Below are 72,089 nucleotides of genomic sequence, written 5' to 3' on the forward strand. Positions count from 1 at the left end.
TCATAATAGGTTTACCTTGATAAAGCATGCACATCTCATACCAGATCTAAAATTTAGCACACACTTTTCCCATTGGAAAAAATGGACAAGTAATCGAAAAGCTAAGAGCAAACTGCAAAAGTTGCGCAAGATCAAACTAGCAAGCTAAGTTGCAAAAAGTGAACCGCAAACTCCAGGACACACTTAAACAGTCTATTCTACTGTCCCTTTTCTGGTTTATTTCTCCTAACCATGCATTGAGATTTTTACCTTCAATACTAATACCAATTTTTACACGGTAGCAAGAAACGGGGACTTTATTCCTCATTGTACCACATAACATGATATACATAAATCTTGACTGGATAATCAAGGAAAAGCATAATTACAAAAAACAAGAAAGGAAGGGAAAAAAGGAAAGAAAAAAAAAAAAGGTACAAAAATAACAAAAAAGTTCAATTTGATCAGAATAGTTTTCAAAATCACTTCAAAGTTCAGATTACCATTTGTTGCACTGTAAAAGAGCAAAAGAATACTTGCTCAGACTACAAAAATTAAGTCTTCCTGAGAAGAAAAAACATTGTAGGTACATCGATTTGTATCTCATAGTTCATTGTGTTTGCTATGTATTATTTGTCAAATATATATACACTAGCAAATTACTCGTGCCTAAAGGCTCTCCCAACACAATTTGTCACAATTAAAACCACTTACATCTTACTCTATTGACTCCCTCTGTCCCCAGTTTAGTTTATTCATGAATCATTTAAATTAGTAACAAAATTTCAGACAAGAAAAAAGGTTGTGCACAACCTAATAATCAATTTCAATTTATTAAAATATAATTATGGCCTATCATATAATTCATAGTCTTCGATAAAATAAAATAAAAACCAATTAAAACTGTAAATCAATTCAATATTTAATTACTAGTAGAGATATGAAGCATGAATAGTCACTATATCAAGATACAAAGTGATAACAAATTGTATCGATATTAGAAGTAATAATTGATAGAAATCAGATAATTGTGAAATCTTTCAAATCATTGGCACTTCCTAAGCAGACTAACCTAAACCCAACAAAAACAAACCATTCCCAACACAACTTGACCTCAAACAAAACATCCTCTAACAATAATGTTGATCACATATCATAAAAAATCAAATTTGTATCCAAAATTAATCTAATCAATAAGTTCCCCAATAATAAAGAAAGATAAATATGGTACGATCAAGCTTCCAAGTTCTAACAACACTTCCTGCTAGAATCATTAATATGTTTGTTATCCAAATCCCACCTGCAATTTGCAATAGAAAAATAAGCAATTTAGTTTCATGATGAAAAAAGAAAAACTTAACTTTAAAGTAAGGGATAGCACACATGCTGCAAATTCTCAACAATCAAGTTGCATGCTCCGAGAACCAACATGTAATAAATACACACGAAAATTTTATGCTGAGAATGACATAAAACCTGACATTATAGTCTCCTATAGCAATAGCAACAACATCCTACTTGGGCAATTTGACTGCATCAGTTCCAAAGTAGACCAAAAATTATAGACTCGATTACTAACTTTATGCCCAACACCTCTACCGGTGCAAATCCAATGCCTCAACTCAACCATAAAATATCCACCAGTAAAATACCAGAAGAATCATAGAATATCCAAGAATTTAAATTCATTGAGACATGAACTGAGGACAAAAGCAAGTGCGGTTAATAAATAATCTAGTGAATTCATGGATCATTCAAGTTGAACTGATGTATCCAGTAAGAATTTAGCTCGTAGGTGCAAATCCAGAACCTTTATGCCCAACACCTCTACCGGTGCAAATCCAATGCCTCAACTCAACCATAGAATATCCACCAATAAACTACCAGAAAAATCACCGAATATCCAAGAATTTAAATTCATTGAGACAAGAACTGAGGACAAAAGCAAGTGCGTTTAATAAATAATCTAGTGAATTCATGGATTATTTAAGTTGAAATGATGTCTCCAATAAGAATTTAGCTCGTAGGTGTGGTTAATAATACGAATTCATGGATCTGCTAAAACAGAAGGAAAAATAATATTGATATTCATAAGATAAAGCTTCCCTTTGGAATTTTACCACACGGAAAAAATCATATACATAAGTTTCCTTAATTTTGGCTTAGTATCAAATGCATGTCCTTTTATCATGGATGTTAATCTCTAAGTTACATATCAATTTTTTCTTTTAATCATTTTTTGTAAAAGAACTAAAGCAAAAGTTCATTTTCATCCACATAAATTCATGACTCTTGCAAAATCAATGTGTTGAATCACATTGCATTAAAGTTCATGACCCAACAATTATAGAATTTGGTGGAGATCATAACTCATTCATTACATTGAAGCCCCAATTAAATTAGCAAAGTAAAAGAATCCAATTCAATTGACAAACATTCAGCACATGAAATTGACTAAGATACAAAAATACATTCAAAAGAACCCATTAAGAAATAGACTTGGTTTGGATTTATTCATGTATATATAAATATTGTCTAGAATTACTTTTATTCTTGTATTAGTCCTTATTTTTGTTTTCTGTTCATGTGTCATTCATGTTATTTTTATGTATATCACAATTTAATTTACTTATGCTCCATGTTTGTATCCATTCTTGTTTGTTCATCATCTGAAAACAGGAATATTATCGCGAATTGTTTCGAGTCGTGGAGTTCAAACCTAGTCTCAACCCTTTAGTGGAATAAATATAAGTGATTTCGAGCACCAAATATGCCTTATTTGTAAGTGTCAATTAATTACTTTTTATCTTTTTCAAATCAAATAGAGCTTGCAATAAAAATTTCTCCAATGGAGAAGATCAGTCGCCTTGAAAAGGCAATTAATCAGTTGAGTGGGGTATGATGTAGTCGATTTTGAGAATCTCTCTATACCCCGGAATTAGGCTCTGTATGATTTTAAGTGGCCATAGATAAGTATACTAGACCAAATGCATAACAAAATAATATAAAAAGAGGTTTTTGTTTACGTTTGACATGACATTCTTAGTGTTCAGGGTAACTACACATCGAAACATATATTTTTAATTACGAAACTTGTCAAAACTAAACTGCGTAATATACCTGTCACCTCTTCAGCATTTGAGAATCCCATATATTGCTCAATCAAAAGTTGTGATCCTTTGTAAGGCTCTGGTCAATTTAGTAAAACATTTATATACATCATCAAACTATTGCAAAGCTAGAACCATGAATTGCAAAAATTACGTTGGAACTTCGTTAATTATAAATACAAAATAAGAAAGAGAAAGTTAGAGCAACATTCATACCTCAAGTATAGTAGATAATCAAATCATAAACGCCTTATCCCAAGCTTAATGGCAATCACAACGGGAGTCCATCGTTGGCATGATAATTTTTTTCGCATATATCGGTTTCTTGGTTTGGTTGTTTTCTTTACCTGAGCTTCCACAAAGGTGGTAGACTGAGAACCCAAGGGTGCTCGCATTGTATGGAACGATCGAGTCAGTAACGGCAAAGTCGGTGAACCATGTTGAACGCCAGTATGAACAATAATTGACTTTTGCTAGAACAAGAAACAAGGAAAACATCACAAATCAAGAGAAGAAGATATGCAGCGCGTGCGTACGCACACACACAAAAAAGGAAAAGATAAAGAAGGAAAGGAAAGGGAGATATTGGCAAAACGCAGAATGAGATTGGGAGGGGAGGAGTTTTGGGGTTCAGGGGAGATCGGAAAAGGGTGCTGGAAAATGGAAGCATCCAGTAAAAGTGAATAAATGGCATTAACAGTATGGTTTGAATGCCCAACCTTAATTTGGCACATGTTGGATGCCATAGGGACGATGTGGGATCTTGACTAAATATGGGCTAGAGCATATATGAATTTATGGGCTTAGAGCAATCTCCATTAAAGATACATTTAACACACGTATTTCATTAATTGTATTCATCCATTGTCAAGCTCATTCCATATCATATTTCTCTAGGGGCATCTATGCTTAGGGTCATTCATCACACAGCAGATTCATTCCATCTTGACTGCTAGGGAATATCAATAGACTTTGCGTTAAACACATCCTTGTAAAACCTACAGATTGATGCAAGTAAAAGCGATGCAAAATATAAGAAGCTCAAGGACATTAGCATGATTTCAAATAAAAATTTATGGAATCTTATATAATTATGTTTCTAGTATTATTAGAGTCTTATTTTATGATTATTTTTATATTTTCTATGATTTTTAGGTTAGGGGTATTTTGATAATTTTTATATACTAACATGAGCTGTAGGGGTCTCCCATGGTTTGACAATTCTGCAGTTTTATGTAAAGCCATGTCATGTTTATAATTTAATAGAATTGATATTTTATAGAATTTTCAGAACTTCGATGCTTCTTTATACATTGTGTGATGCAATCAAACCCTAGGTGTGATGCCTAAAGGGTTCTAGGAGTGATTCCTAGACCTATCTCCTTCCTTTCTTTCTTTCTTAAATTTCAACCCTTTTACAGCCCCAGAACAGCCTCTTACAGTGCTGTCCTGCATCAGTTTGGTATCAAAGCTTAAGGTTTCACCATTATGTTCTCACCAAGTGGGGGATCCTATGTGCCACCATATGTTATACCCCATAACAAAGAAGTTCCAGATTTTAAAGGAAGGGATGATCCTATGGTGATCCCTAATTGGCTTTGTTTCAATTGAGGAATATTTTGATTGCTATGATTGGACAGATGATCGAAAAGCGAGATTTGCTACGATGAAACTTGTAGGTTTGGCACAACTATGGTGGTATCATGTTGAAGAACATATAAGAAGATTGGAATTGTCACCAATAAACACATGGCAAGAGATGAAAACTAAGGCCTCGTTTGGCAAGTGGCTGTTTTAGCCTAAAAGCCGAAAAGTTACTAAAAAAACCAAAAAGCCAACAACTTATACCAAAAAGTCAAAAATTTTCTTTTCTCTCTACTTTTTGCACATCTTTTCGTAAAAAACCAAAAAGTCATCCCAAACATACTAATTTTTTTTACCTCATATTTTAGCCAAAAAGCCAAAAAGTTACTAAAATAGCATATTCCCAAACGAGAAGTTTCAAGAGAAGTATATGCCTTCAAATAATCTTGTTGAGTCACATGAGCAACTTGTTAATTCAAAACATGGCAACACATTGTTTGAAGAGTACATGCAAAGACTTGAGGCACGTGACACTCAAAATCAAGTTGTGGTTGAATCATGTCAAAAACTTTTATCTAGTCTTAAGTTGACTTAAGAAGTCTCCTAGGTCTATATAAAGCATGTAATGCTTCTAATTTAATAGAATCAATATTTTAGAGAATTTGAAGAGCTTTGAAGCTTTCTTATAGATTGTGTGATGCAATCGAACCCTAGGGGTGATACCTAACGGATTCTAGGAGTGATTTCTAGACCCATCTTCTTTTCTTCTCTTTTCTTTCTTTTCTTTTTTGAATTATTTTCTTCTTTTCTGTTTCAGTTTACTGTTCACAAGATACTATTCACAGCTCCTAAATAGCCTCTATTTTGATCTTTTTCACCCAGTTTATCAATCCTAAACCTAGTTCATTTCATTTATTAATTGAACTCATAAATTTCCTATTGATTTTCAGCTTTAAGAAGCCATAAAAACCCACAGAAATTCAGTTTTAAAGTCCTTAGAGCGCTGTCCGTAATTGTCCTGCATCAGTTTGGTACTAAAACCTAAGATTTTACCATGATTTTTTCACATTGTGGGAGATCCTCTACAAGTGGATTGACTTGGGAAGAGGGTAAAGCGCTTCTTAGAGAAAAAAATTCATCTAAAGGATCTTCAAGATGATTTTCTTGATCGGTTGTATGTTCCTGAGCAAGGTGATATGCATTTGATTGATTATGCAAGAAAATTCAAGAAATTATTTATCAAGTGTGGAGTAGTAGAAAGTCAACTGATGACTATTGCTCGTTTCAAAAGTGGATTGAGATATGGAATCAAATAAGAGATGTCTCATGTATATATGGAAGATCTCAAAGATGCTATTGCAATGGCAACACAATTTGAATTTTTTTGTATAACTTAAAAAGAAACCTACAATTTTGAAGCTTGTGCAGACTGCAAAGGCTGTCCAGCAAGACCAACCAACAAAAACTCCAAAACAAAGGGTTAAAGTGCAACAGAAAGATGCTGAAAATTCATAGCAAGATGCACCACGCAGTTGAAGTTTCAAAGCAAGGAATATGTTTAAAATCTGCCTAACAAGAATAATGGACAGATTATGAATGATACGAAGCCACTAATTGAAGCCCATGTATTTATAATTATTTTATGTTTTCTAAGATTTTAAGGCCACGAATATTTTGGTAAACTCATAATTTTCTAGACATGGGTTATTGTTTTGGTAATAGAAATGAGACTGGAGAGAGTATTTTAGATTTTGTGTGCGCTTCTGACCTGGTGGTGGCCATTACTATGTATAAGAAGAGAGGGGAGCATTTGATAACATGTAAAAGTGGGTCAATTTGGAGCCAAATAGATTAATTTCTAGTAAAAAAAGTGAACCGTCTAAAATGTAGCGACTGTAAGGTGATTCCTGGAGAAAGCCTGACGTCTCAACATAGGATTTTGGTACTAGATTTATACTTTAAAGGGCAATACCAAGCTAGGAAATATAGTGGGTGTCATAGGATGAGATGGTGAGACTAAATGGGGATAAATTAGAAATATTTACAAAGAGAATAAACAAAGAAGATACTTGGGACTTGGAAGATGATGCTAACACTATATGGAACTCGATGACCAATTGTATGAGGAGAATTTTAAAGGAAGTCCTTGGAGAGTCGAAAGGAAAGTGACCCAACTCTAAGGAAATTTGGTGGTGGAGGGAGGATGTTCAAGTGGTAATAAAGACGAAAAATAGTGCTTTAAAAAGTGGCAGAAAGATAGAACTGAGGAAAACCTTAAGAGTTACAAATTGGCTAATATGGAGGTCAAAAAAATAGTGAGAGAGACTAAGGTAAAAACTTATGATGATCTATACACTGAACTAGTTAGTAAGGAGGAAGAGAAAAGAATATACAAACTAGCTAAAATAAGAGAGAAAAACAACAAATTTTAATCAAGTTAAGTACATCAAGAGTGAGGATTCTAAGGTGTTGGTGAAGGATGAAGAGATTAAGGAGAGGTGAAAGAACTATTTTGAGAAGTTGAATGAGGAACATGGAGGAATGTCAAAAGGGGAGGAAGTGGCCAGTAATAAAGAAAACCATGACTACAGGTTCTATCGCAGGATTAGGAACTTTGAAGTGGAGTTTGCACTTAAGATGAAATTGAATAAGGCTTTAGCACCCGATGATATCTCTATTGAAACTTGGAAATGTTTGGGTAAGAAAAGGGTTGCTTGGTTGACTAAGTTATTTAGTAAGATTTTGTTGACTAGGAAAATGCTAGAGGAGTAGAGGAAAAGTATTTTAGTGTTGATTTATAAGAATAAAGGAGATGTCTAGAATTGCAACAATTATAGAAGAATCAAGCTAACGTGTCATATAATGAAAGTGTAGGTGAGAGTGATGGAATGTCGATTACGAGATATAACAGAGGTGTCAGATAATCAATTTGGATCTATACCTGGTAGGTCAATAATAGAAGCAATCTATCTTTTGAAGAGAGTAATGAAAAAGTATAAAGAAAAGAAAAGAGACATTACTATGGTTTTTATCGATCTTGAGAGAGCATATGATAAAGTGCCTCGAGATATAATCTGGTGGGTGTTAGAGAAGAAATGGGTGACAAAAGGTTGCATTAATGTGATTAGGGACATGTATAAAGTTCTGGTGACCACTATTAGATCGCCTGCTGGAGAGATAAGTGAATTTTCAATTACTGTAGGGTTACACCAAGGATCAACCTTAAGTCCTTATCTTTTTGCTTTAGTCATAGATGAGTTGACGAGAAATATTTTGAATGATGTGCCATGGTGTCTGTTTTTTGCAGATGATATTGTGTTAGTTGATGAGACTAGAGGAGTTAACACTAAATTGGAGACTTTGAGAGAATCACTTGAATCTAAAAGATTTAAGATAAGCAAAACTAAGACAGAGTACACGGAGTATAATTTCAGTAACAGTAACAATGGAAGCAGAGGAGAAGTGAAGATTGAGAACCAAGAACTACTTAAAAGTGAACATTTTCGTTATTTATGATCAATTATCACAATGGTTGGGGAGATTAGAGTAGATGTGGTCCATAGAATTAAGGTGAGGTGGCTTAAGTGGAGAAGTGCATCTCGGGTACTGTACGATAAATGAGTACCCACTAGACTAAAAGGAAAGTTCTATAGAATGACTATTAGACTAGCAATGTTGTATGGGACAAAATGTTGGGCAACTAAAAAACAACACCCAAATAAGATGAGTATTGTTGAGATGAGGACGCTAAGGTGGATGTGTGACAAGACTAGAAAAGATAGAGTTATGAATGAGTATATTCATGAATGGGCAGGAGTAGCACCAACAGAAGATAAGCTGAGAGAGAATAGATTGATTTGATTTCGTCATGCACAACGGACACCAACAGAGACAGTAGTGAAGAGATGCGATACAATGATAATAGAGGGAAGTGTTAGGAGAAGGGACAAACCTAGATTGACGTGGGCTAGTATATTAAATAGAGATATGAATCTCCTTAATTTGACTAATCAAATGGCTTTTGATAGAGTCGAGTGGAGAAGAGGGATTCATGTAGCCGACCCCATTTGATGAGACTTGAGACTTGGTTTGATTTGGGTTATCTGGGTCACCCATGGGTCGTCTCGCGGGTAAAGTTGTTTAATTAGTTTTGGTTTATATACCTTATTTAGTCTTAGATGGGTTTTTTAAAATTAAAGATTTATTAGTTTCCTTTTTTAGTTCTAGTTGGTTTAGGAAGTTTCCTAGTTCTATATAAAGTCATGTAATACCTATAATTTAGTAAAGTTGATATTTTAGAGATTCAGAGCTTTGAAGCTTTCTTATGGATTGTGTTTATGTGATGCAATCAAACCTTAGATGTGATGCCTAAAGGATTCTAGGAGTGATTCCTAGACCCTAGACATATCTTCTTCTCCTCCTTTCATTCTCTCTTAAATTTCAGCATTTTCACAGCCTCAGAACAGCCCCTAACAGCCTGTCCTGCATCAAATACTCGGTTACAACTATTATTTACTCTCCAAAACAGCCCCTGATCTCTTGTATTCCTGTCACCCTTACCAAAGTAGCCATCCTACATCAGGGATTTTCAAGGGTGAGGAATTGGAATGGGAGAGACTATTTGGGGTGAGGGAAGTGCCAAAAATTGAGAGAGAGAGAGAGAGTAGTGCAAATGCTTCACATGGTGCATGAACAATGACTTAAGAGGCTGCCATCAAGCAAAGGTATAAGACAAGAACTGCATGTCTTCACATAACTAAGAAGTAGTAGGTCTATTTACAGGTCAGCTTCTGTAAGGTTCACCCTTGAAACCACCAAAAGATTTTGGCATAAATTTTCAGTTGGTTCCAACATGGTCTCAACTTTTCCCTCCCACCACAGCAACACATATATATAGATCATGACCAAAATATTTATATATATATATATAATATATAGAAAGATCTGCATAACTACAAGATATATATACACTCATACAACATATATTGGTTCCAACGTGGTCTCAACTTTGCCCTCCCACCGCAGCAACATAAATATATATAAATCATGACCAAAATATTTATATATATAAAGATCTGCATGACTACAAGATATATATACACTCATACAACATATATAGACAAAAATAAAAAAGGAAATGGAAGGGAGATATTGGTGAAAACGAAGAGAGTTCAGTGAGGGGAGAAATAAGGGGTGAGGGGCAACAAAAATCCAAAGGGGTGAGGGGAGTGACAAGTTCTGAGAGAACAAAACAAGATTTTATTTCCACTCAAAGAACTGAAAGAGAAAGAGTTCCCCTCCAAAACATGGGAAAGGGCAATTTATCAAGACATCTAGCTCACAATAAAGTTAGGGTCTGATGGAAATGACAAAAGGGGAGAGAGAGAGAGAGATCATTATAGCATTCAATTCAATCTATATCCCAATGAGAGAGATGATGATAACCCTTAAGGGTAGTCATCTCTCAACAACCAATGGGATTGTGAGATGCTATGAAGCATGCTTCTTTGAATTTACTCTTTCTTGAGTTTCTTATACCCTGCATCATGTGTACTTCAAAAAAATGCCATACCCATACCCAGTATATATTGGGTACTAATACTTTGCAAGGTACTTCACATGCATATCGGGCATTCAACACATGAACCCACATTAGTACCTAGTATATACCTAAGTCATGCCTCAACTAGAATAGTACTTTCTTATATACATAGATGAAGTTGGCTGGATGGGACTTTTTCTATATTAGCATGTTTCTAGAATTAAGCTTAGGTTTGTAGGTTCTTTAATGTAATACCATAAAACTCCAATTTGTACCATACTTTTGACATTAAGGAGGTTTGCATTTGGTTTTCTGACTGTGATATATAATGCAATATAAAATACTTTTACATATAGTGCATTATAAATAAGACTTCTTTTTTTTTTTCAAACGTACCCCAATTGTCCCCGTACCCTACGTCCTTTAAGTTTTTCCATGTTATGTACCCATATAATACTTGTACCAGCACCCATATACAAGTTTTATGGGCGCTCTTTATCCGTTGGACATAACATGTAATTTCACGGACCAATAAGGTTTTACCATAAATAAAAACATAGGTTTTCGATGTTGTATTTGTCTAAGACTCGAGATCTGTGCCACATCAAAAGATCATACATTATAAGCAATCTAAACAAGTTAATTGTTACAGACAAATTCAGAATTGCTCCAAAAACTTTCCTCACCAGGGTAAAAAATTAACAAATAAAGAGGTAATCTTCTCACCTTTGCATTGTCATTCACTTTCCCGTCTCGCAACTTCCTCGTTACCAGTGCCCTGGTATTAGTTGCATACTTTGTAGGTTGTATATATCCTTCCAAAATATACACATAAATAAATAAATACCACGCATAAAACAAGTGTAACAACATTTTTTTTTTTTCTTTTTTTGTGATTTACTTCCTCTTCCTTTTCCTTGATATATGGTACACTTAAAAACTGTTAAAAGGCAAGAGTCAGCCACTCACCTAAATGCCTCTCGGGTCTTGACCTTTCTCAATTAGCCAGTATCATGCCCACAAAACAAAACATTCATCAATACTAATAATGGTAAGTATTTGGAGAAGTGGAGTTCAATTAATTAATAACATTTTTCCATCAACCAAAGAATGAAAGACAATATGAAACAAATATCCAGAAAGGTGGTATGAAAAGAATGTCAAAATCCCAGACCAGAGCTTGCTCAAATTAACGCCTTTGTACTTTGGCAGTAACCTTGCTCCCTGGAGCAGCCAAGAAAAATCTACAGCCACCTGCTCTTCTGCCATCTGTCACGGAACACCAAATAAATTGAAAAGAATTGAGTGCTCTAAGAAGGGAAAACAACAAGGATACAACAAGATGGGAACAGTTACATATGTTGTGAAGAATCCTACAATGAAAGAACGAAAAAGAAAGAAATATAAAAACACAAATCAGGATGATGCATATTAAAAAATAATGTGAAAAATACAAAAATTCAGCAATCCTACTTACAATCCTACCGCGATCCCATACGATCCTACTTGCGATCCTGCTATAGCACTGATCCTACACCGATTTGGATTGTTTTGACAATTTAGGATCGTAGGGTCGTATGATCCTACGATCTGGATCGTGATTTTAATAACCATGGACCAAACACAACAAAAGGAAAAAGAAATAAATAAATAAGTCATGCACGCCTTTCGACGAACCAACACATTTGACTTGACCCCTCTTTTCATGTGGCATGAATATCTTATGTTTTGGGGTCATGAATCATCGAGGTCTGTAATGACCATATATCGTTTTTCCCATAATGTCATTTGCCCACAAATTGCCAAAATAGACCAATTCATACAAAGGAGTAGCCACCTAATTTTATGGGGAACTAGACAACCATTTAACTCCACTTAATTTAGGTCACTAATCTGTCACAATCAAATAACTTGGTTCGGGAGTTTAGGTACGAAAAAGGAAGGTCATTAATTTGAATGCACCTCTTGCACAACCAATTGATTTGCCTCTACTAATTCCTTTTCATCAGATTTATTTTCTTATTTGATTTCACATACTCAATTTAATTCACCTGATCCTTTAAACTAACTTACCATATAGCAAAAGGTAATATCACTTATTTTGGAAATTTTCCATACTTCTCATGATTTTTTTCCCAAAAATAATTTTAGGAAACTTTCCGTTTTTCTAAAACAAATAGTTTTCAAAGAAGTAAGAAAAAAATCCAACTTAGGCAATATTACTCAAAACACTCGAAACAAACATGGATATAGCAAGTAAGGCATCCAAACATGTTATTTGAATTAAAAGACAATGCAAACACAAGCAATCTAAAAAAAAGGAGGGAAGATGACTGTTGGCATACAAATTTCAACCAAATTTATGTTCAAATTTCAAATACGGTCAATCAATCAATGACACGTATAGAGCCTACGAAAGGAATGTTGTATCTCAACGACGTTATTCAAGATACTCAAACGACACGTGGAGCCTACAAGACTTGAAGTACAATATGCTCAACCAAATGATGACACTCGTGGAGCCTACAACAAGGATGAAATCCAAAAAATCAATACGGTTAATCAGATATGATTACGCCTAAATTCAAACGGTGTTATCATACAATTTGAAATTCAAAATGAAGATAAGATGCTCTTATCACATAGATGACCCTCTATAAATATGAGGACCATCACATCAAAGGAAGGAGGAGAAATCAAAAGATCAGAAATCAAGAGAAAAGAAGATCAAAGGATCAAAAATCAGATACTAGAGAGAGAAAGAAATCAGAAGTCGAAAAAGTCTTCACACGGAAGAAGAAGAGAAACCAAGAGAACTTGAGAGCCTACATTGCAAACATCTGATACAATGGCAAGTGATAGGTAAAGGGTTCCAAACCCAACAGTTGTATCTTGTACCTAAGGGTTCTAAATCCTTATAATTTCAATAAAACAATTCTTTTCCTTAAATTGTCTTCTGCTAATTTTTTAACCTTCGTTAATCGGACGTTTAGTTTTAATTAAAATGTGTAATTAATGATTTGTAATATAGATCAGAAAAAGGAGCCTAATATCAAATAATCAACACAGTTTAAACTAAAAACCAAATAGTGGACATTTGTAACACAAATTCCGAAATGTGTTGAACACTTCATGTTTCGAAATTTGTGTCTACAATGACTCACTGCCGTTCCTCAGCTCAGTACACAATATACATGACCTAAAGCATGGATTTTAATGCAAAAATATATAATATGAACCTAAGGGCTCGGTAGACATCTAAACATGGGATATATGCATAGAATCATGATTTTAAACAAATAAAGCATCTAAAAACAAAGAAACGCAGCAAGATAGATGAATAAACAGCGAGTATCCAGGCCCATATGCATGAATATACAAGTTATGCAACCTAAACGAATGATACAATGCAAATAAACAATAAAAGAAAACAACGATAAAATCTAATGATAAAATTTATGGTTGTTAGTGGATTTCCATGCAACGCAATCAACAGTGATTAACTAGGCATTTGATTGTTCTTTGTAATTCCCAAGTATCATTAACTCTTTATGATGCTAGAAACACAAGGAGTACTTACACCCTCATCTTGTTGCTGCCGAAGCCGAATATATGTTTCGATAGTGTCACCCGCCATCTCAAAAATGTCAAGCAGCTCTACGGTAGACATAAATGCCATCTTCTTCTCCTTGCAGTCCCGAATCAATTTTTTTTCATTGCAGAATGTAAATTTGGACTCCTCATAAGTTAGTGCTGCCAACTTACGATATACATTGGCGGATCGACATGCCTCCATTCGATGTAGAACCATCTCCAATCTGATACAAGATTGGAGCCACCTTTTCCCTAGCAGTCACTAGAAGAGCAGCAAGCTCTACAACTTTTCCCTCCTTTGCATATTGACAAATTTCTAACTCAGCCTCTTTGGTGTTCAATACAAGCAGCCTGATACCTTTTGTCTCATCTTTCTGCAGGAAATTTTAAATCTAAAAATCAGCAAGCTTCATAACATATATATATATTCTAATCAACGCCATCACAATGTTTGTGAACTAGTACAAAGATAAAATCAACTATTCAAATTATTAGAGAGACGCAGAGACAGAGACATACAGAGAGAGAACCTTACTGAACCTGCTGCACAGGAGTACAAGCATCTCAAAGAGAGGTCTGCTAGGATTCCAGCCTTCATAAAATATATTGTGGCTGCAAAAAGAAATGTGAGCAAATCTATATTATATTAAATGTGCTCCTCCTAAGAAAGGTAACTGAAAAAATACGAATGGAGATGAGTAAACAATTAAAAACATCGATCATAGTTCCATACGCTAACGACTGAAGAGCTGCATTCAGCGGCAGCTTGCCTTCTAAGCTTGCATTATTTGGACCAAGACCATAACACCTGTGATCCAATGGAGCTCCATGGTGAATAAATAACTCAATCAAGGCACCATCACAAGTTTCAGCCAAGGAATGCATCACCGGCAACCCGAGAGAGAGAGTGCAGTAGAAATCCATGGTCTGACCCGTCTCTCCTCCAAGCAATGCGGTGGCACATTTAATGGCTCCGAATTGGAAAATCCAGTCCAAGTGCTGCGGCAAGACCACGGGATGTCTATCCCAATAGCGATTAATTCTGGACACAAATTTTTCATTGTCATCATCCAGGATTATGTCCTGAAATTTGTAGTCATCTTCTAGACAGAAGGCAAGCTCTGAATCAGAATTATCGCTGCAACTCTGACAATGTGGAAACAATTGAAAGACAGACCACAAAATATTTCAATACATTTGTTTAAAAACGAAATTCAAATGAAGAGCGCATACCTCATCATCTGAATCCATCAACACTTGCTAAAATTCAAGTTATCTTCACAAACACCTGTGCTTCACTAAAGGACTTATCAAAACCTTCCTACCAGACCAATAACGATTTTAAAGAAGAGAAAGATGAAACCACAAAATGTGATGTTCAGAAGAGAAATAATCTGAGCAAAATGGAAACACCAACCTTCGACATAGTCGATCAATTTTCCAAATAAACTTTACAGAGACGGCAAGCAAGGGCGGAACTTTAAAATTGGGCCTATAAGCCATTTTTACTCCTTAGGTATTTGATTTTGGGATGAATTATTTTTGTAATTTTAAAAAAATTTATTAAAAAATATGTAAAAAATAGAAAGATAATATGTGATTCTAAAAATATAATAGCCAATTAATATAATCTTTTTTGTTTTTTTGACTATTTTAGTTTGGCTAAAAAAATTATATTTGAAATCATAGTTTATTTTTTTACTTGATTTGATAATTATGAGAAGAAAAAAAAATAATTATAGATTATTTGTTTGGGTACATATTAAAGTAATATCTTTATTACAGTATATTTTTTCAATCACATTACCTTTTTATTTTTTATACATTTTTTAATAATTTTTTTAAAATTACTAAAATAATTTATCCTAAAATCAAATACCGTCTAGAGGTGTAAAAATGACTCGCAAGCCAAAACCTGACTGCGGCCTGAGGTAAGTCCGCTCCGATTAAGCCCAATTAGACCTAGACGCGAGCCCAACCCGAGACCCTCGCCTAGCTCGGACCATTGGTTTTGTTGATGGTCTATATCCCACCATTTTTTCATGGCCTAGTGCCACATGGCCTCACTCTTCTCAACCCCTTTTATTATTCTTAGCTTTGTGTGTGTACATTCAAATAAAGTTCTGCCCTTGCAGTCTCTTTAAAGTTTGTTTGGAAAATTGATCGACTGTGTCGAAGGTTGGTGTTTTCGTTTTACTTAAATTATTTCTCTTCTAAACATCACATTTTGAGGTTTCATTTTTCTCTTCCTTAAAATCTTTAGTATAGTAGTAACTTTGTTATCAGGGTTCTTTCTTCTTGCTAGATTTTGAAGTTTACATATTTTCTTTTCCCTTTTTTTTAAACTGCACAAATTTGTTAAACCGTCTCACTGAGCCCCATTTTATTGCTCAAAGTTATATGCATCTGTGTCGAACAAGGGCATGTGCATTCAAAATGTTAGCTGTTCAAGTTATGAGCAGTACCACCATTTATCATTCTACACCCTGTTTGTTATGTTTTGTATCCTTTCATATCTTTCTGCCTATTTGAGCAAACTGTGAGAACCCGAATATACAAATAAAATAAATAATTAAATAATAATTATTTTACAAATCTCAAATATTTTACTTATGAATCTTAAGGTGCAAACAAATATTATTGAGCAATCTTTTAATTAATTTTAAACCAAAAATAAATTTATGGTGAAAGTATTTAATTTAGAGGTGAGATTTATTATTAAAAAAAAAATAGGGGACAAATTAGTTAGAATATTTTGATTTAGTAATAGTTGTATTTCATTTAAATTAATGGAGAGAGAAAATAAAATAAAACAACAGATAATAATTTAGAGCCTTTTGTTAAGATATATATATATATAGGAACCCCAGGTTGCCTAATAGTATATATGGCGGCAGCAGCAGCCAGGGGAGAGAGAGAGTTTGAGAGAAAAGAAGAAAAAAAAAAAAGGGTTGCAAGCAAGGAAGGATTTTTGGGTGTGTGGTAGGCCTCTATCTTTATTCTTCTTTTTGTTTTTGTTTTTTATCCTTACTCTATTATTATTATTGGAGAGGTTGTAGGTTTATGTATTTTGTATATATATATATATAATGTTAAGAAATCTGAGGAGAAAAAAATGGTGTCTAAAGAATAGGAGAAATTCTTAGTTTAAAAATTCTGTACAGAACTACAAACTTTAAAAATCGAGGAATCATATCAAACGGATGAATTTTGAACTGAAATTTTTACAGTAGATTAATTACATATTGAATTGCATATCAGAATTTTCTCATAAGTTTTGGGAGTCAAAATCTATATTAACTAGTGCGTTCAAATCTGCCCAGAAAACTGGTGTAAACCAGTAATTTTGGAAGTGTCGTTTTCTTTGGGTATAAATCCGAAAATTATCAAATAAGTGTCATTAGAACCGGTTACGAGTCTAGTTTCTTACATTTTTTTCCTTGCATTGATTGCTCATGTATACTAAAAGAACCATTAATTTCTTTAAAGTGCTACAGAAAACAATCTATTTGCGTATAATTAATTGCAAATAATTATTTTGATAAGCAAATCAAGTAAAACTAATTGGGTTTGAAACTTAGGATATATTTGTTGATATCTTGAGGGTTTTGGAATTTTTCGAACAGCGTGGAGTGGGTTTTGGAATTTTCAAAGTTAGTGAATAAATTGGAAAAACTTGTTTAAAATTCTGTTTTATTTTAAGGCTACTTTTAACTAAGTTTCGATCTGAGCCCATGTCTTGAGTAATTTGAGACCTTGAAGAACATGAACTTAGGTATTATTTAAGAGTAACGATGAGTGGGGTTGAGTTGTGTTAGTGCGCTTTAGTTTGGGGTTACTTAGTTTATTATTCCTTTTAGTATGTTTGAATTAGTAGTGGCGTGTAGTTTTAATAATTTGTTCAGGGCGCTAGTTGGACTTTCATACTTTATTCGAGGATTATATTATACTGTGTTCAGTTGAGTAGTTACATGCTATATATTTTTATAAATGTTCCTCTACCCTGAACTATTGGAAAATTTAATTGTTGTTTTAGGACTAAACTATTTTGATAAATTATTATATTATCAATGGAATTAAATTATTTCTGAAACATGTGTGAACTTGGCATACTGTAAACTATTTGTTATGGTCTCATGTTTATAATGGTGAACTACCATGTTTTGTGAAACTGAATTGTATTGATTATCAGGACCATATGCATATTTTAGTCTAGGGAAATTATTCCATTGTGTGTGGTGACTCTAGCCACTAGGGAACAGATCTGGGTTGGGCCGTGATAACTCTAGTGCTCAACGATTGTAAGGAAAACACCTAGGCTAGGCTAGGCTAGGCTAGGCTAGGTGACCTTCAATCGGATCGTTTTAGAGAAAAGGCCCGGGTTGCCACCCCAAGTGAAAAATCTAGAAATCCCCTAGATGTTGATTTGTGATTATGTATCAATTTTAAGCAGAATATAACAATCCCAATCAAACAATCAAGACAAAGAGACACAGCGATTTAACGTGGAAAAAACCACAATTGGACACCTCCAACTGTGATCAAAAAACCACGGGCAACAGCCACAAGAACAATCCACTAAGAAGAATTAAAGGAATTACACAGGTATACTCTCAATTACCTAGCGAATCCACAACGCCTAATTGAACCAACCTCTATGTGCCTCTTCCAACCCCATCTTCACCACGGAATTGTCTTTCTGATGAGCCACTCCGGATTCCACCAAAGCTTCAGGCTCGAATTCTTCAGAATCCACAACTGAAGAATAACTCTCTCTTTTGTGTATAACAAACAAACCTTTGATGTACTCTCTTTAGATCATGAGTTGAATACTCAATAAAAATATCAAAGAAAACTCCCAAAGTATCCCCAGATATAAACCCTCGAAACCAAAAAGAAGATCTGGAGAAGTTATCCTAAAATCTGACCCAACACGCGAATTTATAGAATCTGTCCCGCGATCTCCGCTCGAGCTCAACACAGCCCGCTCGAGCGGACTGACCAAAAACTGCGTGTGAATAAACTGAGATGCGCTCGAGCATAGGAGAATCCGCTCGAGCGTAAAATCACACCTTCCAGTATTTTTACAGGCGACTGCAGAGATGCTGAGAGCTTCCAATCCCCGCTCGAGCGCCCGTTTCCCCACTCGAGCGGGAAGGCCAAAACTGGAAAAACTGGAAAAATATAACATGCTCGGACAGGCAACTTTGAATGCATTTTTGCATTTTGCTCCCGTCATAATCAGCGAAGTGGCAATCTTGAAAGCTTTATCATCACAAACTTCTCTGAAATGCTTGATTTGGGTTGGATTCGCATCTAACAACTCATAACCTCACTGAAATAAAAATGCGAATAAAATTACAACTCAAAGGAGTTTTGTCAAACGGGATTGCCAAGAAATAAAACCTAACACCAAGGATGACTATTGGTTCGATATTGGATCCAACGTGCTTATTGCCTTGAGAATTGTGTGGCATGTTACTTGTTATTGGTACCCAGAAAATTATTAGTGCTCATGTTGTAATCTGTTTTAAGTGAAAAATGTCATTTATCATGTTCTTGAGAGAAATGAGTATTTTAACTGTTGAACTGTGGAACCTTCTTATTGAAACAGATTATCTTTATCAAAACTGTATGTCAATCTAGTTTCTATGATATATATCTTATTTTGGAATTGAATCTTGTTTTCAAAACTGTATTTACTATCCATGTTGTTACTCACTGAGCTATCAGCTGATTTAGTTGTTTATCACTTCCAGGTATTAGAAGGACTTAGAATGGACTCATGGTGTAGCGGGGACTCAATTGCATAGACCTCTAGGACATTCATTTATTTTGTTTTAGCTTGTTATAGTGGGTTTTGTGCATACATTGTGGTTAGGTTTTATTTAGAATTATTTTATTTTATTTTGTGGGCGGTTTGTGTTTCATTTAGTATATATTTTTGAAAGTTGGTTATGGTTGGTTTTACCATTTATCCTTGTGACACGTCACTGAATTGGGTTTTGATTTATTTATTTTTGGGCTATCGTCATATTTATTCTTTGTGATTTTTGGGTTCACGTTTAGGCTTACGTGTGCCTTGGGCTAAGTCCCTGTGGGCCACAGCCGGTCATGCCTGGTTATGGGGTGTGACAATACCTAAGTTTGTGATTATATGAATGCTTGGTATGTTTTGTTGGCATGATGATGTCTATGTAATTGGGAAAGGTCAAGACGTGAGAGGCACTGATTCGTGTCTTTTAACAGTTTGAAATCTCATAAGTAACACGGTTTTACTTGTTTTATATGTTTGTTTAGTACTTTATTTATTTATTTGGTAAGGATTTATGCAACCTATGAGGTATGCAATTCAAGAGAAAGAATTGGTGAAGAGAAAGTTGAGGGATGGAGAAATGAATGATAACACAAACTTAAGAAGATTACTGTTTGTTGAGTGCTCTTTATTTAATAGATTAATATATAGGAACCGTACATCAGAGTAGTAGGTAACGGGTGGGTTTCTTCTCTTGGAAATTTGTTCTCAACTCTATCTTGGTATCTGTTTATGCTAAGTTTGGTTAGGAAATCTATTTTTTATGTGTTATTGTATCCCAAAATCCTATTGGAACTCTTTTGTGCTAGCATTTTTTTCCCCCTATAAGTCAGTCATATTATAACCAAAAAAAGAAAGATATACAATGAAGTTGAGCTAGCATTTTATATTAATATATTGATTAAAGAGCACTAGACATGTAGTAATCTTCTTACCTTTGTGTTTTTATTCTCTTCTACATCCTTCAGCTTCTTTTTCACCAATTCCTTTTCTCAAATTGCATACCTTGTAGGTTGCATAAATCCTTACATAATAATAATAATAATAATAATAATAAACAAACACATAAAACAAGTGAAACAACATTTTTTTGGGGATTTACTTCGTCTTCCTTTTCCTTGATATAATCAGCCTCACCTAAACACCTCTCAAATCTTAACCTTTCTCAATTACATAAACAATCTCAACAAAACATAACAAACAATCAAATGATCGCTGACTAGGTAGGCAACCCCTCTCTCTCTCTCTCTCTCTCTCTCACACACACACACACACACACAAAGATGAAAACGAACAAGTAAGAGTTGGGAATGAAGATTCCTAGCTTAGTAGATTTTTTTTATTAGCTTGCTTTTGGTTTTGGCAAGTACCGAATCAATGTTTGATTTTCACTAAATGAATGAACTCTTGCTTTTGGTTTTATTTTTATGCATAATATATTTTTAGAAATTATAAATATATATATTTTTTACAAATATATCCCCTCTGTACCTATATCCTATTTTTAAGGTTTCGTCACATTGCAGTATCCGTGCTTCCTAGGTCTAGTGTCACATTGGTATCTTACATTCATGTAAGATATACGTATATTCTATGAAACACCAACCCTTCAAAACAAGTGTCGTATCCATGTCGGACACACAAACACTTTGGGGACACACGGACACAACGGGGACACGTATGGGACACACCACATGGCATGTCCCCCTTATTTAATTAATTTATTTTCAAGGGACATGCCGGGAACACTTCGAGGACACATTAAGGACATGTCAAATTGTCTTTTCTTCCATTTTATTTAGTACTTTTGATGAATGTTGAATGTTGAATATTTATTATTTTTTTCTTAGATTTAAATACTTAATAGATCATCCATTAAAAAAGATATAGACTGCAAGTGTTAATTTAAAAATACTTTTTAAAAATATATATAGAATAGAGTTAGTTTTTGTTAATATGGATTGTGTGAATGTAATATTAATCTAGATAGTAAATAAAAATATATGAAAACATATTTTATTGCTGTGTCCCAGCCGTATCCGTGTCCCCATTTTTTTTAAATCGTTGTGTCCCGTGTCCGTATCCACATCCGCATTCGTGCCCGTGCTTCTTAGCGTATATTTGATATGTATATGCATATATATCTTCCTTATTTATATAATTTGTGGGAGAGGTTATGAAATGGTGAAGGTGTTTCTTTATCTAGAATTCATTTTTGTATCTGTCTCTGTCTCTCTGTCTCTTAATCACCAAGCAAGCACCCAATGATAAATGAGATATAATAAGCTCATTATAAAGCATATACATAGTCAAGGGATACAAATTCAACATAATGAATCCTTAAAAAATATGACATGGACACAGCTAGAAAATGCTGCTCGTGATCTTGTTATAGAAATGGAATTATGTTGTTATCTCTTATATATATGTATACAATAAATATTTATATAATATGAGATGATAAGTAAATATTTCATACTTTTAACAAAAATGCTTAAATAGTCCATACGAGTTTATTATCGCCATTTCTTAGCTTATCTTACAAACAAAGTATTGCATGCATACATAATTACAATAAGCCTTTCATCCTCCTAAAGTCTCTTCTTTAATAAAAGAATTATGGGCCTTTTGCACTTTTCTACAAATTTAAGTGAAATTTAAATATGATTAGTCTTAGCAAATATATATTTCCAACTTGTATAAGATAGTGATTTGTTAAATTCCAAAATTTTGATAATCATGTTTTGTAACTGTAACAGTGTCGATCACGTATTAATTTCTTAGTCATAGACACCTAAGAAGTGTTGGACACATTTCTTGATCTCAGGCGTTCTCTTTAGCTCTGTGTAATATATATGTATATATGAAGGAAGTTCAGCCCTTGTGGTTTGTTCAAAGATAGGATTTGGCAAATCGATTGAATGTGTCGAATGTTGATGTTGTCATCTTGCTTTAAATTATTGCTCTTCTAAACATGACGTTTTGAGGTTCCTTTCTCTCTTCCTTAACTCTTTTGTATATTAACTGTGTTATAATGGTTAGTTACAAATTAATATTTCGCACTGCTGTGGAGTGAAGTAGGTAAATATTCATGTTCTTCTTTTCTTCTTACATAATGATGAAATCTTTTGTTGGTATGAAGGATAGGCATTTGTGACGAGTTTGAATTTTAGCAAGTGTTGATGGGTTCGAATGATGAGGTATGCTAAGTGCTCTATCATTTAAAGTCTGCGTATATCATCTATTTTTTTTTTTTCTATTTTCCTCCTATTTCTCTTTACAGTTACAAAGTTTTGTTTTATATCAATGAAATTGAAATGTGATCCGGTCTTTCAATTATGTCCACATTAGCAGAGATGCAGCGATAATTTTGATTTAGGGCTTGATATCTCTCCAAAAGAGGACTATGAACTTAGGGGTATAATCATCAAGGATGATAAGGATAAATTTGTGTCCAGAATTAATCGCCATAAATATAAAGCTGATGTGGTCCCGGTGGTGCACTGGGAATGGATTTTTGAATATGGAGCCCTTAAATGTGCTACTGCATTGCTTCAAAGAGAGACAAGTCAGATGGTTGATTTCTACAGCACTGACACATCCGGATGGCCCATGATGCATACACTGGCTCATTCGTATAACTATGACCTTATTGAGTTATTTATTCGCCATGGAGCTTCATTTGATCACAGATGTTATGGTGTTGGACAATCTTTTTCATACCTAGAAGGGAAGCTGCCACTAAATACAGCTGTTGAATCAATATCGTATGGAACTAAGACATTATTTATTATCTAATTATCTCCATTCAAAGCTTTTTGTTACCTTTTCCAAGGGGAGGAGGACATTTACAATACATTTTTTTTTTTTTTTTTTTGTGGCTAGAGCTCTGTTTTCCAGGTCATCAATATTTTTTGATAAGTGGAATCCCAGAAAACCTTTCTTTGAGTTGCTTGTAGGGCTAAGCAAGGTCATAAAGGTTCTCTCTCTCTCACTCTCTAATCAATTGACTGCATTTTCACTCAAATTGGTTGCCAAAGAATTAATGCTTTACCCTTTTAATTGTTCAAAAAATTGTGTGATGGCATTGATGAGAAATTTTGCGAAGCTTGCTGATCTTGAACATTAACATTCCTGCAGAAAAAGCAAATGGATTCTATCAGGGTGCTTGTATTGAACACGAAAGAAGCTGAGCTAGAAATTTGTCACTATGCAAAGGAAGGAAATGTTGTAGAACTGGCTGTTCTTCTGATGACTGCTAGGGAAGAGGTGGCTCTACTCATGTCTCAGATCAGAGATGGTTCTACTTCAAATGGATGCATATCTATCCACCAATATATCTTAAGTAAGTTGGAAGCACTAATTTGTGAGGAGTACAAACCCACATCCTACAATGAACAAAAGAAGTTGCTTCTGGCGGGCAAGGAGAAGAAGGCTGCATTTACATCCGTATTAGTGCTGCTTGAATTTTTTGAGATGGAGGGTGACACTATCGAAGCATATATTCGGCAAGAACGAGTTAATGTATGTACTCCTTGTGGTGGCTGTGTTTCTAGCATCCAAGAAGAATTAATGATACTTAGGATGGTTCATTTAAAACATAAAAGAAGTCTCAAATGCTAGTTAATCATTGTTGGTTGCATTTCATGAAAATCCAAGACTAATTCAGTTCTTAGCTCCTCCTCCCAACATCAATTCTTTTTCTTTTGTGTTGATTTTTTATTTATATACTTTCTTTTTCCTGATCTACAAAAGGGAAAAACATATTTGTTTTCATTTCTGGCCATGGATTCTTTTTCTTTTCTTTTTTTCATTGATGGATTGTTCTCAATTGATATATATGTAATCCTTGCATCTCTCCCCTCTTGATATGTCCTTTTCATTCCCCACTTTGTGGCACACTCAATTCTTTTCAATTTGTTTGGCGCTCTGTGACAGTTGTCAAAAGAACAGGTGGCCTTAGATACTGCATGGCTGCTCCAGGGAGCGAAGATACTGCCAAAGTACCGAGGCATTAATTTGAACAAGATCTGGTCTGTGAGTTTTGCTTTTCTGTTAATGTTCATACAACCTTTTGAGGATATTTATTTCGTATTGTCTTTCATTCATTAATTGAGTCAACTTTTAATGTTATTATATTAAATTGAACTCAATATCTCAACGTGCTTATAATTATCTGTATTGATGAATGTATGTTTTGTTTTGTTGACATGATGCTATCTATGTTATTGGGAAAGGTCAAGACCTGAGAGGCGTTTAGGTGAGGTTTACTCTGGCCTTTTAACAGTTTTAAGTGTTCCATACATCAAAGAAAAGGAAGAGGAAGTAACTCCCAAAAAGAAAGGGATTTTGTTTCACTTGTTTTATTTTATGTATTTGTTTATTACTATATTTCTATTGTTTTGTAAGGATTTATGCAACCAACAAGGTATGCAATTCGAGCAAAGCAATTGGTGAAGAGGAAGCTGAAGGATGGGGAAATGAATGATAACACAGAGGTAAGAAGATCACTACATGTTGAGTCCTCTCTATTCGTTTATTTTTTCCCTTGATGTTGGGGTGAAGTAAAAGACTCAAGACTGTTGATTTCTCAAGTATTTCTCGAGTAGGTGGGTATCGAGGGACCTGAGGAATCAGTTACAGAAGAGCCAAAGGCAGCTATCTCTTTTAGTTCTAGCAAGAGTCATCGTATTTATTCAAAAATTTGTGAGAGCAACAGAGTCCCTAAAAATGATCGTGGCAAAGCTCCAAACAAAGAGGTTGGGCTGTTTTTTGAATGTCTTATTTAACTTGTTTAGATGTATATCAGATTTGGATGTAAGACATATGTCGAGTTTCAGACAAGCACGACAACAAAAACCTACATTTGTCTCTTTACGTATGCATTTACTTCATTACATCCATCTTTGAATGCATTTGCATGATGACACATTGTGCTTATGTATCAAAGTGCTTCCTGTATGCACTTGAAACTGAGAAAAATACTGATTGGAATGTTTTGCTTGCCTTTCTTGGTTGTCTTGCCCTACATGACTGTTTATATAGTGTAACCTTATTAATATGTGCGATTATTGCACTTTAACTTCAATCAGATTTTTTTTTTTAATCTACAAGGGATACACGTAATGGTTCTTGAGAGATCACCCTTTATCTTCTAAGCGTTATGATCATCTTTCTCATTGGGATATCGATTGGACTGAACTCTCTTTCTCACCTTTTGGTTCTTTCTCTCTTGATTCCCCCCTCTCAAATCCGTATGTCTCACCTCCTAGTCTCCTCTCTCTCACCCTTGCTTGGTTCCCCTCATCTGTATAAGTTTATTAGTAATATAATAAAGAGTTTCTTTATGCAATTTTAAGATCCATTATGCCGTGTACTCAACAACCATCCTACTTAGGTATGCCAGTATATACAGTTCTTTTGTATTTTATTAAACTAGTTGCTTGACGGTGATGGTACTCTCGAGTCATTTGGACCATTTTCTTAGATGAACACATTCTCCCCTTGAGTGCAACATCCTCTATCTTTCATTGCCTTTGGCCCCCTTCTTTATGGTGTGTTATGCCTGCCCTGGTTGAGGCATGACCTAGGTGCTTCTTGCGGTGGTGTTTGTCATCACAAGATGATTTGGTGATGTCACTAGTCCTATGTTCTACCACACTTAATCCAAATGTGAAAAGAAATAAATAAAAAAGAAGAAGAAGAAGAAAGAAAAGACAAGGAAATAAAAATTCAAAAAAGGAGCAGGAGGAAGCCTCGTTTAGGTACAAGGAAAAGAAAAGGAATCCTTGTTTAAGTTTTTGTTTTTGTTTTTGTTTTTTTTTAATATTTTTTTAGTTTTGTTTTTTAGACTACCTACCAAATTGGTAGCTGTGCTGATGTATTACCTTGTTCTTTGTTTTGTAATTTGTTATGTTTTCTTTTCCTTGGTCTAGATTAACATTTTTCCAGCTTGCTGGTCGAGATCATTCCATACAATACGAGCAGCCTCAGGTTCTCAGTCTACCTCCTCTAGCGATGTTCAGGCAAAGAGAATGATCAAACCATATCTGCGAAATATTTTGTCATGCCAGCAATGGGCCTCCATTGCGATTGCTATTAAGATGGGGACAAGGCGTGTATGATTTGATTATGTACTCTATTTGACGTATGAGTGTTGGTCTGACATTTTCTTTTATTTTACTTTTGAAATCTTAAAGTTATCTCTGCCCCATGGTTTTTTCGATCTCTGCTACATGATTCCGCATCTGCACTACTGCACTTTCTCTCTGGGATGAGGTGGTTGGCTCAACCACTGCTGCTGAAGTAGGTGATGGGGATGAAGTGATGCAACCCATCACAACTAATGCTGCTATTGGCTGAAAAATGACCCCCTACTCTGACCATTTTATTTCTTTGGCTCAACTAATACTGCTGAAGTAGGTTCATCAGCCATTTTATTTCTTTGGCGGGTTATAACCTTTGCACCCTCAGTATTTGTGGTTGTTTTGCTTTTAACTTTTGTATCTTCAAGTGTTTGTTCTAAGATCTTAAGCTTTGTATCTCGAAATCTAGTTATAAGATCTTGTGGTTGTTCTGGGCCTTATTTTGTTAGGGTATGATTGACTCTATTTGGAGTAGAGATACCTTTGCAATTTTTGTTGATTTTAGGGTCAGCTTTGAGCTGATCTGCGCTCATTTGGGACCTTGTTCTTATTTGGAACTACCCTCTCGGTGAGGTTGCACGTCCATTATTATTCTTTCTTGATTTTATATTTTAAGGTTGTTCTTATTTGGAACTACCCTCTCGGTGAGGTTGCACGTCCATTATTATTCTTTCTTGATTTTATATTTTAAGGTTGAATCACCAAGAGTATATGACTACACCAAACCAGCACCACAAGATATACTCTTGCCGGCTGGGCCAGCCCAACAATTTGATGAGGTCATGGGATAAAAATTTTGATTTGTAGATTCTATGAAAACAAAAACAAAAACAAAAAGGTATGAAGATATAAATTAATCATGAAAATGGACACAATTGCTTTGCTTATTGTGGATTCTATAAATAATATTTCCATTATTATTCTATACACTTGTATACTTTGAATGGCAGCTCTACAAAGGCCACTAGCAAATGAAGGCTGAGAGAGCCAACTTGCCAATGTTCAAGATCGCGGAAGGCCATAACAGAGCTGGCAATTTAATGCCGATCAATGAATGTTGAATGAGCCCTTCTCCATGTGCAGGATAGTTAAAGGCCATCAATAGAGTCGGCCAAGTTCAGAAGACCACCGGTCGGCCAAGTTCAAAATGGTCACCCCGGGGTCTGCCAAGTTCATAATGGTCATCCCACGGGGTCAACTAAGTTCAAAAGACCACCCCGGGGTCAGCCAAGTTTATATAAGTTCTTGTGATTGTTTTGGGCCTTTGTTAGAGTAAGATTCATTCTATTTAAAGTCAATACACCTTTGCAATTATTGTTGATTTTAGGGTTAGCTTTGAGCCGATCTGAGCTCATTTGCGACGTAGTCTTATTTAAACTATCCTCTCAGTGAGGGTCCATGTTCTATTTGGGACTATCCTCGTGAGGAGGGTCAAATTTGCTTATTATTCTTTCTTGATTTTGGGGTCAACTTAGTGTATAATTGACCCCATTTGGGACCTTTGTTCTACTTGGGGCTATCCTCACGATGAGAGTCAAAGTCCCTTGCAATCATTTTTTATTTTGGCGTCAGTGGCCATGATAGTCGAGCAAGGATCCTCTAAAGTGATTTTTTCCTAAAGTTTCCTAAAGTGTTACATTGTGTGGTTGAGATTTACTGGCAAGTCACATCAATTTTTTTGATGTGACTTGCCAGTAAATCTCAACCACACAATGTAGCACTCTAGGAAACTTTAGGGAAATTTCACTCTAGAGGATCCTTGGTGATGATAGTCGCGCTAGAGGGTTGAGAGTGGCGACAATAACGACAAAGGATGGGTGGGTGAATGGGAGAAAAATTACAATTTTAAAATTGAAGATAAGAGTAATATTGGAATAAAAATTAGGATTTTGGGGTCAGTGGCGATAAGAGGGTTAAGAGTGGCTGTGGCAATCCAAAAATTTTGTTTTTGGATTTTTTTTTTAAAATTTTTTTTTTAATCAAATGCGTGTCTCCATAATGTATGCAAATAGAAATTAGGGTGAATAAAAATTGTTAGAAGTCTACATTATTGATTAAAGTTTTTGGAATGTTGATTGAAAAAAGAAAAGAGGAACTTACGTATAGGTCTAAGTAAGTGGACTTATTTCATATGATAATTAATGACATTTTTCATTCAACACTATTAAAAAATGTCACTAATTGTTAATTTTTAGCGATAATTTGAAAATTATAACAAAAAAATTTATTAATTATAAGTTTTAGCGACAATTTAAAAAAAAAAATTGTTACAAAAAAAGGCCACTAATTTACATCTTTCAGTGACAATTTAAAAAATTCGACACAGAAAAATGCCACTAATTGTATATTTTAGCGACAATTTAAAAAAATCGTAACAAAAAAAATCACTAATTATCAATTTTTGGTGATATATGTAAAAAAAAATGTCACAATAAAACTACTTTTAGCAACAATTTTACTAAGACTTATTTTCAATATTAAAAGGAAAGGAGGGAGAAAATAAGGGGCAAGAAAAGAGAAATCCATGGGGAAGAAGTTGTGGCATGTTTGAATTAATCTTTTCTTGATGTTGATGCACCGATATATAAGGTGGTGTTGATTGATGTGGCGTCTCTTAGTTGGCTTACAAGTTGAACCAAGTAGGGATTTGGAGTGCCATGTCTCTCACCTATACAACCACCTCCTTTATTGCGAGACCTATGAGATAAAAGATTCACATTATTGATTTTTTTTATGAATAATTTTTATTACGAGACTTACGAAGTAGATGATTTAGATTATTAGTGTGAATTTAGGTTGAGACTCACAAGAGTTATGGAAAGATATGAAAGAGAGCTTATCCCATCCCGAATTTAGTTTGAATTTAAATATATTTGGGAAATTTATTAATAAATCATATTCAAATTCAAATTCAATTCAAACTAAATTCGGGATGAGGCATTTACTAATAAATCTCTCAAATAAAGCATAAATATTCTTGTGATCCCATAAATTTTATTGGTGGATGCTCAAAAAATTACACTCTTACTTTTTATTGTGTTTATTATAGTGAATCCAAAATTGTATATAAAAAGGTTTGATCATCTATTAAAATAAAAATAAAAATAAACGTTGAACATGTCATAATAGCCCTGAGATTCCTAACTCCAAACAGAACTTTCTGAAGTGGGAGTTATAAAATTGATGCTGAAATCCCTAGGGCTGAAATTTGCTCCACTATGCTCCTTCAATGTGACTTTTTTGGGGGTCTTCCTTCTCAGGTTTGATCTCCGGGTCCTTCTTTCTTATGGATGAACTGGGGGTCATCCTTAAAGGATTGCCTCACGGTCTTTCTTCATGGATGAGTTCTTTTATGCTTCATGAGTTTTACTCTTCTCTGGATGATCTCTACCCACCCTTAGATCAGTTCTGCTTTTCTTTGGCCCTGTGCTAGGCTATGCTCTACCTCTACATTAAGATCAACTCAACTCAAGTCGGTTGGCTACAATGTTTCAGATAATCTGATGCATCATCCGATTTGTACAAATTTTTATTTTATTTATTTAAAAAGCATAAACAAGACACTCATCACACTCAACAAATGACATGCCAACATCTTTCAAATCCAAAGAAGGCATTGTGCCTTTTCAGTACATAAACAAACTCAACAAAATAATCTCCATTGATTCATCAAACTAGCCCCCCACCACCACCCCCCCCCCCCCAAAAAAAAAAAAAAAAAAAAAACACTACGTAAAGGAAATAGATGAAATAGCAAGTATACAATATTAAATTTAAAGAAACACATATTGTCATCCCGAAATGAAATTTAAGTTTGGAGATGTCACAACTATAAAATTCACTTTAACTGTTTGAAATATTGAGCAAGTAACACATTTGAATTTCAAACCCACAGGGAAAAAAGCAAGATATGTCCCAGTCCCACCATGGTTAATAATTTGTGCAAATCCATCCAGAGTACATCCCAAAAACAAAACATGCATTGTTCAATAGAAATCCATAACATTGCCAAATAAATCCATCCACAATACCTGAAAAATCTAGAAATTCCCTAGATGTTGATTTGTGATTATGTATCAATTTTAAGCAGAATATAACAATCCCAATCAAACAATCAAAACAAAGAGACACAACGATTATACGTGGAAAAAACCACAATTGGACACCTCCAACTGTGATCAAAAACCACGGGCAACAGCCACAAAACAATCCACTAAGAAGATTTAAAGGAATTACACAGGTATACTCTCAATTACCTAGCAAATCCACGCCTAATTGAACCAACCTCTATGTGCCTCTTCCAACCCGTCTTCACCTTGGAATTGTCTTTACGATGAGCCACCCCGGAATCCACCAAAGCTTCAGGCTCGAATTCTTCAGAATCCACCGAAGAACAACTCTCTTTTTTGTAAAACAAAACACAACCTTTGATGTACTCTCTTTAAACCATGAGTTGAATACTCAATAAAACATCAAAGAAAACTCACAAAGTATCCCCAGATATAAACCCTAGAATCCAAAAAGAAGATCTGGAGTAATAATCCTAAAATCTGACCCAACACGCGAATTTATAGAATCTGTCCCGCGATCTCCGCTCGAGCGCCCAACAGCCTGCTCGAGCGGCTTCAGCAAAATATGCGCGAAATATAACAGAGGTCCGCTCGAGCGCCAGAAAGCCCGCTCGAGCGCGAAATCACACATCTCAGTACTTTTGCAGGCGACCAAAACTGCTGGAACCAGGAATTCTCCGCTCGAGCGCGGGTATGTCCGCTCGAGCGGACAGGCAATTTTGAATGCATTTTTGCATTTTGCCTCGGGGGCGCTGCCCCTCGACCCCGCCGTGGCGCTGCCTCGGACCCACCAAGGGGCGCTGCCCCCTGGACCCCCGCGAGCAGACCGGGCAGCTCGATCCCCGTCATAATCAGTGAAGTGGCAATATTGAAAGCATTAGCATCACAAACTTCTCTGAAAGGAACAATTCGGGTTGGATTCGCATCTAAAACACTCATAGCCTCACTGAAATAAAAGTGCGAAAATAAATACAACTGAAAGGAGTTTTGTCAAACGGGATTGCCAAGAATAAAACCTAACAATCTCCCCCTTTGGCAATGCCGTGACAAAACACACCTAACAAATAAAATCCTAAACACCCCAACCCATTACAGCCAACAAAAGCCAACTTCTTTCTCAAGGTCATGATCTGCAAAACAGTTATTAGTGCCACAATCTCCAAAACAACTATTAGTCCCACAAGAATATATGAATAAGCAATAGACATATGACACGATTAACTTGTAACATGAGATGGAAAACATGAATAGATGAAAACTAAGACTCATGAAAAACAACTCTCAAACAATAAAAGCAAGATCATAAACCACATAAGCAATGATATGACGATGTAAATACCCCGAACATACAAGAAGGGCAAATAGTGCATAGCAACATGCAAAACATATAGCCAATCTTCCTTACCAAACATATCAAAGTGTTCATGCTAAACAATTCTTGTAATGAAAAACCAAACTCCCTTACCAACCCAAATCAAGATGAACCAAACTCCCCCTCACTAAAAGCAACCACAAACACTAAAAACAGTGAACAAGAAGAAAACGATAAAAATAATATGGTGGAGCAAGCAAGAAATTTCAGATTAGTACCTTAAAACACACAAGACTATCCAAGAAGCACAATTACTAGTAAACACAATGTGCACAGTCTGTAGAAGATTCCTCATGAAAGAAAGTGATGCATAATGTGAGAAGCATAGATCCCATGAGAAAAGTGTGTGTGTGACTCTTGGAGTTCGACAAATACTAGATTCAATCCTAGTAGTGATATGAAAGCTGGACCTCCGACAAGAGAATCTAAGCACGACAAAGGAAAGTCAAACCACTAGGAATCAAGGGGTATTTGGTGAGTAAAGGCGGAGGCTCCCCCTCAATCAATGAATCTTTTCCTTCTTTTTTTTTTCTTTCTATCTTTTGCACATTTTTTTCTTTCTTTTGCATATTTTGTCTTCTTCTCTTTCTTTTTTTTTCTTTTTCTTTTTCTTTTTCTTTTTCTTTTGCACAATCATCGGTGGCTGACACGCTCAAGAGTATGGAAACCGAACCAGAGAAGCATGGATATAATAAGGATGGCCTGGTTGGTGACTCTGAGGTAGCCTTTTCCTCATGGCTAGACTGCAAAGAATAGAGGGGAAAGCCATGGAGATGCAAAAGGATGGTAGGTGGTTAAGAGACTCAACATCACCCAAGATATGCTAGTATAGGTCAATTCCTCTAGAAAAGCAAAAGATACAATGCCAGAAGTCCATAAAAAAAATCACTAAGGCGAAAGATTCCAAAATTTGCTAATCCAAGAGTGTGTACAGAATGAGACATACTAATCAAAAAACACACACTCCAAAACGAGTAATGACCACAGAAAGCACACACATATTAACATGTAATGGATATTCTCATCAATTCCAATATGCACCAAGGACTACTCAAAAATTTCAAGCTTGCAAAACCATACTAAAAAATCTTTTTGGGATTTTTTTTTTCTTTTTTTCAAAAATAAAGCAAGACAAAAAAAATGAACAAGCACACAATTTTTTTTTTTTTTTTCATTAAAAACTCCACACAAAAATCCAAAAGCTAAAACAAATAAACAAATTAACACAAGTCAAGTTTTCTCACCCAAATCTTTTTGATCTTAACAAAGTTAGGTCTAGCGGTCTTGGTAAATGTCGTGGCATTGTGAACACCCTCATAAATCTTGGTATTCTGCCTGGACATGTAAGGTTGTCTCCTAACCCAAAAAATATTCGAATTTCTACCCTTTTGAGACACTCTCCCATGCAACTTATAACAATAAGGGCGAATATGACCATGCAAACCACAATGATGACAAACAAAAACAGGGTGTCCAGAGTGTACCTTTTTTTCTTTTACCTTACTAACTCTAGGAAGTTTGAGAAGTCCATCCTTATGTTGAATTTTTTGTTCTCCATTTCCTTGAGTTCTTGTATCATGAGATGTTGAAGCACTCTGTTTTTGCTCTTTCTTACCACCAAAGCCAATGCCACTCTTGTCACAACTCATTTGTTGAGACCCAATGATATCCTCCAAAGTCTTTGATCCTTTGTTCCAAAGACCAATGGTAGCCATAGCACACTTGAGCTCTTCCTCTTTCTTGATCATTAGTTCTTCCAAAGCAACTTGTGACATCTCGAGAGATTCAATCTTTTCTTCATACATGGCATGGGTTTGCAGCAGCTCATTCCTCTCTGTCTCACAAGTCAACAGTTTTGCACAAAGAACTTGTCGATCATCAGCTACCTTGATGGCATTCATTCTGGCCTCGGAAATCTCCTCCTTAAGTTTGACATTCTCACTTTCACATGTTTTGAGTTTCTTTGTGAGTTTGTCATTCAATTTGAATAAGTTAAGAGATTCCTTATACAACTTTTCATAAGCTTGCTCAAGCTCTTCATGATCACTCTCCAAGGATTCATCTTCAGTGATATTCTCAACTGACATCTTCGGAGAATCTGTTTGTCCTTCAGCTTCGGAAGCCGCCATGAAAGCAAGGAATTGTTTATGTCCCTCTTCGCCTTGATCTTCGTTGTCACTTTCATCTTCATCAGATTCTGATTCATCATCCCAAGTGATAGCGAGGGCTTTCTTCTTCCTCAAACGAGTAGGGCATTCTGAAGCAAAGTGGCCAAATCCTTGGCATTCATAGCATTGGAGTCTTTCAGAGTTCCCTTGTATCTTTCCTTTCTCCTTCTTGGCTATAGGATTAATTTTGAGTTTATCTTTGCCTTTAGATTTATGAGAATGAGTAGATTCTAAAAGATTAGGATTCTTTTTCAAAAAAGATTTTTTAAATTGTTTAACAAAAGAAGCCATAATCTTGGAATCTATCTCTCAATCCTCATCAGAATCCTCTACCACTTTATGAGCACTACTATAAGCAATAGTATCTTTTTGTTTCTTTTTGAAATTCCTATGTGCTTCATAAGTTTGAAGGTTTCCAACCAACTGATCCAGCTTGAGGTTGTCAACATCTTGAGCCTCCTCAATAGCTGTAACTTTTGGTTGGAACCGATCGAGCAAGGATCTCAAAATTTTTCCCACAACTTTGGATTCTGGAATTTTTTCACCAAAATTGAAGCTGGAATTTACAATGTCACTCAACTTCGCATAAAATTCATCAAAGGTCTCACTATCTTTCATTGAAAGGTTTTCGAAACTAGATGTGAGCCTTTGAAGTTTTGAACGTTTCACAGAAGGAGTGCCCTCATGAATAGTTTGTAAGATATCCCAAGCCTCTTTTGCGACTTCACAATTACAAATACGACTAAATTCTTCAGGTGTGATAACGCAAAAGAGAGAATTGATAGCTTTACTATTCCAGCTACTATTTTGGTAATCAGTTGTGTCCCACTTATCAATTGGTTTGGGGATTGTAACTCCATCAACGATAATTGTTGGTTCAGTCCACCCATTCATGACGGAATGCCAAACTTTTTCATCAATTGATTTTAAAAAAGATCTCATCCGAGCTTTCCAAAAAGAATAATTGGATCCGTCAAGTAGGGGTGGTCGAACCATAGAATTTCCTTCACGAATTGTATCTATTATCACAAATCAAACAAGATCTCGTTCTAAAAGAATTTTTTTTTAAAAAAAAAATAGAACGACCTGCTCTGATACCAATTGAAAAATCTAGAAATCCCCTAGATGTTGATTTGTGATTATGTATCAATTTTAAGCAGAATATAACAATCCCAATCAAACAATCAAGACAAAGAGACACAACGATTTTACGTGGAAAAAACCACAATTGGACACCTCCAACTGTGATAAAAAACCACGGGCAACAGCCACAAAACAATCCACTAAGAAGATTTAAAGGAATTACACAGGTATACTCTCAATTACCTAGCGAATCCACGCCTAATTGAACCAACCTCTATGTGCCTCTTCCAACCCGTCTTCACCTTGGAATTGTCTTTACGATGAGTCACCCCGGAATCCACCAAAGCTTCAGGCTTGAATTCTTCAGAATCCACCGAAGAACAACTCTCTTTTTTGTAGAACAAAACACAACATTTGATGTACTCTCTTTAAACCATGAGTTGAATACTCAATAAAACATCAAAGAAAACTCACAAAGTATCCCCAGATATAAACCCTAGAATCCAAAAAGAAGATCTGGAGTAGTAATCCTAAAATCTGACCCAACACGCGAATTTATAGAATCTGTCCCGCGATCTCCGCTCGAGCGCCCAACAGCCCGCTCGAGCGGCTTCAGCAAAATATGCGCGAAATATAACAGAGGTCCGCTCGAGCGCCAGAAAGCCCGCTCGAGCGCGAAATCACACATCTCAGTACTTTTGCAGGCGACCAAAACTGCTGGAACCAAGAATTCTCCGCTCGAGCGCGGGTATGTCCGCTCGAGCGGACAGGCAATTTTGAATGCATTTTTGCATTTTGCCTCGGGGGCGCTGCCCCTCGACCCCGCCATGGCGCTGCCCCGGACCCGTCAAGGGGCGCTGCCCCCTGGACCCCCGCGAGCTGACTGGGCAGCTCGATCCCCGTCATAATCAGTGAAGTGGCAATATTGAAAGCATTAGCATCACAAACTTCTCTGAAAGGAACAATTCAGGTTGGATTCGCATCTAAAACACTCATAGCCTCACTGAAATAAAAGTGCGAAAATAAATACAACTGAAAGGAGTTTTGTCAAACGGGATTGCCAAGAATAAAACCTAACAATACCAACCATATTACAATCCCAATCGACATCCGTTACATCTTGTAGTAAAACCCTCCTGTAATACAACTGTCTGCACGCAAGGTACAAAAAGATTCAGCTCCGAAACCTGAAATTGATAGTGATGTAATCATCAAATTACACACAAATTCTTAAAACAATGAATAGTTAACAATTATCAACCCATTCACTCCAAAAGCATTGAAATGAAGAGTTCAAACACATTACTATGGCTTTACCATATACATTAAATTAAGACCAATTTTATGACAAAGAGGAAACAAAAATGAGAGCAAATCACACAGAACTCCCTTGACAATTACTACTGCCCTACCGTGATTGGCCTCAAAAGTTGACTATATATGTTAACACAGAGAACATGAGGAGAAAAAAAGAAAAAGAAAAAAGGAAAGTATCCCATATATCTGGTGATGCTATAAAAACATGGGTTGTAATGAGTCATACGTACCAGGAAGCCTGCGTCTGCGTCTGCGTCTGCTCTGATCCCTTTTCATTCACGCTGGCCTTATTTGCAAATAGAGAGCAAAAATACGAACTTTAAAAAATGAAACAACTTTTCCATTTATTTATTTTGGATACTAAAATGAGAAGTATTAACTTACCACGAGTAGGAGGAAGCACGTAATCCACTAGCATATATTTGTCCTGCTCAATGTATTGCTCAAAAGATTTTATGATTTTACGTTTATTATCTTAATATTGATCAAGTAATGAAATCACATTGGCGGCCTTGTTCATCTCTCGGGGAACCCAAATTAGTGATGCATCCTTAAAAAATGCAACAAATTCTTGGCGAAACTGTTAAAACACGTTAGATCCATTAAATCTATAATTATTATACAAAACACCCACATATTTTATGGTATTGTACTTACAAAATTTTCTCGAGGTAGACAGAATTTTTTGGAATTTTGAGGGAATTGATGTCAAGGCCAAGATCTTGCCGATCCATCTCAACAATTAATTGATCAATTCCTTTTAATTTCATCTCAGCCATCTCCATCACCATAATAAGAGTATCCAGTTCTGCCTCTTTTATATTTTCACAGCAGTAATTGTAGTGAAAGAAATTAATAAGCTCCAATTTTTCGTCTCTTACAACAATACCACAATAGGCTTCTCCCTTTTGAATAGTGGCATCCACGTTTAGTTTGAAAAAACCTTTGGGTGGTCTTCTCTTAACAAATCGACGAGGGGATCCTTAGTTGTGAATTCCCAAGAGTCACTTATAATTAGGTTCCTTTGTTGTATAATTTGAAGAATATCATCAATGTCCACAAATCGAGATACAGTCAACCATTGAGCCATTTCAGCCTTGGACCATATTTTTTTAACTGGATTGGTTTGATTTTGAATAGCCTTTTTCATACTTTCCTCGTGGCATTTGAACTCGTTCTTCATAAAAGATAGATACTGAAATTAGGGGGGGAACCATGTCAAATCTTATACATAATGGTTTGCAAAAAATAAAACTATCTTGAAAAAGAGATGGCTCTCTATCATGTATAATTCAAAGACAGCACTTAGATAGCATTCCCCTACACAACAATCTCCAAAAACATTATAGTCCAGAAAGGAAGAGCCAAAGCAAAAAACATTTGGTGCCAAATACGTCAGCTATATGGAAAAATTGGTTCAATTACTTAAAAATTCCAAAATCCGAACTAAGAATGAAGTAAACATAAGGTACGTGGACCCATCAGACATGAAACACAAGATTCCTCAGTTAATGTGAAATCTTAATTAATAGTAAGACAAGAATAAGAGCTATAAAAACCAAACATTATAAAAACAACTACACAAATTTCAACACTAGTAATCGTATACTTATATTGGCAAGGCTAAGAAAATAAACTCCGATACCAATTCTAAACACAAGCAATTTTACAGGGATTTTATAATTATATTAATAGAGAATAGGGCATCATAATAATTAATAAAACTTCCGGATTTGTAGTTTATTTCTATATTTTTTTTAAGGACTAAATTGATTTGGAATTGAATCGTGATGGACTTAATTGGCTAGGAGTAGTTCTCTCAATCTAGAAGTAGTTTGAGTAATTTGTAACTTGTGACTCTTATAAACTTTGGTAGTTTCTTTTGAAATTATCTTTTGTTTACTTTATAACTGTCAATTGTTTCATAAAAGTTTTATTTATTTATTTATTTATTTTTTTTTGAGGCATTTGAATAAATTACATAATTGCTTGATCCTTTTGGTTGATTGTTTGTTTGAATTATTGTAAAGTCTTTGTCGATCATAGCCTTAGCATAATTTTTACTAACAAATGAACATAGAGAATTTAAAATCCTTGGGCTAGTCGTGGACGAAAGGGTACAAATATGGCTTTGCTTGCTTTGAATTAAAAAGCAAACTCAAAGAATCGAACCAATCCCATTGCCTCACACTAAATGTGAACCCAAAATAGAAGCAAGTCAGTTAGTCCCATTCAATCACAATCTATCCATCTATACTATTATATAAATCCCAAATTGCATATGTTCTTCTTAACAAATTTTAAAGTGCTTTGGCCAGTGGTGCACAAAAGGGTACATATATGGCTCGGCTTGGTTTGAATTATTAGCAAACTCAAAAATTAAACCAATCTCATTGAGTCACACTAAATATGAACCTAATGTAAAATAGAAGTAAATTGGTTAGTTTGACTCATCTCATCACGAGTCCAGAATCCATATCCTCCGTAGTGTAAAAATTGTAATGCAATCAGTAGTACTTTCTCAGAGAGAGCGCAAGACATGAAGGGTTGAAATTTGTGCTCATAGAAACAACGTTGTTTTGAGGGATTTTTTGAAATTTTATTTTTTGTCATATGTCTCTGTATGTCTTATTTGGTTTATTTCAGATTTGGATTGAGAATAGGGGATGAATGGCTATGGACGGAGCTAGGATTACGGCATTGGAGAGCCAAAAGTAAGATATTAAATAAGTCCAAACTGAAATTAACAAATCACTATTAAAACTAAGCTAAAAAATTATTTAAAAATGTATTCCATGAACTTAAATTTTGGTGATTTACCACTAAAAAATGGAAATGAGAAGTACTATTACATAGTTCATCCCGTACGTGAATAGTAATGAATTATAGATTGCATTGCGTACACAAAATTTTCAAATTAATAAATGGAAGATAAAAATACTTGGGTGTTTTTAATAAGTAAAATGAGCAAAACTATGCTACACTCTTAAAAATGCATACAATATGTCCTTTCAAAACTACCCCTTTAAAGTAGCCTACAACCTAATTATTAGCCCTTAGATTAATGGTAAAAGATTGAAAACCAGAGCAACCGGTTAACCCTCCAATTTCCATCTTACTTTCCTCACTCTCTCTATTTCGTCTCTCCCTCTTCTTCTATTCCTCTGTGTAACCCTTGATTTCTATTAACAAGAAGAAGCCTCTGCTGGGTTCCATTGTTGAATCTCTGTATAACCCTTGATTTCTAACAACAACGCAACTACAAACCTCTATTGGGTTCCATCGTTGAAGTGATGTCGTTCTCTCCAACTAGATATCAGGTATGGAGCGCGCTCTCTCTCTCTCTCTCAATTGATTTTTGGCATACGCTAACTACCTCTTTCTTTTCATGATGATCAATTTCTCCATCTTCTTCACACTTCTAAAATCAATTATATTTATGCTTCTTGTAGCCATAGTTTTATTTTTTAAGTTACTTGTAGAGTATGTGGTGTTTTAATAATTCACACACATGCAAACTTGCATTGCAAGTTCCTTTTCTTTGTTATTTTTAATTTTTTACTTTTGCTTTCTATTAAATTTATGGTTTTAGATATGTTTTGTTTCATCAGAAAATTGTGTAAGTTGGACTTGTGTAGTTGTCTTGGTGCTTCATTTCAAACTATTCTATAGATAATCTATGGTTCCGGGTGCTGTTTGAATTTACCATTTTGCCTATGAAATTATGCTCTTGTGGGTGCCATATCTGTCAAATAAATATAACTAGCATTATTGATTGGACTAAACAGAGATAAAACTCAACATTTATATATCAAATAGAAGATCAATTTCTATGTAATTAGTTTTAACTACTTTAGTGTTATGTTTTTCAGTTGATCACTTATGAATATGATTGTTAAAACCCTTCTAATTGAAACAATTAAGAATTTGTGTTAGTTTGAGAATTTCGATTGTTCATTATATGCTATTATTTTTGTGAGTAGATCGAGTACTTAGAGTAGTTCTAGCAGTGACTCTGGTTCTTTTTCAATAGGTAAATGATATTTGTCTTGCTTTCATCTCTATATTCAACTGTAATTCAACTTCCATTAAAGGGTTACTAGTTAATTGTGAAATACATTTATTAATTGAATCTGATACTCCACTCGCAGATTCCAATAGTGATAGTTCCTCCGCTAGGAATTAAGTGGATTCAATTAAGGACGCGATATCATGCTTATTCTCTTTGACATTCAGTGTAAGTTAGTGCATTTCCTTAATTTTCTAAACCCATTACAATCACCCATTTACATTATTTTATATATAAAATATAACAGACTAAACTCAACAGACATGAGATGTTAAAATGTTAGGACTTATGTGTCCTTTTTGTTCTTTGAGTGATTATGTTGAATTTTTGTAGAGCATCCACACCATCACTTGACACTATGTTAGAATATCCTCCTCAACACATTTTTTTTTTTTTTAGTTGGCAAAAGAAATTTTATTGATGTAAATAGAGTACAAGAAGTACTTGGAGCTTGTAGTGACGAAGTATTTTTTATTGGGTTGTTTGCTATTAAGATGATATTGTGCATCATAATTTTTTCATGCAGCTTTGGGTTGTTTAATTATTTATTTATTTATTTATTTATTCATTTTTTGCAATAGTTGGAGCTTTTAAAAAGTATATACTTCCAATATGAAAAAGAGATCAACAAATCTATTGAAGGACAAACCAATGAAGCAAAGAAATTATTGTCCAAGGCAGGCGTCTCACAATGGCTGATTTCTTATCCTAGTAGAGATGTTACGATTATCCTCTGCATCATAAAAGAGAGGATAATTATAGAAGACAATTGGGAGTTCACACGGAACAAACCACGACAAATATTTGTTTCGAGATTCCCTCCAACAAATTATCATAAACTCAATATTGGAGTTATTGAACAAGATGGAGATATTTTGACTTGTGCTTTACTACGGGATGAAAACTTGGGAGTAGTTAGCTATCAGCATAATAACAAGGGCAAGATAGATATCAAGAAAGCCCAATTGGAGGCATTCATAGAGGGCATGTTAAGGTGCTCTTTCACAGTGAGAGTGAGATTAGTTTGTTGATTGTAGAGATGACGGACAAAGAAATGGTCAAACAAATAAATTCGGATATGCTAGTTGATTCTCCCTTGTTTGATAAGCTTCAGTAAGCATTCTATATTGAATATTATTTTATTACTATTATTTTCATTAATATCATGTTATTTATTGGGTTTTATTTATTTTACATTTTGGCAAACTGTTTAAAACGTTGTTTCAAGGATGTGGAACTGGTATGGGTTCCTCAACAGATGAACAAAGCTGCTTAGTATGGGTTCCTCGACCGATGAACAAGGCTATTGAAAAAGCTTATCAAAATTTTTGTGAGCAATGAAACACTTTTTGTATTGAACTTGGGTTTCAAAATTTTTGGTTTATACAAAATGGCTAGGCACTATCCCTATTAGACTTATTTATTTTGATGATTTATTTAATTATGTCTTAATTTATTTGAAAGAGAAAAATAGAATCCAAAATTTATTTTGATGATTTATTTGAAAGAGAAAAATAGAATCAAAATTTATTTTATCTCATTATTTCTCACCTAAACCTTTATCCTAAATGTTGTTAGAATGTATTTAATATTTGATTAAATCAGGAGTTCAAACAGCCCAAAACAAAGGTTCAAACAGCCTAGCACAGCAACGGGCCAAAAGGTTCAAGTGGAAGATATTCAAATTTGTAATGATGGAGTGAAAACTATTCAAATTGGTAATGATGGAAGTACAATGACTATAAACGGCTATAAATTCAAATGACTACAACGGCTATAAACGGCTATAAACTTAAATGAATACAACGGCTATAAACGGCTATAATTTTCATTATATATATCAAAACCTCTAATGTAAACAAGTTACAAAAAAACTTGAAAATATTCTTTGATCTATAATCACTCACATTTATTCTCAGAAATTATACACTGAGCCTTATAGCATTAAGCTCATCTTTCTTGTGTGAGATTTATAGAAAAATCAAAGCTTCATTTTATATATCTATCTTTGAGAGATATTTATTGTAAGCTTTCTTTAAAAACAAAAATACCATTTCATCTTGTAAAAGTGTTGCAAATACTATGTTCTTGAAATCTTGAGAGTGATTGTGAATCACCTAAGATTTGCAAGGGTTTGGACTTGTGAAGTCTATGTAAAATTCGTGGAGGATTGCTCCATTTGTAAAGAGGTTGCTAACACCCCTGTGAAGCTAGAAGATAGTGAAAAATCTCAAATGAAGCTTGAAGAGTGGACGTAGGCCGAGTTGAAGCCGAACCACTATAAGTTTGTTTGTCTCTCTCTACCTTATCTCTTTATTTTATTTTAAATTGCCATAGCTATATTTCACATTTTTACTGTGCTAAAATCATTAACTGACATAGTTGTTAAGATACTTGTTTTAATTATTTTTATTTCGTTAATTATATTTATCTATTGTGCTAGTCATAATTTTTATTAGGGTATTATTAATTTTAATTATAAAAACTTAATTCACCCCCCCCCCCTTAGGTTATCTTTTGGGTAACAATCCCTATTTATACTACTCAATGGATGGTTATAGACTTAAGATATTTATTACAAGATATTTTCTTAAGTACATTCTACATTATAACATGATGATACAGCGTGTTCCAGATAGAATGGGTCGGATTGATCCACTCTTCCCAAACCGGTGCCCAAAGTACCAAGCCCACAGAGAGACCTGCACAAGAGTTCAACGGGGAACGGGGAGTCCCCTAGCGAACCCTCCGACGAGCAAGTTAGAAAGAGAGATGGAATGTAGAGATAGATTAGTGATAGAAAAGCTTAACATTTTGCCTTATCTTCGAAACCTGCTTATATCCTCTACTAATCATTTCCTTATCCTTTCCGACCTGTCACCTTGGCCAAAAGTCTATGCTCTAGCTTGTCTTGTTCATGGTGAGGCCGTTCTGTCCCGACGGGGAGAGGTTATCACAATAAATGCTGTAAAGAACACCATTAATGGCTGATGTGCAGAACAATAACTTTGTAAGATCTTTGTCTGCTTATGTGGCTTGTCCTTCTCTTACCACGTGTTTAGATGTCATTGGTTCTTAATTCCATGTTGAGCTCCAGCAACGTTAGGCTTTAGTATTTGAATTATGTATTGGGCCCTAAGTGGTGGGCTATATCTTTTATGGGCTTACCCGTGTCAGTAGTCCCTCATTCCCAAGTGCAGCTTTAGTCCAACGAAGGGAATAAAGAAGAAAACAGTAGTTATGAGAGATCGACGGGGCGAAGACCGACCAAAAGGTAGGCCGATAGCAGGGGGTGACCGAGCGGAGGGATCGACCATGAGGAGGGCCGACCACGAAGGGTGACCGAGGGGAGGGACCGACCGTGAGAAGGGCCGACCGCGAAAGGTGAGTGGCGGTGCGCGGGGCTCGAAGGGTGGCGGGGCACGTGGTGAAGTGAAATGGAATAGACATGGAAGGGGAAAGGGCCAGCGGATTGTGGTCGTACATGTGGCGGAATCTTGTTATGGGGGAGGTTAAGCATTGGGCAAGAAACAAAGGGGTAGGTTAACATAGGGCGTTGAAAAGGCAGGTTTGGCAGATTTTTCAAAATTTTCAAACTAGCAAAATTTAATCGTGACCCTTGGAATACAGGCAAACCTTCGGCTTTTGGTTTTATCTGATTTACTTATCTTTTTGCAAAAAACCAAAACGTTCCAAAAGTAAACTCTTTTGTATCAAGTGATACACCTTTGTAACATTTTGCGAACTACCTTGTACCAGCGTCTGAAGCTATACGCAGGCATACTAGAAAAATGGCTCGAGAGGATGTGCCCACTATGAGACTAGATGCGTTGGGGGACGAGGACGCGGTGGACCTGGCGGAGCAATATAGGAAGGAGGAGCGAGTAGGAAGTGAGGGGGAGCCGGCGGGGCGACCCCGTTTGTCCACACTGATCGCAGATGCGAAGCCAATCAGTCAAGTAGAGCCAGACCACTGGCACACGAAGGCCGACAAATCGACCTTTATAGCGGAGGAGTTGGAGGAGATGCGCAGGAACATCAGATTCTCGCGGAGATAGAGTTGAAACTGCCGACGGCGAAAGAGAGGCCATCTAACGCCTTACCGGGGGAGTTTGCCCACTACGAAAAGGCGTTAAAAGGGGGGTTGAGGTTGCTGCTTCCCGGGATGGTAGTGGACATGTTGAATCGGCTGGAGGTGGCTCCGGGCCAACTGATGCCTAATGCATTGAAGATTTTATTAGCCTGTGCAAGCAGGTGGCCGCTTGCGAACAAGGGGGCTTCAATGATGGTGGATGAGTTTTTTGCATGCTACAAGGCTTCGGGCCAACAAGAGACTTGGGTCACTTTACAAACGGTGACAGGGAAGGGTCTGGTGACGAGGTTGCCGTCGTTAGTGAAGGGGTGGAGGCCGCGGTGGTTCTATGTGTACACCAACGGAGGAGTAGGAGTAAGCACGGTGTGGAGGGAGCCAACCAAGTCGGTTGAGCCAAGGTTTGAGGCGGAGGCAGAGGCAGAGGAGAAGGTGAAAAAGGTGAAGGCATGGAGGGAGAAGGGAAGGTGCCGAGTGGGACAACCTCGTTCAGCCCTCAGCCTTGTTTGCCTCAAGGCTGGGCCCTCAGCCCACCAGTGGAGATCTTGCACCGGCAGAACTAGAGGAGAAGAGGAAGAGGCAAGAGGCGGAGGACAGAACTACCTTCGCCAAGGCCGATCAGTACAAAGAGGCAAAGTTAGGCCGCCCGCCCAAACTGATCGTGAGGGAAACGAGTCCGACCGCGCCCCAAACCGCTGGGGGAGAAGGACCTAAGTGGTTTTAAGCCACGACCACCTCCAGTGGATCCTCTGAAGGAAAAGAGAAAAAATGAGGTGGAAGCTATGCTGAAGAATAAGAAGAGAGTAAAGGAAAGGGAGGAGGGACCAGCCTTAAAGAAGATGAAGGAGGGGATGGCAGAGGGAACTCCCGAAGTGGAGTTGGAGGAGACAGAGAAGGAGATGGAGAGTGCCCTGGGTCCCGAAACACAAGTGGAAAGTGGGGTGACCGGCCTTGAGCAGAGGTCAGAGCAACAACCCAAGGGGGGTCCTGTGCCCCAAGGAGAATGAGGGAGTGCCAAGTTAAAGACCGTTATTTACCACGCTCCAGCAGTGTCCGAGCGACTGAAGGGAGAAGGAGGTGAAGCCAGGACTGCTGTAGATCAGCTCTTGGGAGTAGTGGAGGACGCGGCCGTGCGTTCGATGGCAAGTTTCACAGAGGCTGAACTGCTAAGGAGGCTGTGCTCGGCCCAGATTGAGGCGACGGCCCTAGCAGGGGCCTTACTGAACAAGGCGGCGCGCGCAAAAGTCGAAGTTGGGCCACTGAAGACAAAGTTGAAGGAGGTAAAGGCCCAGCTTAAAAGTTTAAGGAGGGAGATCGGGGGCTGGAGGAAGGCCGCGCGGGGCGCTTGTGTTAAGGGGCTAGAGTATGCCTAGAACGCCAAGAAGATGGAGGTGTTGGCGATGGTACAGGGCTATTCAGCAGACCGTGCTAATGCTAAGCTGTTCGCGACCAAGTTAGAGCTGGAGACGGAACGCCGCAAGGTGGTGTCGCTCGAGTTCCAATTGGCTAGCGAGCAGAAGAAGCTGGAAAAGGCCCAGAAAGCCTGCACCGTCACCAACAAAAGATGGGATGAGGCCATGGTCTATAATGAAGATCTACGCGCTCAGTCGATTAAAGAAAAGGAAGAAGCAGATCAAAAGATCGCTAAGTTAGAGAGGGCGCTAGCAAACGAGCGGGCTGAGAAGGCAAGGTTGGAGAAGACCTTGGAAGAGGAGAGGGCCACGATGGCATCTAAGAGGGCGGCGTATCCCGACCTATGTGTTGCAGCGGTAGAGCAGTTTAAGAGGTCCGTCGACTTCCAGATGGCTATTGATGCCGCTATCGCCAGCAACTTGGTGAGAGAGGAGGATAGGGGGGCTGGCCCGTCGGAGCGACCGCTGGAAGTAGGAGTGAAGAGGAAGTGATCCAGAGCTTCCAGTGGTCGGACTTCTACAAGCATGAGATGGCTAAGTTCTGGGACAGCGGCTGGAAGACGTTTAAGCATAAAGCAGAAGAGTTGTTCCCAGACTTGGACTTCATTAATGTTAGAATAGATAAAGACGATGTGGCCCAGACCTCTCTAGATGAATGGGTTGACGAAGAAGACCTGACCTCGAGCGAGGATGAATGATTGATGTAAAATTTTTGCGTTTTGCGTGTTGTTGTTGTTTTTTTTTTTTTTTTTTGGTCATGTAGTTTTTGTAGTGAATTTATGTGTAAGTTTGTAAATAAAATTATGAGTTTTGCTTTTTCATACTGTTGTCTTTATTTCTTGTAGATCTGAAAAGAATGAGAATGGGCATTTAAATAAGGCTTGTGTATAGATCGTAGTAAAAGTTGAAAAGTAGGGAGCCAGTCTTACTTGTGAGAAAACCATGACGCAAAAAATGTTAACAATAAAAACGTTGAAATGTAAAGGTCTTAAAGTGTGAAGTTTTAAATCATGTTGTAAGAGTGCTATAAGAGTGTTAAAAATGTAAAAAATGTTAAGAGAAGTAAAAGCATGGACTTGGATTTTAACTAAGTATGGCAACTATGCTACAATCATGAAGTTGCAAGAATGGCCTTGACCGAACTGTTCATTCGTGCTTAGTCTGGCTGAGGCTTTAAGTAACTCAGTCTGACTGAGCCCTTTGTGCTCAGTCTGGCTGAGGCTTTAAGTAACTCAGTCTGGCTGAGCCTTTCGTGCTCAGTCTGACTGAGGCTGTAAGTAACTTAGTCTGGCTAAGGCTGCAAGTAGGGTGTTATTGAAATGCCACGCAGATAACTGAGATATGAGATCATTTTTCATTTAAAGCGTAGCCCATTGATCACAAATTTACACCATGTGAGAAAAGGACAAAAACGTCCAAGTGTGTAGATTGTCAAAAGGAACATACAGCAATTGATCAATACAAAAATAGGGCTTCATTAAAAATAACGCTTCAAGTGCTTGGCGTTCCATGGATGGGGGAGATCTCGACCTTCCATGTCCTGAAATCGATAAGTGCCCAGGCGAGGTCTGGCCTTAACAACGTAAGGTCCCTCCCACTTGGCTACCAGCGTGCCCTCAGCCAAATTTTTTGTGGCAAGAGTTGCTTCACGCAAAACAAGGTCCCCCACGGAGAACTCCCTCGGTCGGACTTTGCGGTTGTAGTGTGCTCTCATTTTCTGTTGATATGAGGCCCGCTTGACAGCAGTGGTCTCTCGGGGCTCTTCAATTAGGTCTAAGTCTGTCCGACGCAGTTCTTCAGTTAGTTCTGGATTCGGGTGCATAACCCTCGGGGTAAGCAGACCGATTTTCACTAGGATGACCGCCTCAGCGTTGTATGTTAGGCGAAAGGGGGTCTCCCCAATGGGGGTTTGGGCGGTAGTGCGGTAGGCCCAGAGTACGTTTGGTAATTCCTCAGCCCAGAGTCCCTTAGCAGCTTCCAATTTAGTTTTGATGATCTTCAGAAGAGAGGGGTTGGTAACCTCGACTTGGCCATTGGCTTGGGAATGACCTGGAAAGAGAAACATGGCTGGATTTGAAGTTCTGCACAAAATTTTCTGAACTTGGCATTATCAAATTGTTTGTCATTGTCGGAGACGATGGCTTAAGGAATGCCAAATCAGCACATGATCGACTGCCAGATGAATCTGGTTGTGTTCCGCTCGGTAATTGTGGCGAGGGGTTCCGCCTCCACCCATTTAGTGAAGTAATCAATAGCGACGATTACGAATTTGGTTTGGCCTCGACCGGTGGGCAATGGGCCAACTAAGTCGATCTCCCATTGGCGAATGGGTAAGGACTGCAAAGTGTGATCAGTTCGGTAGGAGGAGCATGAGGGATGGTGGCAAAGCATTGGCACTTATCACATTTAAGTACGAATTCAGTGGCATCTTAATTGAGAGTAGGCCAGAAGTAACCGGTGCGAAGTATTTTTTGGGCTAGTGACCTGGCGCCCGAATGATTACCACATATACCCTCGTGGACTTCCCTCATCACGTAGTTCGTTTGAGCAAGATTAAGGCATCTCAGGTATGGGCGTAAAAAGCCACGTTTGTACAAGAGACCGCTGATAAGAATGTAGTTAGACGACCGAGCCCTGACTTTGGCGGCCTGGTGTTTGTCAGCAGGAAATTCCCCATTTGTCAAAAATAGCAGGAGATCTGCCGCCCATGGAATAGGTTCATTTTAGAGGAAATGGACTTGTTGCTATTGTGGTGGAATAGCAAGGTGGGTTAGGTATTCAAGGCGGACATCATGACTGAGGTCTGACTGGTCGGCAGAAGCTAATTGAGCCATTTCATCTGCCTTGGAGTTTTCCATTCGAGGGATGTGCTTGATATGGAAAGTGTTGAAGAGGCGAGCAAGGGGGAGTGCAATATCCCTGTAAGCTCACATTGTGTCTTCCTTGGCATCGAATTCTCCCGTAATTTGTCCGACAATGAGTTGGGAATCGCTGAACACCTGAATATGGCTGACACCAATGTCTCTGGCTAGGCGGAGACCTGCTATCAATGCCTCATATTTAGCCTCATTATTACTTGCGTCGAACAAGAAACAGAAAGCACACTTGAAATAGCCACCCTCGAGGGCGGTGATGATGAGACCAGCCCCAGTGCCTTCTTTGCGGGATGATCCGTCGATGTTGAGGGTCCAGGAGTGGGGGTCTTCTGCCTAAGTGTGGGATTGCGAGGGCGGGGGCTGTGGTTGGAGTGGGATTGGTGAATTCCAGGATAAAATCGGCAATAGCCTGCCCTTTGATCGCCATTCAAGGTTGGTAGGAAATATAAAATTGGCTGAGCTCGACTGACCATTGCATAAGTCTGCCTTACAACTCTGGTTGTTGCATTATCTTCTTCAAAGGTTGGTCAGTGAGGACCACTATGGAGTAGCCTTGGAAGTAAGGACGGAGTCGTCTTGAGGCGGTGACCAAGGCCAAGGACATTTTTCTAGCAATGGGTAGTTCTGTTCTGCGCCCCTGAGAGCCCGGCTAATGTAATAAACTGGGCATTGTACTGAACCGTCCTCCCTGATGAGGGCCGCACTGATTGCGGTGCTCGATACGGCTATATAGAGAAAAATGGGCTCACCCCTGAGCACCTAGGAGAGTAAGGGGGGTTGGCCATGCATTGCTTCAATTGTTAGAAAGCCTCTTCGGATTCGATCGTCCACTCGAAAGCCTGCCGAAGAACTTTGAAGAAGGGGAGACACTTGTCCGTTGCGCAGGAAATGAAGCGGTTGAGAGCGGCAACTCTGCCAGTAAGCCTGTGAATCTCCTTAACTGTTCTACGTGACTGCATTTCTATCAAGGCCTCGATCTTTTCGGGGTTAACCTCGATGCCCCGCTAACTGACCATGAAACCCAAGAATTTTCCAAATCCAACGCCGAAGGCGCATTTCTCCAGATTGAGCTTCATTTGGTACTTTCGTAGGGTGCCAAAGGTCTCTCGCAGGTCGGCCAGATGATCAGAGGAGAGTTTGCTCTTGACTAGCATGTCATCGACGTATACTTCCATGTTCCGGCCTATCTGATGATGAAAGACGGTGTTAACCAACCGTTGGTAAGTTGCTCTGGCATTTTTCAACCCAAATGGCATGACACGATAATGGTAGGTTCTCCGGTCGGTAATGAAGGAGGTGTGTTCCTGGTCAGACGGGTGCATCAGAATTTGGTTATACCCAGAGAAGGCGTCCATGAAGCTGAGCATTTGATGACCGGCCGTGGCGTCAACAAGGAGATCTATGCGAGGAAAGGGATAACTATCTTTGGGGCAAGCTCGATTAAGTTCGGAGTAATCGACGCAAAGTTGCCATTTACCATTGTTTTTACGGACCAAGACCATATTCGACAGCCACTTGGGGTAGTCCACGTTCTTAACAAATTGTGCCTCCAGCAGCTTATCTACTTCAGAGGCAATAAGAGCATTGCGTTTCGGGTGAAAGATGCGTTGTTTCTAGCGGAAGGGTCGGAAATAAGGTTCGATACTCAAACGATGAATCATGAAGAAAAGATCGATACCCGGCATGTCGGAATGGATCCAGGCAAACGCATCATTGTGTTCAATCAGGAGAGTTGTAAGATCGGCCTTGGCTTGAGGGGATAGTTGGCTGTCGATCTTGGCTATTTTTGTCGGGTTGGTGGGATCGATGAGGACCTCGACAAGCTCTTCCACTGGTTCCCCTCTGACCAGCTCGTCTTCATCTCTGACGTCGAGTCCTTCAATGATCATAGCCTCCTTTAGCTTGACCTCTTTAAGTGAAGTGACGTAACATTTTCTGGCCACAGTTTGCTCTCCTCTCACCGTGCCGACCCCAAGGTTGGTGGGGAATTTGACAGCAAGATGGAAAGTGGATGTGACAGCTTGGAAAGCATTTAGGGCGGTGCGACCGAGGATGATGTTGTAAGCAGAGGGACAGTCGACGACAAGAAAAGTGAGCAACTTTGTGGTCTGTCGCGGGTATTCTCCGATTGTGATGGGAAAATCGATGGAGCCCATAGAGGTCACCTGATCTCCAATAAAACCGACCAATGGGGTTTGGAGAGGGGACAAACTTTCTTCCCCGACCTTAAGCTGGTGAAAGGCATTTAGAAAGAAAATGTCTGAAGAACAGTCGTTGTTGACCAGAACCCGTCTAACTTTGTAATTAGAGAGGAGGGCAGAAATGATGAGGGGGTCGTCATGGGGGTAACAGATGCCTGTGCAGTCGGCCTTCGTAAAGCTAATGGGCTCCATCCACTGCTTGGGCTGTTTGGAAGGGCGGTCCAATGTGATAACTTCTTTATCTGAGCCTTGCCTTATTTTTTTGAGTTTTGCCTGTTAAGCCGAGCGGGATGGTCCTCCACAAGCAAGCCTGCCAGCAATAACTCTAATCTCTCCAACAGGGGGGCAGGGTTGCCTTGTGCCCAGGGTTGCTGTGCAGGCCTATCATGACCTTGGTTAGGTTGTCGAGAAGGGGTGCGCCGATGGTTGTTTCTGATAGGTTCAATCATTTGCCTTTGCTGAGGGCGGGCTGCTGTGAACCGACTGAAACATCCCTGACGTATCAAGCCCTCGACCTGGTCTTTGAGGTTTACACACTCCTCCGTATTATGGTTATGGTCCTGATGAAAGCAGCAATATTTGGACCAGTCTCGCCGGTTGGAAGGAGACCGTGACAGTTGGGGGCATTTTAGGGGATAATCTCGTTGGATCTAGTTCAGGACTTGTTCCATGGAGAATTGAGAGGTGTGTATCGTTCGAACCGACCGGGCGATCGGGTTAGTGCCGATCGGTTGGCTCGGGCTGGTCGGTCGGTGTACTGGGTGTTCTGGTTTCAAAGTCATTTTTCTTCTCTCTAGGGGTCAGGTTTTTGGCTGTAGGATCTTGTCGAGCGGCAAGGGAATCTTCGGCGTTTATGTATTTTTAGGCTTTGGAAAGTAGGGTTGCCATGGAAGTCGGGGGGTTTTTGGAGAGGGAAAAAAGGAAATTAGATGATCGTAGACTAGCCATGAAAGCCATGAGGATGACCTTGTCGTCGTTTTCAGCTACCTGCAAGGCTTCGGTGTTGAAGCGGATGACAAAGCTGCGCAACGACTCCCCCTTGGTCTGACGGATGTTGAGGAGCTGGGTTGCCAGACGCCACTAGTGCTGGGCACCAATGAAATGGCTGAGAAATGAGTCACTGAGGCGTTGTAAAGTGGAGACAGAGTTTATTGGTACTTGACTAAACTAGAGTCGAGCCGACCCCTTAAGTGTTACGGGGAAAGCCCGACACATGATCTCGTCAGGGAATGCATGGAGGACCATGAGGGTCTTGTAAGTTTCCAAATGATCAACCGGGTCCGTTGTGCCGTCGAAAGAGTCGAGCGAGGGCATTTTGAACTTAGGAGGTAAAGGTTTGTCCCTGATTGAGGCAACAAATGGTGAGTTGGCTGTGGTAGATGGTTTACTCTGTATGCTCTGCATGACTCCATGGAGTTGGAGCTTCATGGCTCGGAGTTCTACATCCCAGAGAGGGATGTTGTCACCACCGGAATGCAGTGGAGGCTGGACACTACTGGCCTCTCCCTCAGGGGTGGGTGCCTGGACTGATGGTTGTGGGGCCCAGGGTGGCGGGTTCATATCTAAGGGAGGGGGTCGCAAGCCTTCCAAGTTGGGTGGGTACGGCTGTTGGATAGGATGGCATGGGGCTCGTTCTTGGTTGGGTGGGATATCGTGAGGCGGAGGAGGAGGGACAGGAAGGTCTCTTTGGAGCAAAGCATTGATCAGGGCTTGGTTTTGGTCTACTAAGCGGTTGATGTTGTTGGTAAGTTCTGTGAAGTACTGCGGCGGGTTGTTTTGATTCGGAGGGTCGGCTTGGTGGTCGGCAACATTGTGGTGAGAAGCCATGGATCTAGTTGTGACCATCCACCTTGGTGGGTGGTAGGAAGGGGTTATTGGGAAGGGGTCTCCGGCGACAATGAGCACAATTGGCGCGCAGAGCAAAAGGATTCCAACAGACGGCACCAACTGATGATACAGCGTGTTCCAGATGGAATGGGTCAAATGGATCCACGCTTCCCAAACCTGTGCCCGAAGTACCAAGCCCACAGAGAGACTTACACAAGAGTTCAACGGGGAACGGGGAGTCCCGAAGCGAACCCTCCGACAAGCAAGTTAAAAAGAGAGATAGAATGTAGAGATAGATTAGTGATAGAAAAGCTTAACCTTTTGCCTTGTCTTCGAAACCTTCTTATATCCTCTACTAATCATTTTCTTGTCCTTTCCGACCTGTCACCTTGACCGAAAGTGTATGCTCTAGCTTGCCTTGTTCATGGTAAGGTCGTTCTGTCCCGACAGGGAGAGGTTATCGCAATAAATGTTGTAAGGAACTCCATTAATGGTTGATGTGCAGTGCAATAACTTTGCAGGATCTTTGTCTGCTTATGTGGCTTGTCCTTCTTTTGCCACGTGTTTAGATGTCATTGGTTCTTAATGCCATGTTGAGCACCAACAACGTTAGGCTTTAGTATTTGAATTATGTATTGGACCCTAAGTGGTGGGCTATATCTTTTATGGGCTTACCCGTGTCATAACATGTGACTAATTCTATATTTTACAATACAAAATATTTAGCTATTTTGGCTTAGACTTTCTTAGATATTTCTAAATATATATTCTAGAACTTTCATGGGCCTCCATGCTTGGGCCTATTTGTTATCACTTGGACTATTTTGGCCCAAAACAAGTTTATGATCCAACAAGATGCTTGGGCTGGTCCTATCACCGCCTTCGCTGGGTGTGTATCGGAGGAAGTTCAATGCTACAATGGTGCCTGCGTCGTTTGCGGGGGGAGGGGGGTTCAACTTGTTATTTTTCTTACTTATATACTATATTTTGTAGAAACATTATGACTTTTTATAGTATTAATACAAACCATTATTAATTAGGGGTGAATTATAGCCGTAGTCACTCAAGTTTGACACCTATTTCATTTTAATCCCTATAGTTATAATTGTGTCAATTAAATCCCTCAAGATTTAATTCCAAATCAATTTAGTCCTTGAAGAAAATATAGAAATAAACTATGAACTCAGAAATTCTATTAGTTATTATAAGGCCTTATTTCCCTATTAGTATAATTATAAAATCCATGTAAAATTGCTTGTGTTTAGAATTGGTATTAGAGTTTGTTTTCTCAACCTTACCAATACAAATATTTGGGCATTAGAACAAAAAAAAGAAGAAGAACTCAAGAATTAATTAGACAAAAAATTAATTAGACAAAAAAAAAAAAATTGTTTTGATAAATTATAAAGACACCTCTGAGATTTGTATAAAATACGATTTACCTTATGTGATTCTGAAAATTATATCACACCCGTTGAAGTTTTTATTTTCGTAACAAATGGTTCATTTTATTAATAAATTATCAAATCAATTAATATTTTTTTAATAATGTCAGAAATTTATTTTAATTAATAATTCGGGTAATTTTATCATTGTGTAGGAGAGCACTTAGGATTTTTATTTTTTCAGTTAATTCTGTTAAATAAAAAATAAATAAATAAAAAACTTTAACAAGAGAAAATTTGTAATTTTTCAAAACACAAGGAACAATTCATATTTTAAATAAATTTCTAATTTTTTTTTTTTTAAAAAAAACATTTAAATAAAAGAAAACAACAAACACAGTTTCCACAACATTCTAGGATGTTCCAGACTTTCCCAAACTCCTCTGGATCCTTCAAGGTTTTTCTACCATATTCTGGAATCTACTAGACCACGCCAGACCCTTCTACCACGTTCTAGAGTCTTCCAATATACTCTAGCACATTCTCGCAGTTTCCAGAGCCTCTAGCGCCTGCTATAACCTCAAACGTTGCTTCATGTGTTACAGAAATTCTCAAAGCATAACAATGAGGTAAGTTAAATATGCTCCATTAATACTTTCATATTCAAAAATCAAACCCAACGGAGTATAAGAAATTATAAAATATCTACTTTATAAGGCATCCTTATTTCATAATTTTTCATCTATTAGAAACACCTCAAACTCATCTTACTTAAACACATATGAACATAAACCAGAGCAAAGAAATCCATAGAAACTACTCATTCATAAAAACTTTTTTATTTTATTTTAATATTTAGGGTATCATGGGCTCCGTTCGTAGCTCCGAAAATTTTGCTAGCGAGGTTGATTCCTTGAAGGGAGCAAACTCTTAAATTTCAAGCCTCATCCACCAAATCAAACCCTTGAGATTCATTCATAGAAAAAGAGTTATTTCATAGTAAGTTAGTAACCTTTCACATGAATCAAAATTTTCAACCCATTTCATTTCATATAAATGAAATGATTGAAATCTAAGCCGTAAAGAAGCACAAATAATTCTGCCCAAGTTCTCTCCCCTCCTCTTTTAGTTATCCATGAAGAAATCCAAGAAAAAAAATTCAACCAACACTTGTAGGCATTGTTTGGCATTTTTTACATTAGCACATTTTTTATTTTTTTATTTTTTTTAATCACATCACTTCTTTATATTTTTTTGTATATCTTTTCATAAAAAGTCAAAAAATATACTTATCTAGATCATCTCAAACACCCACTAAATAAAAATAAAAAATATTGAATCAACCTTTGAAGAGGATTTAAAGTTAATGATTGAAAGGCAGGCAAGTAAAAGAAAAGGAAGTTAGTTTGATTTTTTTTAAATTATTTTTAGATGAGTTTTCGTTTATTTTAACTAATTTTTTTTTTATATTTTAATCAAATTTTTTATATTTTTTAGATGCACCTCATCAAGATGTATCTAAAAAATAAAATAAATTGACTAAAATATTTTTAAAAATCACTAAAAATAAACAAAAATATGAACAAAAATCTGTTTATTTTTGTTCATATTTTCATTTGTTTTTAGTAAAAAAAAATTTCATATTTTAATTTAACTTTTTATTTTTAAGATGTATCTAATCTTGATGTATTGAAGAAGTTTTTTTTTAAAAAAAATAAATAAAATGTGTGAAAAAAAAATTAATAAAGACAAACAAAAATCTGTTGAAAAATAGTTTCTCAAAAAATGTAAACCAAACAAAGTAAATTCACGATTATTTTTTTTGGGGAAAATGTTTGAGATTTCCAAATAACATTTCACAATTCTACTCACAATAATATGTTAAGATAGGTGTCAATTTTTAATTTGTTACCCATCCAATTATTGAAGATCAAATTCTCTTGTTACATCAATGCTAGTAAATGAAAAATGCTTGCTACCCCCAGCTGGGGGTGACACCCAGTGAGGTGTCAGCTGGGGGTTGGTCCGGAAAAAACTGTTTTTCTTTTCTTTTTTTTTTTTGATTTCTGACCAGTGGGGGCGCGTCACGTCACTGGGGGCGCGACCCCCACTGGGTGTATGAAGCAAGGTTGGTAATAAATTTGTGGATCAATTTTGTTTAGTCATCTAGAAAGAAAGAAAAACAAGAAAGACGATGCTACATCTCTCGAATCTGTGTCCTCGAATAAATACGCAAGCTATGGTGTGTGTGAGGTGGTGCTGATGTGGCATAAAATAATATAAATAAATTATATATATATCATCACAATTATACTAATTGCGAAAACAAAATTTATTATTAATTAAAAATTAGAACAGACTAACTTAAGGTTTTGTTTGTCCGTGCCCACCTTACTATGCTTGTTACGAATATTTTTCAAGTTTTTCAACGAGTAGACAGGAAGTATAATCTCTCACTATTAGTGAATATTACATTGTTTATATTACCACTCTCATACCTCTAGAAAATTAAAAGACAGTAGACAGAGTATGTATAAAAATATAAATTTTTATTGAATACTTCAAAACTTACAAGAAAAATAGAGGGAAACACTCTTGTTTACTTGTAAGACTCTTCTTCTTGACTATGATTTTACAAGATGTAGTCACACCCTTTATAGGCAAAGAGCAGATTTCAGCTTCACAATTGAAATGTATATAATTAAATGTTAAGATAATGTTCTTGCAACAAGACAATGAACTGTTAGATAATGTCTCAATAGGACCACATAATTAAATGTGGTGTTATCATTTATAAGAAGCCTACAATTTAAGTGATTCAATTTAGTTAATAGGCTTAAGGGTATATATGTGTTATGGACCTAATGTGTAGATACTAGTTGTATAATTTCTATTTCTATGAGGGGCAGAAATAGAAATTAAAACATATTGGTTAAAGTTGGTTTTTATTACCTTTCAGTTTTAAAACCAATAATAATAATGGTTAATTTATTAGTTTTTATTACCTTTCAGTTATGAAACTAATAATGGTTAATTTATTGGTTTTTATTACCTTTCACTTATGAAACCAATAATGGTTAATTTATTGGTTTTCATTACCTTTCAGTTATGAAAACCAATTACAACCTTTAAAAGGTTATTGTCCCTATTCCTTCCCAAGAGTGAAAAAAACAAGAATACTGTTTTGTTTTCTAAATCCTCTCAAGGAGAAACATAAGGCACATAAGGGAAAGGATTAGAAGGCTCTAACAAAGTCAATATTAAGGTTTTATTGACAATCAGACGCTTCCGTTTAACCGTTCATCGATGGATTCAGGTATGTCGTTTTTGTCTTGATTTCTTGATAATACACATGGTAAATGATCCAAAGTGTAAGGTTTATGTTCTGAAATTTATGTTAACAAATGGTATCAGAGCGGTTATATCATGTGTATTATCAGAATAGATATGCTTTTATTCATCCTATTTAGTTTCTTGGAATCAGATTCTGTTTTTTGTATTTCTGGTTTTCCCTCTGCTGCAAATTCTGTTTTGTTTTCTGGAAATGGAACATAATTCGGATGAGCGGTTCATTTTTCAAATGGTGAACATCATGTATTTATATATATATGTATATAATTGGGATTGCTGCAGATTATATAACATATACGGGGTAACAAATTTAGAAATCTTTAAATTTAATGTAATTTCATACAACGTCTACGGAAATTTAATTTTCTAATGTTCTAAATATAAGTCAATTCAAACAAGATGTCACAAAAGTGATCTCTCTTGTCTAGATTGTTTTATATGGAATGTTTTGAAATTCATGTCTGTGTATCTCATGCGGGTATTTATCGGTCCAAAGACATGATTAAGACTTGGCAGAATTACACACACATTTTGTGGTGATAAACATGTGCCAATTGTCAAGGAAACCTAATATGAATAATAAATCCATCAAAAGATAGATTTGTTATTTGACATAACTTATTGTCAATGTTTGATCATTACAACAAGAATACCACTTACAGTTAATATCACTGCCCAAAGGCTTGGTATTAATGTTTTGCTAGGTATCTTGAGATGTTGTTATTAAATTAATTTATTTAGAGATTATCTGTTTGGTAACTTAATGTGAGCATAATTGTTTAAAAGGTTATCCTGCTGAGGCGAGGCCTTATAAACCTCATGAACGAAAATTGGACTCTAAAACCATTAGCAGCTACTTTATTGGCTATGCCGAACGATCACGGGGTTACAAGTTTTATGATCCCACAAATAGGTCAATATTTGAGACGGGAATTGCAACATTTTTTGAGGATGTTGAGTTTGGGGGGTGTAACAACCCTCATACTGTTTACCGATTAATGACTGATTAACTACTAATTACTGTTAACCGAGACTGGTTATGACTGATAGTTGAACTGATTAAAGTACTGAACTGACTGACCGAAATTGAAACTGAATTAAACGAATACATCTGTTTGAATTGCATTTTATCTGTTGAATTGGGTACTGAATTGAGGCTGAGTAGTGCCTATCATCCTCAGACAGATGGACAGTCAGAAAGGACCATCCAAACTCTGGAGGATTTACTGAGAATGTGTGTCCTTGATTTTCAGGGAAACTGGGAAAGCCATTTGCCCTTAGCTGAATTCGCCTGCAACAATAGCTATCATTCAAGTATTGGCATGGCGCCTTTCGAGGCATTGTATGGCAGAAAATGTAGATCTCCGATTTGCTGGGCAGAAGTTGGAGATGGGCCTTTGCTTGGGCCCGAAATTGTATATGAAACGACTGAGAAAGTGAAACTGATACAACAGAGACTGAAAACTGCGCAGAGCAGACAGAAGAGTTATGCCGATGTCAGAAGACGGGACAGAGAGTACGAAGTAGGTGATCACGTTTTTGTGAAAGTGACACCGATGAAAGGCCAGACTCGTTTTGGAGTCAAAGGCAAGTTAGCGCCGAGATATGTCGGACCGTATGAGATTATTGAGAAAATCAATCCGGTGGCGTATCAAGTCGCGCTCCCTCCTGAAATGGAGCATATGCATAACGTCTTCCACATTTCGATGTTGAGAGACTACCTTCGGGATCCGTTCCATGTAATAGAGCCTACCCACGTAGTGTTGAGTGATGACTACACTTACGAAGAACGGCCTATACAGATTGTAAACAGATAGATCAAGAAACTGAGGAACAAAGAGATCCCGCTAGTAAAAGTTGACTGGCAGAACCATGGTGGTATGTATGCCACTTGGGAAAGGGAAGATGACATGGCTAAAAGATACCCTGAACTGTTTCCACTGAATCCTGTTTTCTTCCAGAATGAAGGTAACTCGAGTTTAGAGGACTAAACTCTTTATAAGGAGGGGAGACTGTAACAACCCTCATACTGTTTACCGATTAATGACTGATTAACTACTAATTACTGTTAACCGAGACTGGTTATGACTGATAGTTGAACTGATTAAAGTACTGAACTGACTGACCGAAATTGAAACTGAATTAAACGAATACATCTGTTTGAATTGCATTTTATCTGTTGACTGTTTGTTGATCTGTTTATGTTTTATGTTTAAATTGTTAATTGAAGGCCTTATCGGCGGCCGAACCCAAAATGGATTGTTGTCCCATAATCAGTAGAATTTATGTGACTTTATAGTATATCTATCCGAAAACTGATTAGGTATGATTAAAATAGTTTAAAATAAGCTAATTAAAGAGTTAGGCTTAATTACCTTTTTGCCATCCTAGTGGGTCACTTACTTAATGCTTTGAGGGCTCATTCTTATGCATTACAACACATGCTCAGCCATTTCTCTTGGGTGTATTGCCGACTAGAGAGAGAGAGATTAGGGAGTGGGAGTGTCTTCATCTCTTTTGCTTGAAATTGGAGGAATTGAAGTGTAGATTGCTTAATTGAACCTCTAGACTTGCATTCAAGGAACCTAGGTAAGGATTTCATCCTCCCATTCTTGTGTTTGAACTAATTCTTGCATGGTCCATGATAAATTGTAGAGCTAAGCCATGAATTAGTTCTAGCATGTTGAAATAGAGCATAATTCATGCATGCATGTTAGTATTGTTGCGTTTTGAGGTTGATTACATGGACATTGGTACATGCATGCTCATATTGTTGTTATAGACCATGTTTGCATCTGGTTTTGAAAAGAAATGAGCTCATTTGAACAAGTTTTGGAGCTTTAATTTGGTGTAAAACTCATGCATGACACGTTTGGATGTTGTTCTTGATGAATGGTTGGAAATTGGGTTTGAATTAAACACCCTTGGGCTTTGATTTCCTAAATTGAGTTTTGAAATATGTTATTCTATGTGTTTAAAAGAGTTTTCCAGGAAATTGGCCCAAGAGGATCGAATTTTATGCATCTAAGCTTGGTTTTGGACCTGGAGCTCGAATCTGGGATTTCCAGATTCCAGTCGTCCGCTCGAGCGGGGAGAGTGCCGCTCGAGCGGGAAAATCGAGCTTCCAGCATCTTGCACTGTAGAACAGTACGCTCGAGCGGAGTATTGGGCGCTCGAGCGGAGGACTGGATGACACGCTCGAGCGAGCGTCGAGTGAAGATTTCCCCTATCCAGTACTTTTTGGTCCGCTCGAGCGGTATAAGGTACGCTCGAGCGGGGACCTTTGTTTGCCTGTACGCTCGAGCGGGGAAACATGCGCTCGAGCGGGACCCTGTTTCACTGAAATTTCTGAAAATGTTTTCTAAGTGCATCTTTGCATCCTCATTTCATTCTGGGCATTCTTAGGCCTAGTTTAAGGCATCTTAATGAGGATATAGATGTAAAACACACCAAGGCAAATTAGGGATTAAGTTATGATATTTCCCAACTGTGTAGCTTAGTGTGCTCAACCTATGAACTGTGTAGGGTTGGCGACTGGGGAGGCACGCTCTAGCATACTGTAGCCCAGAACTCTGTGAGTAACAATTGTGTAAAGATATGTTCAACTGATTATCTTTTGAATACTGAACTGAACTGTTTACTGAACTGGTATTATTTACTGAATGAATGTATGTCCTTTATTTCTGAACTGTACTGTGGCATCCTTAGCAACTACTGTTACTGACTGTTACTGTTACAGAGATCTCTGTCGGTTTCCTCGAGGAACCACTACTGTTTACTGATTGATGGCCATCATTACTGTTCGGTCTTTTAAGACCTACTGTTACTGTTATGCTAATGGATGTACCACATATGACTGTTTACTGTACTGAACAACTGAAATACTGATTCAATTGAACTGTTTTCATTACCGTAAGGACATTCATTCTAAACCTCTTTACGCATTATGTTATTCACTGGGCTTTAGCTCACTGCTCATATATATATGTAGGTGTGCAGGCACCAGAGCGCAGCTAGGAGCGTGGGGTTAGACTCCAGTTTTGGTCAAGCCAGCCTTTGTGCCTCACTGCGAGGTTCCGAGTTGCCATGCTATGGCTTTGGGGTGTTTTGTTTGTTTTCCCCCGTTTGTCTCCATACTGTTTGGATTACTGTATAGACTGTCAGTTACTAACTGTACTGTTATCAAGGGATTAGGTCCCTGTACTGTGTGACTGTAAATTTTGTATAGACTGTACTGTTTGTGTATGTATGAATGCATGAAAATCTTTTTGGCATACAGACTGTTACAGCTCATTGGACATTGTTTAATTACTGTATTGGCTTCCGCCAGGCCCTGTACTCTGTTTTACTGTATTACTGTTAAGCAGGCCTTCGGTAATCTCGGATTACTGGCCGGTTACGGTGCTAAACCCATAGGGCCGGGTTTGGGTCGTGACAGAGTGGTATCAGAGCGATACTTAACCACGAGTTATACCGCACACACGTGTCCAAATGAGCTATAGGATGTCCTAGAAAAGTGATTAGGGCATTTCATGAACTTGAAAAGTGTGTGGCTATGCTATGACTGAATACATGTTAATGTGATTACTGTTTAAATATGCAACTGTTTATGTTACAATCGTTATAATTGTTATAACTGCTTATAGTGAAATGGACAATGCAAATGAACCTGAATCCTCGTCTACCGAGGCAAGAATGGAAAGAATGGAAAGAATGATAGAACTGATAACTGCTAGACTGGAACAACAACAGAACCAACAACCCCCACCTCCTCCTCCTCCGGTACAGCCGGAGCCTAATGTGAATGTGAATGATGGGGATATTATTGCTCTCACCCATAAATTCAGCAAGATGAAACCGCCGTCCTTTCAGGGAGGATTGGAACCGCTAAAGGCTGAAGCTTGGGTGCTTGAGACAGAAAAATTATTTGAAGTGTTTCCGTGCTCGGAAGCGAATAAAGTATTGCTAGCTACCTTCACCCTACAAGAAGAAGCTAGAAGGTGGTGGATGTTGATCCGCGATACAAATACTGTTATGACTTGGGCTCAGTTCAAGGAGTCCTTCTTTGAAAAGTATTTCCCTCAGTGTGTCAGGGATAGAAAAGTGACTGAATTTGAGCAGCTGAAGCAGGGCACAATGTCCGTTGTAGAGTATGAAACCAAATTTACTGAACTTGCCCGTTATGCACCGCACATGGTGGATACTGAATATAAGAAGGCCAGAAAATTTGAAGGTGGCCTTAATGTTGCAATTCTTGACCGAATAAATGTTTTGAAACTACCGACCTTTGTGGGTGTTCTCGACCGGGCATTGATGGCCGAGTCGAACATTGAAGCACTGAAATCCGAAACACCAACAACTGAATGGCATGGTAAAAGGCAGGGTTTCAAATTTAAGAAAGGCAAGCACAACCCAGCCAACAAGAAACAGAATACGGGGCCAACGACTAGCCCCAGCCAAGGGAGTGGGTTCATTCCACCCTGCTCTGTATGTGGTAACAAGCATAAAGGGGTTTGTCACAAATTATCTGGAGCCTGTTACAGGTGTGGCAAGGTGGGCCACATGGTTAAAGATTGTCCTTCTGCTCCTCAGGGCAATAGCAAAGCTGCAGCCAGCGGCGCAGCATCAAACGCTCCACCAAAACCGAACCCTAAAGCTACCGGGAAAGAGCCTGTGAGGCAAGGCCGAGTGTTCGCACTAGTACCGGGAGATGTGCAGAATACCGAGACCGTTGTGTCAGGTATTCTCTCTATCTGTACTCAAAATGCATATGTACTGATTGATTCGGGGTCTACGCATTCATATGTGTCGCATGCCTTTTCACAAAAATTGAATAGACCCTTGGAACCCATGAACTATCTGTTAGCTGTATCATCACCCGTAGGAGGATCTATGACCTGTGCATATATGTACCCCGCATGTGAAATCATTGTTGGGGATATGCATCTGTTTATTGATTTACTGCCATTGAACATTGATCATTTTGATGTAATACTGGGGATGGATTGGTTACAGAAATATCATGCCACTATTGACTGTGTAACGAAACAAGTAGTTTTCCGTCCACCTGGTTTACCTGAATTCGTGTTTAATGGGGTTGGAGTAGTACCTCCCCCGTATCTGATTTCATCTGTGAAAGCTGGTAAACTGATTAGAAAGGGATGTAAAGGGTATCTGTGTTCTGTATTGACTGTGCCTATTGATGATAATACTAATGTGGACTGTATTCCTATAGTCAGAGAATTCCCAGACGTTTTTCCAGAAAAATTTGCCAGGGGATTTGATTGACAGGGAGATCGAATTCACCGTGGATGTGATTCCCGGAACACAGCCAGTTTCGAAAGCTCCTTACAGAATGGCCCCAACTGAACTGAAAGAATTGAAAGTACAACTGCAGGAACTGCTGGATAAGAAGTTTATCAGACCTAGCACTTCGCCATGGGGTGCTCCTGTTTTGTTTGTCAAGAAGAAAGATGGCTCACTGAGACTGTGCATTGACTACCGTGAGCTGAACAAGGTAACTGTAAAGAATAAATACCCATTACCACGTATTGATGATTTATTTGACCAGTTACAGGGTGCACAAGTGTTTTCCAAAATCGATCTCAGATCAGGGTATCATCAACTGAAGGTTAAACCAGGAGACATTGATAAAACTGCTTTTAGAACGAGGTATGGCCATTATGAATTTTTAGTTATGCCTTTTGGAGTCACGAATGCACCTGCCGCATTTATGGACCTCATGAACAGAATTTTTAAACCGTACCTTGATGACTTTATTGTTGTATTTATTGATGACATATTGATTTACTCCAAGAGTATAGAAGAACATGAACATCATCTGACACTTGCCCTGCAAACCTTAAGAGAACAGAAACTGTATGCTAAACTGTCTAAATGTGAATTTTGGCTTGACCATGTTATGTTTTTGGGGCATGTTGTTAGCAAAGATGGGATTTCTGTTGATCCGCAGAAAATTGAAGCTGTAGTGAACTGGCCTAGACCAACAAATGTGACTGAAGTCCGAAGCTTTTTGGGTTTGGCTGGGTATTACAGAAGATTTGTCAGAGATTTCTCCAAAATTGCTTTGCCATTGACTCAACTGACTCAGAAGGGGACACCATTTGACTGGACTGACCAAAGAGAATCTGCTTTTCAGGAGTTGAAAACTCGATTAGTGACTGCACCGGTTCTTACCTTACCTTCAGGTACGGATGGTTATACTGTATTTAGTGATGCTTCTCATAAGGGTCTGGGGTGTGTTTTAATGCAGAATGGGAGAGTCATTGCTTATGCTTCCCGACAGTTGAGACCACATGAAAAGAACTACCCGACCCATGACCTGGAACTTGCTGCAGTAGTATTTGCACTCAAAATCTGGCGTCACTATCTGTACGGGGTGACATGTGAAGTATACACCGACCATAAGAGTTTAAAATATTTCTTCACACAGAAAGAACTGAACATGAGACAGCGGAGATGGCTAGAACTGATTAAAGATTATGACCTACAGATTTTGTACCCCGGGAAAAGCCAATACCGTTGCCGATGCATTGAGCCGGAAATCGATTAGAAACTTAGCCCGTTTGCTTACCGGACAGAAGGAGTTGCTTTGTGACCTTGAAAAATCTAAAATTGAAATTGTTTTGAGAGAACAAGGTGGAACCTTGGCTGCTATTTCTGCTCAACCGGCACTGATTGAAGAGATTAAAGAAAAACAGCAATTGGATGATTTCTTGAAGAAGATCATCGAAGAAATAGAATCCAAACCGAGACCGAGATTCAAATTTGAGAACAATGTACTGAAATTTCAAGAAAGACTGTGTGTACCAAATGATACTGAACTGAAAAGAAGAGTTCTGCAAGAAGGCCACAATTCGAAATTGTCTATCCACCCGGGAAATACGAAAATGTACCAAGATCAGAAACAGAATTTCTGGTGGCTAGGAATGAAGAAAGAAATTGCCGACTTTGTGTCCAAATGTCTTCATTGCCAACAAGTCAAAGCTGAACATCAACGACCCGCTGGGTTATTGCAACCCCTACCCATACCAGAATGGAAATGGGAGCATATCACGATGGATTTTATCGTTGGGTTACCTCGCTCCAGAAAAGGTATGGATTCAATTTGGGTTATTGTTGATAGACTGACTAAATCTGCTCACTTCTTACCTGTCAAGACAATTTATAATGCGGATAAATTGGCCGTGATTTATATTGATGAGATTGTGAGACTGCATGGAGTGCCTGTGTCTATTGTTTCTGACAGGGATTCGAAGTTTACATCGAGGTTCTGGCAGAGCCTACAGACTGCATTGGGTACTGAATTGAGGCTGAGTAGTGCCTATCATCCTCAGACAGATGGACAGTCAGAAAGGACCATCCAAACTCTGGAGGATTTACTGAGAATGTGTGTCCTTGATTTTCAGGGAAACTGGGAAAGCCATTTGCCCTTAGCTGAATTCGCCTACAACAATAGCTATCATTCAAGTATTGGCATGGCGCCTTTCGAGGCATTGTATGGCAGAAAATGTAGATCTCCGATTTGCTGGGCAGAAGTTGGAGATGGGCCTTTGCTTGGGCCCGAAATTGTATATGAAACGACTGAGAAAGTGAAACTGATACAACAGAGACTGAAAACTGCGCAGAGCAGACAGAAGAGTTATGCCGATGTCAGAAGACGGGACAGAGAGTACGAAGTAGGTGATCACGTTTTTGTGAAAGTGACACCGATGAAAGGCCAGACTCGTTTTGGAGTCAAAGGCAAGTTAGCGCCGAGATATGTCGGACCGTATGAGATTATTGAGAAAATCAATCCGGTGGCGTATCAAGTCGCGCTCCCTCCTGAAATGGAGCATATGCATAACGTCTTCCACATTTCGATGTTGAGAGACTACCTTCGGGATCCGTTCCATGTAATAGAGCCTACCCACGTAGTGTTGAGTGATGACTACACTTACGAAGAACGGCCTATACAGATTGTAAACAGACAGATCAAGAAACTGAGGAACAAAGAGATCCCGCTAGTAAAAGTTGACTGGCAGAACCATGGTGGTATGTATGCCACTTGGGAAAGGGAAGATGACATGGCTAAAAGATACCCTGAACTGTTTCCACTGAATCCTGTTTTCTTCCAGAATGAAGGTAACTCGAGTTTAGAGGACTAAACTCTTTATAAGGAGGGGAGACTGTAACAACCCTCATACTGTTTACCGATTAATGACTGATTAACTACTAATTACTGTTAACCGAGACTGGTTATGACTGATAGTTGAACTGATTAAAGTACTGAACTGACTGACCGAAATTGAAACTGAATTAAACGAATACATCTGTTTGAATTGCATTTTATCTGTTGACTGTTTGTTGATCTGTTTATGTTTTATGTTTAAATTGTTAATTGAAGGCCTTATCGGCGGCCGAACCCAAAATGGATTGTTGTCCCATAATCAGTAGAATTTATGTGACTTTATAGTATATCTATCCGAAAACTGATTAGGTATGATTAAAATAGTTTAAAATAAGCTAATTAAAGAGTTAGGCTTAATTACCTTTTTGCCATCCTAGTGGGTCACTTACTTAATGCTTTGAGGGCTCATTCTTATGCATTACAACACATGCTCAGCCATTTCTCTTGGGTGTATTGCCGACTAGAGAGAGAGAGATTAGGGAGTGGGAGTGTCTTCATCTCTTTTGCTTGAAATTGGAGGAATTGAAGTGTAGATTGCTTAATTGAACCTCTAGACTTGCATTCAAGGAACCTAGGTAAGGATTTCATCCTCCCATTCTTGTGTTTGAACTAATTCTTGCATGGTCCATGATAAATTGTAGAGCTAAGCCATGAATTAGTTCTAGCATGTTGAAATAGAGCATAATTCATGCATGCATGTTAGTATTGTTGCGTTTTGAGGTTGATTACATGGACATTGGTACATGCATGCTCATATTGTTGTTATAGACCATGTTTGCATCTGGTTTTGAAAAGAAATGAGCTCATTTGAACAAGTTTTGGAGCTTTAATTTGGTGTAAAACTCATGCATGACACGTTTGGATGTTGTTCTTGATGAATGGTTGGAAATTGGGTTTGAATTAAACACCCTTGGGCTTTGATTTCCTAAATTGAGTTTTGAAATATGTTATTCTATGTGTTTAAAAGAGTTTTCCAGGAAATTGGCCCAAGAGGATCAAATTTTATGCATCTAAGCTTGGTTTTGGACCTGGAGCTCGAATCTGGGATTTCCAGATTCCAGTCGTCCGCTCGAGCGGGGAGAGTGCCGCTCGAGCGGGAAAATCGAGCTTCTAGCATCTTGCACTGTAGAACAGTACGCTCGAGCGGAGTATTGGGCGCTCGAGCGGAGGACTGGATGACACGCTCGAGCGAGCGTCGAGTGAGGATTTCCCCTATCCAGTACTTTTTGGTCCGCTCGAGCGGTATAAGGTACGCTCGAGCGGGGACCTTTGTTTGCCTGTACGCTCGAGCGGGGAAACATGCGCTCGAGCGGGACCCTGTTTCACTGAAATTTCTGAAAATGTTTTCTAAGTGCATCTTTGCATCCTCATTTCATTCTGGGCATTCTTAGGCCTAGTTTAAGGCATCTTAATGAGGATATAGATGTAAAACACACCAAGGCAAATTAGGGATTAAGTTATGATATTTCCCAACTGTGTAGCTTAGTGTGCTCAACCTATGAACTGTGTAGGGTTGGCGACTGGGGAGGCACGCTCTAGCATACTGTAGCCCAGAACTCTGTGAGTAACAATTGTGTAAAGATATGTTCAACTGATTATCTTTTGAATACTGAACTGAACTGTTTACTGAACTGGTATTATTTACTGAATGAATGTATGTCCTTTATTTCTGAACTGTACTGTGGCATCCTTAGCAACTACTGTTACTGACTGTTACTGTTACAGAGATCTCTGTCGGTTTCCTCGAGGAACCACTACTGTTTACTGATTGATGGCCATCATTACTGTTCGGTCTTTTAAGACCTACTGTTACTGTTATGCTAATGGATGTACCACATATGACTGTTTACTGTACTGAACAACTGAAATACTGATTCAATTGAACTGTTTTCATTACCGTAAGGACATTCATTCTAAACCTCTTTACGCATTATGTTATTCACTGGGCTTTAGCTCACTGCTCATATATATATGTAGGTGTGCAGGCACCAGAGCGCAGCTAGGAGCGTGGGGTTAGACTCCAGTTTTGGTCAAGCCAGCCTTTGTGCCTCACTGCGAGGTTCCGAGTTGCCATGCTATGGCTTTGGGGTGTTTTGTTTGTTTTCCCCCGTTTGTCTCCATACTGTTTGGATTACTGTATAGACTGTCAGTTACTAACTGTACTGTTATCAAGGGATTAGGTCCCTGTACTGTGTGACTGTAAATTTTGTATAGACTGTACTGTTTGTGTATGTATGAATGCATGAAAATCTTTTTGGCATACAGACTGTTACAGCTCATTGGACATTGTTTAATTACTGTATTGGCTTCCGCCAGGCCCTGTACTCTGTTTTACTGTATTACTGTTAAGCAGGCCTTCGGTAATCTCGGATTACTGGCCGGTTACGGTGCTAAACCCATAGGGCCGGGTTTGGGTCGTGACAGGGGGAGAAATCCAGTTAGAGATATTGTCTTTGAGGAGGAAGCAGGAGTAATCCCACTTCCTACTACTACTTTTGACCAATCACAGGTTCCTATACCTGTCATTGCTCGAGAAGTAATTTCGGATCCTCGACCAGACAATGTTGTTCAAGATAATATGGTTCAAGATGAGGTAATTGTTCCTGAGGAACAAACTCTACAACCTCAACCTCAAGAATCTGTGCCATTAAGGCGATCCACCAGAGAAAGGAGATTTGCATTTTCAGATGATTATATTGTATATCTCTAGGAACATGAGGTAGAAAATGGAATGTCGAAAGATGATCCAATCAACTTTCGTCAAGCCATGGAAAGTTCCAACTCTCATAAGTGCATAGAAGCCATGAATGAAGAATATAAGTCTATGCAAGACAATAAAGTTTGGGAACTTGTCTCATTACCAGTTGGTGCGAAGCCCGTAGGTTGTAAATGGATATTTAAAACCAAAAGGGATTCAAATGGTAATGTGGAGAGGTATAAGGCACGTCTTGTAGCCAAAGGCTTTACTCAAAAAGAAGGAATTGACTTTAAAGAAACTTTCTCTCCAGTTTCTTCGAAAGATTCTTTTAGGACAATTATGGCGCTTGTTGCATATTTTGATCTTGAGTTGCATCAGATGGATGTCAAAACAGCTTTTCTTAATGGTGACATTAAAGAAACAATTTATATGGTGCAACTAGAAAACTTTGTGTCAGGAGACCCAAAGAATATGGTTTGCAAATTGACTAAATCCATCTATGGACTCAAACAAGCTTCTCGTCAGTGGTACTTCAAATTTCATCAAGTTCTCACTTCGTATGATTTTGGAATCCTTATGTTTTGTTAATGACGAATATTAGCCTTATGTTATTTCTTAAGGAATAAGTGGAACCTATGTTCATCTTTGAGGAATGATATTTGTGTGAATTTAAGATTATGTTATGAAGGGACCCAAGATCATTTAGAATCTATGATATGAATGTAAAGGTTTACCATCGGTATGCAACTCATATAAGAAGATGAATTGTTCTATTTTGTTAAGCGCATGTTAATGATATGATATAGCAAGAAGTGCTCAGGTTTCTCTTAATTTAATGAACGATTATTCATATATGTGGAAGTATTCACATCAGGCTATATATAATTTGTAACGCCCCACTACTTGCTGGTCCAAATAACTCGTGGGTCGACCAACAATACCCAAAAGCTTAAGTCCAAGTTATTTAGTAGCAAGGTAGTGGTGCTATATATGTCCAAGATCACCCATGCAAACTTCCGATGTGGGACAGGGTGTTACAAACTTGAAATTCAATGCCCGAAGAACAGTCTTGAAATTCAAGAAATGCAGAAGATTCCTTATGCCTCAGCTGTAGGGAGTCTAATGTATGCTCAAGTATGTACGCGTCCGGATATTGCGTTTATAGTTGGCATGTTAGGCAGATATTTAAGTAATCCTGGCATGGATCATTGGAAAACAGTCAAGCGTGTTATGCGATATTTACAGAGAACAAAGGAATATATGCTCACATATAGGAGATCGGATAAGTTAGAGGTCATTGGATATTCCGACTCCGATTTTGCTGGATGCCAAGACAGTAGGAAATCCACATCAAGCTATATTTATCTGTTAGCTGGCGGAGCAATTTCTTGGAGGTCTGCAAAGCAGACGCTCATAGCTTCATCCACCATGGCTGCAGAATTTGTAGCATGTTATGAGGCATCAAACCAAGGGATATGGCTGCGGAATTTTGTCACTGGGTTGCGTATTTTGGAAGGCACTGAAAGACCACTTAAGATATATTGTGACAATAAGTCTGCAGTTTTATATTCCAATAACAACAGGAGCTCGACAAAATCAAAGCATATTGATATCAAGTTCCTAGTTGTAAAAGAAAGAGTGCAGAGTGGACAGATTTCCATAGAGCACATTGGGACAAACTCCATGATAGCGGATCCACTTACGAAGGGACTACCACCCAAGGTCTTTCATGAGCACACTGCTCAGATGGGTGTTGTTCTATTTGAGAACATTCTGGTTTAGTGGGAGTTTGTATTTATATTACTGCTTTATGTCAGCCTTGAGTTTTATCTATATAATTAGATTAATTTCTGCAGAAATGAAGTATTTAGTTTATTACACTCTGTTACGTACTGTGAAGTATTGATCTCAATAAAGTTAAGTAGGACCAGTTGGAAATAGGCATGTATGGATCACATCACATGTAATTTCCATGCTACGCATCCATGATTGATCTATGTCATTTAGCTGTATTCGTATACGTGACCATTGGTGGGTCGAGTTACGATTGATGTAACGAAGACCGCTTTGATCCTATATTAATATAGTTAATGGACAAGATTGTTTGGATACCCTCAAGTTATGATAACAAATTTCTGAGCTCACTAAAGTTAAGCACATTTTTCAGGATACATATGTGGTCCAGTGGGAGATTGTTAGATAATGTCTCAA

The 72,089-nt window shown here is 37.7% G+C and overlaps 2 protein-coding genes across 14 annotated transcripts; one reads left to right on the plus strand and one right to left on the minus strand.

Moving 5' to 3' along the window:
• Positions 1 to 955: 955 nt before the first annotated feature.
• On the minus strand, positions 956 to 15,342 carry LOC114288883 (meiotic drive suppressor JIEYAO). Of its 11 annotated transcripts, none has more exons than XM_082899045.1 (11): positions 15,227 to 15,342; positions 15,043 to 15,097; positions 14,543 to 14,955; positions 14,340 to 14,421; positions 13,796 to 14,183; positions 11,390 to 11,484; positions 11,185 to 11,207; positions 10,942 to 11,030; positions 3,306 to 3,562; positions 3,100 to 3,168; positions 956 to 1,279 (listed from the first exon to the last, which is right to left on the minus strand). In XM_082899045.1, exons 2-5 carry the CDS (start codon positions 15,058 to 15,060, stop codon positions 13,977 to 13,979), a joined length of 720 nt encoding a protein of 239 aa, XP_082755171.1. In that variant the 5' UTR covers positions 15,061 to 15,097; positions 15,227 to 15,342; the 3' UTR covers positions 956 to 1,279; positions 3,100 to 3,168; positions 3,306 to 3,562; positions 10,942 to 11,030; positions 11,185 to 11,207; positions 11,390 to 11,484; positions 13,796 to 13,976. The 11 variants fall into 11 exon arrangements, with proteins under 11 accessions (XP_082755171.1, XP_082755172.1, XP_082755170.1 ...); XM_082899046.1 differs by having other exon boundaries at positions 15,043 to 15,107; positions 15,227 to 15,316; XM_082899044.1 differs by having other exon boundaries at positions 15,043 to 15,126; positions 15,227 to 15,300.
• Positions 15,343 to 15,874: 532 nt separating this feature from the next.
• On the plus strand, positions 15,875 to 27,184 carry LOC114303645 (meiotic drive suppressor JIEYAO). 3 transcript variants are annotated; one of them, XM_082897936.1, is made up of 10 exons: positions 15,875 to 15,987; positions 22,772 to 22,824; positions 22,976 to 23,391; positions 23,525 to 23,603; positions 23,765 to 24,148; positions 24,563 to 24,657; positions 24,862 to 24,884; positions 25,034 to 25,122; positions 25,234 to 25,383; positions 26,560 to 27,184. In XM_082897936.1, exons 2-10 carry the CDS (start codon positions 22,807 to 22,809, stop codon positions 26,746 to 26,748), a joined length of 1,443 nt encoding a protein of 480 aa, XP_082754062.1. In that variant the 5' UTR covers positions 15,875 to 15,987; positions 22,772 to 22,806; the 3' UTR covers positions 26,749 to 27,184. The 3 variants fall into 3 exon arrangements, with proteins under 3 accessions (XP_082754062.1, XP_082754060.1, XP_082754061.1); XM_082897934.1 differs by having other exon boundaries at positions 15,876 to 15,987; positions 23,510 to 23,603; XM_082897935.1 differs by having other exon boundaries at positions 15,876 to 15,987; positions 22,979 to 23,391; positions 23,510 to 23,603.
• The last annotated feature ends 44,905 nt before the right edge of the window (positions 27,185 to 72,089 follow it).

This window comes from Camellia sinensis, chromosome 12 (genome assembly GCF_055761805.1).
Source record: "Camellia sinensis isolate YWXY chromosome 12, ASM5576180v1, whole genome shotgun sequence".
Classification (NCBI taxonomy): Eukaryota; Viridiplantae; Streptophyta; class Magnoliopsida; order Ericales; family Theaceae; genus Camellia; species Camellia sinensis.

Coding starts and splice junctions, on each gene's coding strand:
- LOC114288883 (XM_082899045.1), bottom strand. Junction 14,422..14,542: donor GCAGCTCTTCAGTCGTTAGC/GTATGGAACTAT, acceptor TTCTTTTTGCAG/CCACAATATATTTTATGAAG. Junction 14,184..14,339: donor TGTGCAGCAGGTTCAGTAAG/GTTCTCTCTCTG, acceptor AATTTCCTGCAG/AAAGATGAGACAAAAGGTAT.
- LOC114303645 (XM_082897934.1), top strand. Junction 24,658..24,861: donor ATTAATTTGAACAAGATCTG/GTCTGTGAGTTT, acceptor TTATTGGGAAAG/GTCAAGACCTGAGAGGCGTT. Junction 24,885..25,033: donor AAGACCTGAGAGGCGTTTAG/GTGAGGTTTACT, acceptor TTGTTTTGTAAG/GATTTATGCAACCAACAAGG.